We start from the raw sequence: 72,089 nt of genomic DNA, 5'->3' as shown, positions 1-72,089 counted from the left end.
GGTCAGTAAAACTACTAGTATTAGAAATGCTGCTGGCAGCAAACCACGTGCAACTGTGACTGCAAATCACGCGCTACTGTGGCTGGGAATCTTCTACCATGTGGCACATTGATGCCAGCTAGTATCTAATCTTTGAAACACATTCTAAGTGTCCTCAATTGTGTGCCTCATATTAGTGTTGTTACCCTGATCCTTAACTTTTCCATTTTCCTGCTCTTGATTATAGAGTTTTACTTAGAAATGTATAATTGTACTTAAAAACAGGGTCTAGATTTTTATTGATATCACTCTTTATTAAAAATATAATAGATTTTAAAATGTTTTTCGTACAAAATTGTGGGTCGTTGGTAAGAGAAGCTTTTCCTTTTAAACAGCTGACATTTCACTACAAAAGAATAAACGTATGAACAAAAGGCCACACTTAAAGGCTATGTCACTGTTAACACACTAGTGGTAATCACTAAGTCTAGAAATGCACTGTCATTATGACTTGAGCAGCCATTTTTTAACCTTTGAAAATGTAGGCGATGCCAAACATGTCTATATGATTCTCACTATATTTAAAAAAAATCTTATACTTAAACGTCATTAAGTTAATATGTATACAGATACTGATGTTTATAGACCAGAGGCTGATTTATGGGTGGGAGATAGGGTTACTTCCGTCAAAATTCAAGATGGCTCTCATCCGCCATCACTTCCTTTTTCGTGCCCTATTTTGAGACCAATAGAAAGTGGATATACAGATGCTGGAAACTCCACGTGCTCCACTATCAGTAACATTTCACTGGCAATGTTGGCGCCACTGAAATGATTGCAAACAAAACAGGTGATGGACCGAATGTGGATCAATGTCACACATTCACCCCAGTCCAAAGATCTGGGCCCAAATCCATCGTTTTTTTGCACTCCACACCACCCTGGGTTAGACAATGGCGATATGCAAATCAGCTCTGACCCTGTGCCCCATGGGAACAGTCCAGTCCGAACTACAAAAGCCATGTCCTTCCCAGAACGGAATCAAGCATCCGAGGACCGGACCGGTTTCGAGGTAACACCTCTCATCAGCCCGGCTAGCTTGACTCCAGTGGTGTGGAGTGCCTGGGACCCTCGTCTGGGCATCCCCAGCGCACTTAGGGCAGCAATTGCAAACAAAACAGGTGATGGACCGAATGTGGATCAATGTCACACATTCACCCCAGTCCAAAGATCTGGGCCCAAATCCATCGTTTTTTTGCACTCCACACCACCCTGGGTTAGACAATGGCGATATGCAAATCAGCTCTGACCCTGTGCCCCATGGGAACAGTCCAGTCCGAACTACAAAAGCCATGTCCTTCCCAGAACGGAATCAAGCATCCGAGGACCGGACCGGTTTCGAGGTACCACCTCTCATCAGCCCGGCTAGCTTGACTCCAGTGGTGTGGAGTGCCTGGGACCCACGTCTGGGCATCCCCAGCGCACTTAGGGCGGCAATTGCAAACAAAACAGGTGATGGACCGAATGTGGATCAATGTCACACATTCACCCCAGTCCAAAGATCTGGGCCCAAATCCATCGTTTTTTTGCACTCCACACCACCCTGGGTTAGACAATGGCGATATGCAAATCAGCTCTGACCCTGTGCCCCATGGGAACAGTCCAGTCTGAACTACAAAAGCCATGTCCTTCCCAGAACGGAATCAAGCATCCGAGGACCGGACCGGTTTCGAGGTAACACCTCTCATCAGCCCGGCTAGCTTGACTCCAGTGGTGTGGAGTGCCTGGGACCCACGTCTGGGCATCCTCAGCGCACTTAGGGCGGCATTTGCAAACAAAACAGGTGATGGACCGAATGTGGATCAATGTCACACATTCACCCCAGTCCAAAGATCTGGGCCCAAATCCATCGTTTTTTTGCACTCCACACCACCCTGGGTTAGACAATGGCGATATGCAAATCAGCTCTGACCCTGTGCCCCATGGGAACAGTCCAGTCCGAACTACAAAAGCCATGTCCTTCCCAGCACGGAATCAAGCATCCGAGGACCGGACCGGTTTCGAGGTAACACCTCTCATCAGCCCGGCTAGCTTGACTCCAGTGGTGTGGAGTGCCTGGGACCCACGTCTGGGCATCCCCTGCGCACTTAGGGCGGCAATTGCAAACAAAACAGGTGATGGACCGAATGTGGATCAATGTCACACATTCACCCCAGTCCAAAGATCTGGGCCCAAATCCATCGTTTTTTTGCACTGCACACCACCCTTGGGTTAGACAATGGCGATATGCAAATCAGCTCTGACCCTGTGCCCCATGGGAACAGTCCAGTCCGAACTACAAAAGCCATGTCCTTCCCAGAACGGAATCAAGCATCCGAGGACCGGACCGGTTTCGAGGTAACACCTCTCATCAGCCCGGCTAGCTTGACTCCAGTGGTGTGGAGTGCCTGGGACCCACGTCTGGGCATCCCGAGCGCACTTAGGGCGGCAATTGCAAACAAAACAGGTGATGGACCGAATGTGGATCAATGTCACACATTCACCCCAGTCCAAAGATCTGGGCCCAAATCCATCGTTTTTTTGCACTCCACACCACCCTGGGTTAGACAATGGCGATATGCAAATCAGCTCTGACCCTGTGCCCCATGGGAACAGTCCAGTCCGAACTACAAAAGCCATGTCCTTCCCAGAACAGAATCAAGCATCCAAGGACCGGACCGGTTTCGAGGTAACACCTCTCATCAGCCCGGCTAGCTTGACTCCAGTGGTGTGGAGTGCCTGGGACCCACGTCTGGGCATCCCCAGCGCACTTAGGGCGGCAATTGCAAACAAGACAGGTGATGGACCGAATGTGGATCAATGTCACACATTCACCCCAGTCCAAAGATCTGGGCCCAAATCCATCGTTTTTTTGCACTCCACACCACCCTGGGTTAGACAATGACGATATGCAAATCAGCTCTGACCCTGTTGCCCATGGGAACAGTCCAGTCCGAACTACAAAAGCCATGTACTTCCCAGAACGGAATCAAGCATCCGAGGACCGGACCGGTTTCGAGGTAACACCTCTCATCAGCCCGGCTAGCTTGACTCCAGTGGTGTGGAGTGCCTGGGACCCACGTCTGGGCATCCCCAGCGCACTTAGGGCGGCAATTGCAAACAAAACAGGTGATGGACCGAATGTGGATCAATGTCACGTATTCACCCCAGTCCAAAGATCTGGGCCCAAATCCATCGTTTTTAGGCACTCCACACCACCCTGGGTTAGACAATGGCGATATGCAAATCAGCTCTGACCCTGTGCCCCATGGGAACAGTCCAGTCCGAACTACAAAAGCCATGTCCTTCCCAGACCTCGGATGCTTGATTCCGGTCTGGGAAAGATATGGCTGTTGTAGTTCGGACTGGACTGTTCCCATGGGGCACAGGGTCAGAGCTGATTTGCATAAAGCCATTATCTGACCCAGGGTGGTGTGGAGTGCAAAAAACGATGGATTTAGGCCCAGATCCTTGTACTGGGGTTAATGCAAGACATTGATCTACATTCTGTCCATCAAATTGTTTTTTGTAATTTTCTCCCTGAGTGTACTGGGGTAGCTCAGACGTGGGTCCCAGAGCTTCCACACCACTGGAGTCAAGCTAGCCGGGCTGATGAGAGGTGTTACCTCGAAACCGGTCCGGTCCTCGGATGCTTGATTCCGGTCTGGGAAAGATATGGCTGTTGTAGTTCGGACTGGACTGTTCTTATGGGGCACAGGGTCAGAGCTGATTTGCATAAAGCCATTATCTGACCCAGGGTGGTGTGGAGTGCAGAAAACGATGGATTTAGGCCCAGATCCTTGTACTGGGGTGAATGTAAGACATTGATCTACATTCTGTCCATCAAATTGTTTTTTGTTTTTTTGCCACTAAAATGATGTCACGACGCCCATCCAGTTTAGGCTAGTGGGTCGACGGCATTTTTTGTAATCATGGCGGTCTCGAATGGAATGTGGATTCAAGCGCTGCTGACACGTATGGAGCCTGGAGCGCTTATTTTGTGGATACTGGCCAACTAACCCTGCCAGCACCCGGATGTAGTTATAGAAGGGCATGGTGGGATTTGCACCACGAAAGTTTCAGATGTCATCTCATTGCATCCATGTTGCATTAGGGCTGAACGTCTTCTAGCACTGGGTGGGCAAAGGACCTCAGACACTCTGGCAGTTGGGACGTCAATCAATAAATGTTGAAATCAGGACCTTCATGACTGCATTTTGCGAATAATTAATAATAGTTTGTTTTAATGACCAACCATATAAACATTTAACAAATAAACTACAGCTATTTAAAAAGTATTCTGCAATAATGACTGTTACCAAATAACACCGGAGTACAAGCAAAGTGTGGTCTAATAGGAACATATATAATCAGCATAAATAATATAGACATTTAATGGAAACTACTTTTCAGTGGAAAGAGCTGACACATGAAAATCTAAGTTTACGTCACAGATGAGATACAGCACACAGCCTTGCCTCACACTACTGTGAGAATGATTTTCTTCTTATGTTTTTGATCATGGTGCTTGATCCATGAATGCACAGGGTAATGGCGTCACCACAGACAGTCAGTGCCATTGAACTCTGCACCACAGACATAGCCTCCTGCAATACAGTTTGATGCAAGAGCTACAAATCCATATCATACACCCAGTGATTCAGCTTTCCTACCAGTAACTTTGTGACACCCTTTGCAGGTAGGTTTAATGTGGACAGTGTCCTGTCATTTTGTGGAAAGGACTTGTTGCTCTTCTTACAAATATAAATAAGGGGCGCTCCATGCCGTGAGCTATTTGCCCACATGTCTAGATGAACAGCATTCAATATCTTTCTGTTCTCAACACTTCTTATCATTTCAACAGAATAAAAATGAAGACAAATTCTAACAGCCTTGGATTAGGAGACATTTGATTCAGAGCTACCTGTAGTATGTTTGTATGTGTGATGGTGATATACATGACGCATCTAGAGCTAGTGTTATATGGTATCGTGTTCTATAGAATGTTTATAACTGTATTTTAGAGATGAGCCAGGGCAGAGAAGTTATTTGATGGTTGAAGTTGTAATGGTCATGTCCTGTTGTAGTTGACTTAATCAAATACGTCTTTACCGATGTTATCAGTGTGGTTTGACAATGAGCAGCAGCAACTTCAAAGTCTACTACAGGAGCTTGGAGGTTCTGTCCTGAGGGATTGAGACTGTGGAAGCTAATGAAAAGAAACCCACATCTCTGGTCTCACCCAGTGCAGCACTATTTGGTTACTTAGCCCATTAAACAAGAACTCAGAGTTACTGGTACACTGTGTAAAAAGTAGTACCGCCTTTTGGGCAGCTAAATTCAGAACTGACACTGTTGTTTTGCTGTATGAACTGAGGTGGTGTGGAGTGCAAACAAACCATGGATTTAGGCCCAGATCTCTGTACTGGGGTGAATGTATGACATTGTTCTGCATTCTGTCCATCAACTGTTGTTTTTGCATTTGTCACCCTGAACGGGATGGGTGTGCTCAGACGTGAGTCCCAGGCTCTCCACATCACTGGAGTCAAGCTATCCAGGCTGATGAAGGCTGATAGCCAGAAACCGGTCCTAGGATGCTTGATTCCGGTCCAGAAAAGACATGGCTTGGCTGTTTGGGCTGGACTGTTCCCATAAGGCACAGGGTCAAGGCTGATTTGCATACGGCCATGTCTGAACTGGGGTGGTGTGGAGTGCAAAAAAACAATGGATTTAGGCCCAGATCTCGGTACTGGGGTGAATGTATGACATTGTTCTGCATTCTGTCCACCAACTGTTGTTTTTGCATTTGTCACCCCGAGTGTGATGTGTATGCTCAGACGTGAGTCCCATGCTCTCCACACTACTGGAGTGAAGCTATCCTGGCTGAAGACGACTGATAGCCAGAAACCGGTCCTAGGATGCTTGATTCCGGTCCAGGAAAGACATGGCTTGGCAGTTCGGGGTGGACTGTTCCCATGAGACACAGGTTCAAGGCTAATTTGAGTTTGGCCATGTCTGAACTGGGGTGGTGTGGTGTGCAAAAAAACAATGGATTTAGGCCCAGATCGCTGTACTTGGGTGAATGTATGACATTGTTCTGCATTCTGTCCATCAACTGTTGTTTTTGCATTTGTCACCCCAAGTGGGATGGGTATGCTCAGACGTGAGTCCCATGCTCTCCACAACACTGGAGTCAAGCTATCCTGGCTGAAGACGGCTGATAGCCAGAAACCGGTCCTAGGATGCTTGATTCCGGTACAGGAAAGACATGGCTTGGCAGTTCGGCCTGGACTGTTCCCATGAGGCCCAGGGTCAAGTCTGATTTGCATACGACCATGTCTGAACTGGGGTGGTGTGGAGTGCAAAAAAACTATGGATTTAGGCCCATATCTCTCTACTGGGGTGAATGTTTGACATTGTTCTGCATTCTGTCCACCAACTGTTGTTTTTGCGTATGTTTTGTGTTGGCACAAAATATTTCTGTTGTGTTATGATGCGGGGTGATTGTAATGTATATGTATGATATGCTCATATTTTTCTATTGTGTGTGACAATTTCTATTTAAAAAAGTATTATGAATAAATGGTGATCAGATCACTGCTATTAATACAGTGGTCACAAAGGAAACCAAGGGTGTGCAGAAGCAGAGTCATTACTGGCATCTGTGTGGTGTGGGCCTTTTAGAAATTTGACATTTTCCTACTTTAGCCATTTAGAGCCTTCTGCTGGTCTCTGAATGCATGTCTTGGGTGGGTGAAAGCTGGGCTTTGTGTATTTCCTACAGGATGTCACACAAAAGGGCACTTAGGTGTGACTGATGGGCCATCCACATCCTGATGGGCTATCCTGGGCAGGATGGGAAGAAGGAGCGGACACTTACACCTGAATAGTCTGTGTCCTGTCCCCACACAAAGGGCTGCATATCCTCCTGTAGTGAGTCTAGATCCAAGGCAGGAAGAGCAGGCACTCTGTGCACTTAAAAGGCCCTTCTTTGAAGTCTCCCCCACTTCAAAGGCACACCTGTGAATAAGTGCTGGATCCCTGAAACCACCAACTCAGTATACTTCTAGACCTGTGGATACTCTGCAAAGATGAAGGACTGCCATGATGCTACAAGGACAGCCACACTGATGAACTCTTACCTTGCAGGACTCCTACTCTGCTGTGCGGACCTGCTACCCCATTGTATGGTAGTGAGAAGGACTAGACCTGCATCTCTCCAAACCAGAACCAGAGTGGCTCAATGGACTTGTCTGCTTGCCTCCTGTTCTGAAGTCTCAGGGAAATCAAAGAAATCAAAGATCTCCAACGCACCTACCTACAGCATCTGGGCTCTACCACCTGAGACTCTTGACCTGCAATGGTGCCAGACCAGTCCTGAGCCATTGGAAGTGGGTAGAAAGTGCTGCAGCTACCGAAACCCATGTATCACTGTCGTTGCACAGCTTGGAACCAGAGCATCTCCCTAGATGCCAACTCTTAGCCACTGCTGAAAGGACCGAAGACATCACATTGCCGACTGTGTGGCACATTACGTCCAGTTCCTGATGCATCTCCTATGTGCTCGGCTCAACAATGATGCAAGCCTACATCTTGCTCAGCTCCTAACCAACGTATCTCCTTTATGAATGATGCGACTTATGAAGCGCACAAATGTCCAGAGGCGTCTTGGTGCAGTGTGGACTAGAGTAGAGCTGACAATAACTTAAAGCGTATTAGAGGAGATTGCTGATTAAAAAGCTAGGTGCCTCATTTATGAGTAATGACGCATCGCTGCGTGAAAGCAGTGATGCGTCACTTCTCAGTGCGCACTCCTTGTGACATTCCTGATGCGTCATATTTAATGTATGACGCATCATGTCGCAAGGAGTTACAGATACGTCAGTATTTCTGACGTATCTGTAAGCGCAAAAGTGACGCATTGCTGGAGTGTGTCACAAAAGTGACGCAACTCCAGCAATGCGTCCTTTCACATGGGTCAAGCCCCATGTGAAAGGGCCTGCGTCAGTCTTACGCCTGCTGTGAGGCAGGCGCAAGATTTTGATGCAATGGCGTCCTAAAAGTGACGCAGTGAAATCTCATAGATTTCACTGCGTAACTTCTAGGACCCTTCCTTGCGTCAATACGCCCCCCTTGCATACATTATACCTGGCGCAGGTATAATGTGGCGCAGGGGTTTACAAAGTGACGCATCTACCTAGATGCGTCACTTTGTATATATGGCACAACAAGGCGCATGTTTTACGCCACTGGTGCGTCACAAAAAGTGACGCACCGACGGCGTAAAAGTGACGCACGGCCTCATAAATGAGGCCCTGGGGCCTCATTTATGAAAAGTGACGCATCGCTGCGTGAAAACAGCGATGGGTCACTTTTCACTGCGCACTCCTTGCGACACTAATGATGCGTCATATTTAATGTATGACGCATCATGTCGCAAGGACTTACAGATACGTCAGTTTTTCTGACGCATCTGTAAGCGCAAAAGTGACGCATTGCTGGAGTGTGTCACAAAAGTGGCGCAACTACAGCAATGCGTCCTTTCACATGGGGAAAGCCCCATGTGATAGGGCTTGCGTCAGTCTTACGCCTGCTGTGAGGCAGGCGCAAGATTTTGACCCAACAGCATCCTAAAAGTGACGCAGTGAAATCTCATAGATTTCACTGCGTCACTATTACGAGGCTTTTTGCGGGGGAACGCCCCCTCTGCATACATTATACCTGACGCAGGTATAATGTGGCGCAGGGGTTTAAAAAGTGACGCATCTACCTAGATGCGTCACTTTGTAAATATGGCGCAACAAGGCGCATTTTGTACGCCGCTAGTGCGTCACAAAAAGTGACGCACCGGCGGCGCAAAACTGACGCAAGGCCTCATAAATAAGGGCCCTAGGTTTTGAGATTCCTCCTAAAAGCAAAGAGAGAGGATGCTGTTTGCAGCTCAAGTGGGAGATGATTCCAATGAGGGGTAGTGGTTCTAAAGAAACTCCTTCCCCTAAGAATGGCGAGTTTGATGGTGGCAACCTTTTAAAAGTCTAGCTGAGCAAGAACATAGTGTTCTGCCTGGTGTGTACTGCACAAAAGCTTTCATAAAGTAGGCTTGGGCTTTCCCGTAGAGTGATTTACAGGCTAAGCAAAGAGCCTTTTAAGGTAATATGATGTTTAAGCAGAAGCCAATGCTGTTGTCTGATGGTTGACCTAACTGAGTGAGATTTAGGAATTTTTAGAAGAAAGTGTGCAGCCACATTGTGAATGGTCTGCAACTTTTAAAGTGGACCGTTCGGAATGCCAACATGAAAACTATTACAATAATCCAGTCAAGATAGGACCAAGGCAATCACCACTGCCTTCAGCAGATGAAACGGAATACATTTTGTTTTTACAGTTCTGAGCCAGTAAAAGGAGGATGAAGTAACCATGATGACTTGATCTTTATATTTTAACTCCCAGCAGGACCCCAAGGTTTTTACTTTGGACGTTGGCGTTGGTGCTGTGGCCAAATCCAGTGGCAACCAACTAGATGACCAGATGGAGGGATTATTGCTGAATTGGATGACCTCTGTTTTTGTGGAGTTAAGCTTCAGGCAATTGGTATCCATCCATCTGCTCACGGCACTCATGCAATTGTTGACCGTGCTCCCGGAATACATTTTACTTTTCACCAGTGAGACTATTATTTGTGTGTCATCAGCATATGATGCCAAAGACAAACCATAGGATTTGATCAAAGATGCAAGCTGTGTAACATAAAGATTAAACAAGGTTGGAGACAGGGAGGAACCTCGCAAGGCAAGGAGTATGGATCTGAATTAAATAAACGAAGAGATACCAAATGTCTGCGCCAGAGGGAGCAGACTTTAGTAAAGCGAAAGCTGAGTCTCCAATACCCACGTCCAGCAGGCGGTCAACCAGTATCCCGTTGTTGACCGTATCGAAAGCTGCTGAAAGGTCCATCAGGATGGGAATTGCATTTCCCCTTCCATAAAGGATTTCTTCCGTGGCTGTGACCAAGGCAGGTCTGGTACTATGGTTTTCTCTAAAACTGAACTGCTTATCATCTACACGTTGATCAGCCTCAATAAAAAATGAAAGTTGGAGATTCATAATTTGTTCTACTAACTTTGCCGGGTAGGGGAGTTGAGCTATGGGTTGACAACTGTTACGATTTAGAATGTTAAGATTAGGTTTCCTTAAGAGCAGAAACACTGAGGCTGCTTTCCAGGAGGTAGGAAAAATCTCCATGTTGAACATGGTGGAGAAGATAGCAGATAGATGACATGCTACGACTTCTGGAACAATCTTAGGAGGACATGGGTCATGGGAGTTCCTGCTTTGATCTTTCGGATCAGTTCCACAATCTGTGCCACTGAGGGAGTCATAACATTTCCAAACTAACTGACTTGAAGCTTGATTAAAGATGCATTTGTGGAGCAATTGCTGATGACGTTTTTAGAAATATTCAAAACTTTTTCCTGAAACGAACAAACTAGGAAATCACTGAATTCTTGATTACTGATTGCCAAATCAGAACCCATTGGGGTAATCAATTTTCTTATAGTTTGGAAAATTGTTTTAGAAATATTGGAAACTGTTTTTATTTGTAATGTATAATATTTAGATTTGGCAGCCAAAATGAGTTTCTTATAGTTACCTAGACAGGATTTATACTCATCCCTCTCCTCCCCCTTATAATCTGAGCGCCATTTGCGCTCTTGTCTTTAACATTCTTGTTTGATGGTTTTAAGAGAGTCATCAAACCAGGGTTGATAAGTCTTTGTATTTTTTATTTTTGAGTCCCTGAAAGGAGCAAACTCATTTTTGAGTTCCTGAAAGAAGCAGATACAGTTTTGGTAACCCTCTACCACCTGATCAGGATTGGTCTCATTAATAACAAGTGTTTGTAATAACCGCTTGTCCAAGTCTGAGGTCCTAATTTTGTGCCATGCACGGTTTGCCTGGTGTAGTTTATAAACCCTGGAAAGAGAACTACTTTGTGACTCTAAAGTCCACATTATTGTATAATGATCTGTCCAAATTAAAAGCAGAGCATGGATGAAGTTGATGGTGAGGTTATTGGTGAAAATCCCATCTAGCAGGTGACCCTCAAAATGAGTGGGTCCCACCACAATCTAGGATAGACCAAGACCTGGCAGTGTGTCTAAAAGGTGTTCTGTTTATAAATCTGAGCGAATTTCCACATGGAAATTAAAATCCCCATAGACCGTAAAGTTTGTTTTTAAACAAATGGCTTCCAGTAAATGGCTGATTTTTCCTACCAATGTTGCTCTTGGCCCAGGAGGGCGATAGCCTAGCAGGCCATTAGGTGATTGGGTCTTTGTAATTTCAATATTAAAAATTACTTCCTCCATACCTTCAACAGAGACAAGGTTAAAAGCAGCCTGCAAGTGTTTTAAAAAAAAATGCCAGCACCCTACCCCTGTCAAGACGAAACACCATATATCTGGCAGGTGTCACCACTGTAATCTCCAGGCCTGAAGAATTATCTGCCCACGTTTCAGTCACAAATACCGAACCTAGATGCGGGTTGAGGATGAAGTCAAAGACCTCCATATGGTGTTTTACCAGCAATCTAGAATTGATAAGGGCAAAAAGGATGTATGGAAGATTCGCTGGAGGTTCCAGGCTATTATCAAGGGTTTTACAGATATCAATCCACAGATGGGTGCAACTTTAAGGTGCTTCTGTTGCAAGTAGAGTAGGTATTAAACAGGAATCCTGTCACATCTGTTAGACTCAATGGAGGACAAGGAACTGACTTACTTGTGGTATTTAAGGTGATGAAGGCTTATGGGGTATAATTGAGCCGTTGATCAGAGACTAAAAGTGGACAGCCGGGGGACCAGCACTGGACGCTGTCCAAATGCAGACAGGCTAGCCTTTGGTGTGCCTGCAGCGCGCCCGCTGCACGTCAGTGCCATCTTTCAATTTGATCCTGGAGGAAGGGGGATGGGTGAGCAGCTAGAACACCACCGACCCAAAAAGTAATCTATGGGCAGGAGGGTGGAAAAAAGCAAATCTACAGCTCCTCCCTCCACTCAAACAGCAAAAACATGCTATGGAGGACTGGAGAGGAACAAAGAAAGACTAAATTTCTTAACACCTTGACCGCAGTGCGAATTCCGCCAATGTGCTTGTGATTTATTGAGTGGGTGGGGTTCGGATGGCCCCCGGCCGTCCTCCCCACATGCCCACTGTGACATCGAATGGCCGGGGGCCGTCCGATGCATGGAAGAAGTTAAACAGCCGGAAAAACCAACAAACAGCCGGTAAGGGAAAATTACCCTAAAGAAGTCACTCAGCATTTAAGGATAAAATAAAGTAGTGATTAAAAGCACATCAATAGGTAAAAATAAATAGATAAAAAGGTCACCTCATCAGGATTCTAGCCGAAATGATCTTTGATGAGGCATCATCTTCTCTGCTCCTCATATCAGGTCTTCATCGATGACTCAACAACGTACTTTGCAGGTGGACAATGTTAGTCCAGTATCTAACCTGAGCTCCATCATGGTCCGCCTGGACTTTTGGATTTGGCCCGGCCTAGCGTGACCGGATAGGCCTGTTTAGCGATTTATGCTTTTAAGCATTATATTTCAGTTTATGCTTTAAAAAATCATAAGTCTGGTTCTACGTATTGGATTTTTAAAATTTTGATCTCGTTTTGTTCATTCAATTACCCTCTATTTTTTTTAATGTGGTGTTTCACTGTTTTGCTGTTTGAAGTGTGCACAAATACTTTACGCATTGCCTCTTATGTTAAGCCTGCCAGCTCTGGGCCAAGTTACCAAAGGGTGTGCACAGGTTAAATAAGGGTGTGAATCTGACCCGCCCTGGCTAGGACTGTGGTTCCTGCTTGGACAGGGTGCATACCTCTGCCAACCAGAAACCTAATTTTTAACACCATTGCATTTGCATCTAGTTCTCTTACACTGGCAGAATCTAAATATTCCACCACTTAAAGGGAAGCATTGGCATGTTTGTGGAGTGATGAACATTTTGAGCATATATTTGGGGCAACCCTTTTGCTATTAGGACTGACACATCTTTGTTTATGGAAAAGCATCTTCACCTTTAATAAGTATTGTAGCAAGGTTGTATGAATACATTTTCTCAGTATCTTACCTGACTGGCAGTGAAAATGTCACTGCTGATTGTTTATCTGGACTGTCTAAATAGAATGAGGAAGTTCTGTCGATTGGATTGTGCGGGTTGAAGAATGTGTTGTAGTTTCTGTTAGTGATGCCATTGTTGGTTTTGGAAGGTATTTCAGAAGAGTTATGGCAACAGGCTATGGATCAAGATCAACGTTTGTCTCAATTTTATCATACATTACTGACTACTTGGTTTGCCTTGAGAGAAAATACTTTTGCCAAAATTTCGATCTTATTGGAAGGTCAGAGAATATTTATCTGCATATTGTAAATTGATTGTAAAAGCAGGGTTTTTTTCTTCCTTTGTTGAATGTGAAGAGAACTATTATTTCTTTAGCCCTTGAAGGGCATATTGATCAGACAGGTATATAGAGGAAGATTAAAGATAATCTTTAGTGGCCAAGCATTGATAGTCATGTTAAGACGTTTGTAGACAATTGCTACATTTGCGCCATTGCTGATAAGACATTTAAAACAGTTCAAGTTGGTAATTAGTCACACAAGTTTCTGGATCAACCTTGGTCGGAGCTGGCTATAGGTTTTCTGAGTCTATATAAACATATTGGTTCAGAAAAAGTGTATATATTAGTTGTCGTAGACAATTTTTCTAAATAAGCAGAAATAGATTGGTGCAAGAACCCTACTACCGACACTGCAATAGTTTCTTGAGTAAATGTTTTTGCTGAGAGGGATTACCCACCACTATCCTAGGTGATAATGGTAAACAGTATATATCTCAGAAGTTCACAGAATTTTGGTAAAAATGTGGTGTACAACACTTTTGTAGTGCTCTTTCTTCACCTAACATGTATGGTTTGGTTGAAAGATTTAACAGAGTCATTGTGGAAAGTATCCAGTTAGCCATCAAAGCAGATACTAAGGCGGAGAATCATGTGACCAAATTAATATGGTTTATCATTGCACTCCTCACAGTTTCACAGGCTTTGCACTGTTTAAACTTCTTAAAGGGAGGTATCCAAGGACATGGTTGACTCCTTGTTGGCTTTCAAAAGAATTGCATTGTGTGCAACTTGAGAAGATGTATTAAACTGCCAAAACTAATGTTGAAAACAATCATATAAAGTTAAAGTGCCGCATAAATCAACGTCAAATTAATTTGAGAAATGGTGACGTTGTATAAGTCAGGAAACCTATTCTAGTGAAGAAAGGGGAATCTACATTTTTTAAAAGTTTTAAACGTGTTTTTATTGGTAAAAGATCTGCAGGTTTGAATAATGGGTCATGGTGGGGATTGTCAAGATTGCCAAATGTAAGAGGTTAACTCATGGTTTATGATTTTGATTCATTAATGGAACCAGATTTTGGAAGCATTGCTGCCGTAACGTCACACTAAGGTGTCATGTGTCTGATGGATTTGGAGAAGGGAGTGCTGAAGAGTCTTAAGTTTTCTTCAGATAAAAGAAGCATTGGTGAATTTGACAATGATATAAAAGGAAGTAATATTTCATCCAATGTACAAAATAAAAGTGTTAGACCAATGAAAAATCCAAGTTGCGGTAGGAAATTCAATGGTTTCATTGAGTATTTTTAACCACATAAAGCGATTGATTGATTGATAGGCTTTATTTCGATATAAAAATATCATAAAAGCATGTACAATAAATATAAGACACAGTATTTAAAACAATCAATTTACAGATATACAAAGGGAAAAAACAGGAGGTAAAAGTGTTAAAAACTGTTAAAACAAGATTAGATTGATAATGAAAGCCTTCTTGCACGAATCAACCAACACCACTTTAAATTTTTTGACACAGTACAGACAATCAGGGTTGATGTGTCAGACATTAAAATACGTAGCACCACTTTATGTGCACAGGTGCCTAAAAGTCTGCATAAGGGTTTGAGCCATCGCCTCCTAGGCGCACAATAATCCGGACATTCGAAAAGAATGTGGGCTATCAACTCCACACGAGTGGGACAGCAAGCACAAAAGGGAGATATCTGGTTAGGGGATTTCCAACAGACAACTAATTCACCTACTGGTAATGTTCCCACTCTGAACTTAAAGTACAGGGTACGATCAAAAGGGATGGAAATCATGTCTAGGTAGTGTTCATAGGCCACCACGTCTTTAACCCACAAAAAGGCTACAGTGGAATTGCAATGACTTGGATCTGAGAGTAGTTTGGAAGAGACCCAATCCCAATACAATTTCTTGATCATAGCTTTAGGAGGGGCAGATCTCGATGCCCAAGCCTCGCCTAGCCCTATCTCCACTAGCAGCCGTTTTACGTCCCTCAACCATTTAATCGTAGACCAGCCTACCATTGGCATTAACTCTGATAGCGCTTGGGGGGCGTGGCTTGGACGCCGATCGGGATGGCGGCGTGAGCTCGCAGCTCCGCGCGGAATCCCGCTAATTCTCCTGTTTTCGGTACCCTGGGCGACCCGGAGACGACGCTCCTGCTCTCTGAAGTGCAAGGGGACAGCCGGGCGCGATCGGAGAGTTGTTGGGGGACTGCTGGCCCCGAGGAGACCGGGTCGAGGAGACGACAGAGGTGTTGCCGAGAGTGCGAAGAAAATGGCGGCGAGGAGGTCGGGCGGCCCCGAACTTCAGCTTTGAGCCGAGTTGTCGCCGACTGGCAGGAGATCCTGCAATCGGATGTTCGAGGCACTAGGATCGGCGGTGCTGTGACCAGAGACCAGGGGACGCTGACTTGCCTCGCCAGGTCCTTGGGGACCCTCGCTGGCCGCCGTCCCGAGACCCATCCTTCCCCCCTCGGGCTCCCGAGGGGGTCAGCTGAACGGAGTTCGTCAAGCTGGTCATTGCTCCCGAGGGCATCGGTGGCGATATTGAACACTGCCCGGTGCCAGGGGGCTGGCATCGAACCACGAGCGCAGACGTCAAACGGGCTCCTGGGCCTGTGACGCAGCACCCTGACATGGCGGCGACCGGAGGGCCGATGGCCGAGGAGCGTGCTGAGGGGGCCCCGGCGACATCAACTCGGCTGGGCGAGATTCCCTCCCCGGAGCTGGACCAGGAACAGCGGCTGAACCGGCGCTTGGATGCCATACTCGATGCGATCCCCTCGACCAAGGAGGCGCTGCACCAAGACATCGCCCAAGTGGCCACGGGCCTGGGGCTGCTACGAGCGGACTACGCGAAGCTGGCGGACAGGGTCAAGGACCATGACCAACTGTTGCTGGACCTGAAGCTATCGGTGGTGACCGCGGAACACAGGATCACGGATATATTGGCCCAGCTGGACTCGCTGGAGCGACGGGCGGAGGATGCAGAAGGCCGCAATAGACGAAACAACGTGCGGGTCGTAGGCCTGCCGGAAAGGATTGAGGGGGAGGATGCGGTGGCCTATATGGAGAACTGGTTCCGCACTGTGGTGGCGCCGGAGGGGCTTACTCCTTTTTTCACTTTGGAGCGAGCCCACCGGGTACCTGCTCGTCCGCCGGGGCTTGGCCGCCCCCCCCGACCGATGGTGGTGCGGCTCCTCCACTATAAGGACCGGGATCTCCTCATCCAGCGGGCCAGGATGTCGGGCCCATATGAGGTGGAGAACAGTAAGGTCACAATATTCCCGGACTACAAGCGGTCCAGAAGAACAGGGCATCGTTCCTAGCGGTGAAGAAGGAGCTCAGGGAGGAAGGCATCCAGTACTCCTTGCTCTACCCGGCCAAGCTGCGGATCATAATGGATGGCACTACGCACTTTTTTCAGACTCCGGATGAAGTTTGGCAATGGCTGGAGTCGTATAGAGCGGGGACGGACAGGTCGCACAAAAGTAGGCGAGACCAGCCTAAGCCGCCCCGGGTGAGGCAATCACAGCGCATCAGGTCCCGCAACAGGCGCCAGCGGGAGAAACGGGAGGCTCAAATGGTGGCGGAGAAGAGGGACGCACTTGCAGCGACGGCGGCCATTACGGGGTCGCAACAGACTAGTGAACTGGCAGAATCGGACTCAGGCGGGGAAGGCGGCAGGACGGGAGAAGAACTCTCAGAGGCGGAAAGCTCGAAGGGGCCGATAGTGACCCCACAGACATCGGATGGCATATTTTGCGGCTGAGACTGTTTTGAGACTTGATCGAGACTTCATGGTAGGGTGGTATCCTGTTGGTGGAGGGCGGGTTGTCGGGTGGTGGGGCTGAGTGCTTAGTAGGGGATGAAGGCGCGGGGCGTGGGCTCCGCTAGCTGGGGTCGGCGGTGACTCACCCCCCTTGGGCCCTTAAGGCCGACTGTGGTGGAGACCACAGGGTAAGAGTGTGAGGAGTTGGTTCAAGGTTTGGATGGCGGCTGACATTGGGTTCATGTGCTCTGTCCTGGGGAGTGGGGTTTGGGGAGTTTTTTTGTTCTGGGTATGTTCGGGGGGGGGCAACTGCATTGGGGGGGGCTGTGAACCTTCGTTATTTGAATCGGACTGTTCGAAGTTGGAATGGGGACATTACCTAACTTGAAATGCCTGACGTGGAATGTCCGGGGGCTGCGAACTATGGTGAAACGTCACAAAGTCCATGCATTCCTAGTGCGTAGGGGGGTTCAGATCGCTATGCTACAGGAGACTCATCTCACCAAAAAAGAGTGCGCTGCTTTGCAGAAAAGATGGCGGGCCAGGTGTTTGGCACCACTTACTCAGCGTATGCCAGGGGGGTGCTGATCTGGGTGAGGGCGGGGATACCCTTTCAAGTGCTGAATCAAGTGGTAGATCCAGATGGCCGGTTTGTGGCGGTGGAGGGGAGGTTATATGGAAGGGATGTGGTTTTCTGCTGTGTGTATGCGCCGAACACTGATCAAGCTCGATACTTTGATGGCCTCTCGGGGTCCTTGGCCTCTTTCCTGGCGGGCCCGATAGTGTTAGGGGGGGACTTCAATTCGATCACGGATGTGGCTCTGGATAGGTCCCATCCCCCCCTGGTTGACTCCCCGGTGCGCAGGTTGGCCGCGCACAGGAAGGACTGGCAGGATAGATGGGGGTTGCTGGATGTCTGGCGGGAGCGGCACAGGGAAGCCAGGGATTATTCCTTTTACTCTGCTCTCCATGATTTGCATGTCAGGATTGATTCGGTGCTCTGTGGTGGGTCCCTAGCCCCACTGATTTCTCATACGGAGTACCTGGCTAGGACCATCTCAGATCATAACCCCCTATTGGTACACATTCAGTGGCAGCGGGAGCGCTCAGTGATAACAACATGGCGGCTTCGGCCGGAGACGCTTGAGGATTCTGTGTTCAGCGACGCGGTCCAGCAAGGCATTGATAGCTATTTCGGAGTGAATGAGGGCACGGCCACGAGTAGGTCCACTGAATGGGATGCAATGAAAGTGGTGGTGAGAGGGGTGTGCATGGGTAGGTTTTCGAATGCTTTCGAATTACTACAGGCAGTATATCATCAGAGCACATGCAGAAAGGGACAAGGTGGGCACCCTCTTGGCCAGACTAGCTAACCCGGAACTTAGGGGCTGCCCGGTCCTTAGCATTAGTAATGCGCGGGGGGAGATGGTGTACTCCCAGGCAGCGGTATTGGAATGTTTTAGGGGGTTCTATGAGGAATTGTACCAGAGCCAGCTGGGAGTGGGGGTTCAGGACATTGCGGAATACCTGGGGGAGAGGCAGCTTCCGGTCCTGGACGAGGAGGATGCGAAGGAGCTGGGTGGCCCGATCACACTCACAGAAATACGGGTGGCCATCAAACATATGGCCCGAAATAAAACGCCCGGGGTGGACGGACTGCCGATTGAATTTTACCAACGGTATGTGGACATCTTGGCTCCCAGGCTTCTGGTGGTGTATACGGAAGCTTTTGAGGCTGGGGAATTGCCTGGGTCCATGCGAGAGGCCTTGATTGTACCGCTCCTAAAGCCTGGCCGGGACGCAACGGATGTAAGGTCCTACCGCCCGCTATCCATGTTGACGGTGGATTACAAGATTCTGAGCCGAATCCTAGCCACCAGGCTGGCCCCACACATGACGGGCTTGGTACACAGGGACCTGGACGGGGAGGGAGCTCCGGCGGTCCTGTCCGTGGACATCGAGAAGGCCTTTGATAGTTTAGAGTGGTCTTTCCTGGATGGAGTGTTAGAGAGGTTTGGTATGGGTGAGGGGTTCCGCAGGTGGACGAGGGTCTTATATACCTCGGCGACGGCGAGGGTGCGTTTGGGCGGTCTGGTGTCTGCGGCGTACCCGGTGCGCAGGGGCACGCGACAGGGGTGCTCCCTATCCCCCCTGTTGTTTGCTCTGGCGATGGAACCTTTGGCGGTCCATGCGAGGTCGGGTGACAGGTACGCGGGGATAGCCAGCGGCGGGCAGTGGCATTATATATCGCTATATGCGGATGACCTGCTCCTGTACCTCGCTGACTCGGCGCGGGCATTGGAAGGAGCGATGGAACTGTTGTCGGAGTTTGGCCGGCTATCGGGCCTTAAGGTCAATTGGGCGAAGACTTGTGTGTTTCCGCTGAGAGCGGGATCGCCCGACCCCGGCGGCGATTTGGGCGTGGTCTGGGAGCCATCTTGTTTCACCTATCTGGGAGTCCGCATCTACCACGCGACTGCGGACCTATTGGAGGGCAACATTGGTCGATGTGTCCGGGCACTGAGGGGCAGCTTGTCCTTTTGGTCGACCCTCCCGCTGACGGTTCTGGGTAGGATCGCACTTTTAAAAATGGTGGCGCTCCCCCGCTTCCTTTACTATTTCCGGACGCTGCCTGTCTGGATTCCTCAGGGGGTCTTTAGAGACCTGAGGTCAATGATTATCGGCTTCCTATGGGGGCATGGCCGCCGTAGAGTGGCCCTGAGCACGCTACTTCGCCCCAAGATCGAAGGGGGCATGGCTGTGCCCGATTTCGAGCTGTATTATCTGGCGGCGCAGTTGCAGGTCCTTACGCAGAACGTGGCTAGGGTGTTTCGGGGTCCAGAGGAGGACCGGGATCGGGGGATACAACGCCACGTACTGTCCTATATTATCATGCAACAGAGGCTCGAGTTGCGGGGCCTCACTATGGAGGAACGGACACTCCGGCTGTGCTGGCAGAGGAGCCTTCGGAGAGCGAAGGCGTCGCGGCCTTATGCACCGGAGATCCCGATCGGCATGCTGACGGCTTTGCCGCACGGGGGAGATTGGTCCCCATTGCTGGATTGGGAAGAGGCGGGACTACAGGTAGTAGGCGACCTATACATAGACGGGGCTTTGGCACCGTTCGAAGCGCTCCGGGACCAGTTTGGGCTGCCCGACGGGGGGTTCCTCCTGCACGCGGCGGTAGTGGCTGCCATACAGAAGCACTGGAAAGGGGGGCTCATGGAACCGACAACGACTATGGCCAGTATGTGGTGATGGCGGCAGGTACGTTCAAAGCTGTGACGTGCCTCCATAATAGGATGCTGAATGAGGGACTGGAACCGCTCCAGGGGCTCAAGGCTAAATGGGAGGAGAGTGTGGGCCGGCCCATACCGGACACTGCATGGGGCCACATCCTGCGGCGCACGTGGAATGGCACGAGAAATGCGCGCTTTCAGCAAGTACATTTCTATGTGCTCCATAGGGCCTACTTAACCCCTGAGAAATTACAGCGGTACTTTCAGGTACCGGATGCCCGATGCCCACGGTGTTCATCTCTGGGAGCGGACATGGACCATTTGTTTTGGGGGTGCTCGCACTTGGAGGCCTACTGGCCGGAGGTAGGGGACCTCCTGAACGAAGTGACTGACAGGGAGGTGGAATTCGATATGGCGGCATGCCTGCTGCTCTGGATCCCGCACACCAAACATACCAAGGTGACGAGCTAATTCATTGATCTGGGCCTGATATTGGCGCAAAGGGAAATATCGTGGCATTGGAAGTCCAGGGGGGGACCCTCACTGCGTAGATGGAAGAATGAATTGCTGCGGTGGTCCGACTGCGAGAGTGTGCTCCGGATGAAGCAGGCTGTTAAGATTGGGAATGAGAGGGCTTTGGATGCGGCGCGTGCATGGGAGTTAGTGGTGCAGGCCTTGCGTGATTCTTTGGTGGAGGATGAGGACGGTGAGAATTAGGCCAGTGGACACCGCGGGGCGAACACAAAAATATCATAACACGCACTGTAGTGGCTCCATCCATCTCGACGGGACGAGGCATACACCTTAGCAGTTGCCAAGGGGGGGGGGGCTTTGGAGGGGTTGGTTAATGGGAGTTTGGGGTGGGTCGGAAGCCAATAGATGGTGGCCCGCCAGGGCACCTTGGAACCTAATAGGAAGGTGGGGTACTGTGTGGAGTGAGGAATGGCTGGGGGGGGGGCGACCAGGCATGATAGACTTACAGCACCTGGGGCAGGTCCCGACATGGGCGGTACCACTGATTACCACTAGAATGGCTGACGGGAGCGATGTTGAGGGTGGGGGGGTAAAAGCAGATACGTAAAACGACATATCAACCATGGTCCCTATGGGACGTGCACCGTGATGTTTTCCTATCGAGTGGAATATTATGCCGCCCGGCCTCCGGGATGCGGGCTGAATGGCTGTGTACGATTTGTGTTTTATTATTGAACGAGGGGATGTCACGAGTGAACTGGCTGACTAATTGTATCCTGTGGTTTATAACTCTGCAATAAAAATATATTTAAAAAAACAAAACTCTGATAGCGCTTCTGCATAGGAGGCTAATTCCGGCACCCGCCACAACCGAGCCCAGAGAAGCAAGGGGCGAAGTTGCGCATGATCCTTGATTGATTTACAGCCTAAGTCAAGAGACACTGGGACGGTTGGAGTACTCGACGGGAGAGCCATCAGATCTTCCAAAAATTTGCTCACCGATTTTACTAGTACATCCAAATTACAAGTACCCTACAACTCGGCCCCATAAAGGGCAGCGCTAACCCCTCTAGCTTTGTAAATCTCCACCACTGGGGCTATAGGTTTACTTGTGGAGGAGCGTTGTTCCTTGAGTAATGTTCTGCCCACTCTTTTGTGAGCAAGGAGCATTTTATTAATATGTGGATTCCAACTTAGAGAATCATTAAGGGGGATACCCAGGTAATCAAACTCGGATACCCTCTCCAATGAAGCAGAATTTAAAGTTGGCGGGCGCCCCAGGTTTTTGGGGGGATTCATAATCAAATACTTGGTTTTGTCAGTGTTGATTACCAACCCCCTCAGTGAACAAAAATCCTGGAAGTTATTCAGGAGGCTCTGAAGACCCATGGGGGACTTTGAAATAAGAAGAGTGTCATCTGCAAAAAGCAGTATAGGAATCCTTTTACCCGCCAGGGAAGGAGCATCGGAGGGGTGTCTTAACAAATACTTAACCGCTCCATTCACATAGAGAGAGAACAGAGTGGGAGCTAGCACACATCCCTGGCGGACACCCCTTCCTACAGAAATCCTGTCGGTTTTTTCACCGTTCTTGCCCCATTGCACCTGTGCAAAATTACCATTGTGTAGTCTCACAAGGAGGGATAGAATATACGAAGGGAGCCCCAGTTCTGATAAGACCTTCCACAACTCCTCTCTAGGTACCAGGTCAAAGGCAGTCTTAAGGTCTATAAAGGCCAAATATACAATGCCTTTGCCCAGCACCATCACCTTCCAATACAAGAGAGCCAGTCTAAAGGCTTGTTCAATAGTCCCGGTTCCAGAACGAAAACCGGCTTGGAGGTCCGACAGAATATTGTTGTCGTCCACCCACTAGAGAACCCTCTCAAAATCACCTTCCCTGCCACTTTTTGGGAGGAATCGCTAAGACTTATTGGCCTATAATTAGCTAGGTTGTCCCAAAACCCCTTTTTGAACATAGAGAACATAGAGAACATTATAGTTAAAGAGACTAAGGCAGTCATATTGACTGATCACTCATTGATTAGGTTTACTCTCTCCACACATGAGAAATCAGCAAGAACCACCAAACGCATGCACGCTTCACATAGAGCATGGAAATTGGTATCTCCTGACTCATTTCACCACTACTTTTCCCCTAATAATCTAGCAAGTCTGGAGAAAAAAATCCCCCTCCTGAGGGGCACTGCTCCGACACTGCTCCTGGAAACAGAAATTACCAAAACACTAGACCAAATTGCACCGAAAACCAAATCAAAACCAAAGAAAACAGTATCCAAAAAATGGTACACGGTAGAACTTAAGACACTGAAAAAAAGAGTCTAAAATATTGGCACACAAGTGGCGGATGTCCAGATTAGACTTGGACAAATCAGCGTACAAAACACAACACAAGGGCTACAAAAACAGAATAAAGAAGACAAAAAAGGCATATTTTACACAACGGATTAATGAGAATACAGAGTCAGCAAAAGAACTCTATAAAATAGTACGCAAACTTTGCAAACCAACCTGCATGTCCCAAACCCTGCCACCCTCAGTAGATAATTGTGAAAAAATGTGTAGTTTCTTTGCAGATAAAATAGATATGATCTATTCATCATTTAAAAATATCCCCCCAGAAAATCCCATTGATTGGGACAATACTAACCCTCACGCAGACAGCCCTGCGCATTTCGACAGCTTCACCCCTCTTACAGAAAACAAAATTGCCATTGCAATGAGGGGAGTCAGATCTGGATCCCTTCTCGACCCATGTCCGCACTTTATTTTCTCACAACTCACGCCTATTCTGTGCCCTTACATTACACAGCTACTTAACCAATCTCTGGAGACAGCGACCTTTCCAGAGGTATGGTAACAAGCTTTAGTAACTCCATTACTTAAGAAGATAGGTTCCGATGTTAACAATCCAGCTAACTATAGGCTAATCTCGCAACTTCCCTACCTCTCCAAGGTCCTGGAGAAACTTGTCAATAGACAGCTAGTCAACCATCTAGAATCAAACGAGTTGCTGGATCCCACTCAAACAGGATTCAGGGCCACCAACAGCACAGAGGCAACCCTCCTGGCTGTACTAGACAATGTAAGATTACTGTTGGATCCGGGTAAGGCGGTAGCCCTAATCCTATTAGACCTGTCGGCAGCGTTCAACACAGTCTCCACCACCTTCTACTGGAAATACTACATGAAAAAGGGATACATGCTAAAGCCCTGAAATGGTTGAGCTCCTTTTTATGTAACAGAACTCAAACTGTACAGCTGGAGACCTTTTCATCCACCCCAAAAAATCTTAAGTGTGGATTTCCGCAGGGAGCGTCCCTAAGCCCCATGCTTTTTAACACCTATGTCTCATCCTTGGCAAAGATTGGCACGAAATGGGGCTTTGGAATGCGTTCCTATGCGGACAATACCCAACTGACAGTAGCCATTGGAAACCAGCATGATGACACCAGAACCAAACTCAATAATTGTCTTACTGAGATTTCAAATTCGATGTCAGAGCATTGCCTTAAGCTCAATGCAGAGAAATCAGAAATCTTGCTTCTCGGTTGAGCCAATCACATTTGCGATTCCACCTGGTGGCCCCACTCGTTGGGCATGGTGCCAGCACCAAAACAGTGCGTCAAAAACCTGGGCATCACCAGTGACAGCACCCTGTCATTGAAAGACCACGTGCGAACCCTGTGTGGTAAAAGTTTCACCACTTTGAAGCTCCTAAAAAGGTTATTCCCATGGATCCCTCTGGACAGCAGGAGAACCATCACACAGGCTCTACTGGTCAGCAGGTTGGATTAGGGAAATGCACTTTATGTCGGCATGCCAGACTATCTGTTTAAATGCTTGCAGTAATTACAGAACGCAGCAGCTAGACTGGTGTGCAAAGAGAATAGATACAGTTCAGCAACAAAATGCTTAAAAAAGCTCCATTGGCTGCCCATGCGCCAAAGAGAATGTTTTAAACTTCTAGGACACGCCCCTTCGGGCACTCCACGGGCTCCAAGCTCACGCCGCCATTCCCTTCGGTGCCCAAGCAACGCCCCTCATCTGGCTTTAATGCTTATAAAATTAAGTACCCTCCTAATCTAACAAAAAATGCATCCCAGAGCTTAAAACTCTGACTCCTCAAATCTCAATCAGAAACTCTCCTTTCTGACCCCAACTTCTGCCCAAGAAAAGGAGCTATATCAATTGATCTCATCTTCTACATGAAAAGAAGAGGACAAGGAAGGGAAGCCCTATACTCATTGTTTTTGATCACTACATCCAGGAAAACTCCTTATGCTTTAAGACTCTCTGTGGCCCCCTCATCTGTTTGCAGAGAATAAACAACCATCTCCTCATCCAGTCTTCAGACCATAACCTAGAATTATTTGCCGCAGCCTTAGGTGTGTTTGTTTGCCTGCTGAGTAAAGCACTTATCCTGCCTTTGGGAAAAGATTGTGGACTATGGTGGAACTTGCCTGCATTCACGGAGGGGACCAGGAGCCAGCGCGAGTGAGACACGCATAGAAATATCATCAATTTTGTTAAGTGTACAATGCCTCTGACACCATGGATCTCACAAATTATTTTATGTCAAAGTCCTATTTATTGACAATGAACGCTCAGGTATTTTTAGCACATTATTTTACGAAAAATTCAAAGGGGTACACATTGGGTGTGAACAACTCATTTGTGGTTATCTCCTTATCTCATGAAGCACATTCGACATATATTTACAACAAATAACTTGCTGACTTCTAAATGAATCAACGTGAGAAAAATAAACAATACACAGTGATGAAATTAATAAATTCATATATTAACAATACACAGTGATAACATAAATGAGTTCATATATCAACATAATCTTTTTGAAATTGATATATCAGGGTCCTACTTGGAATCTAAGAAAGATTAAATTGGTATCCCAGGGGTGTGTTATCAGTTTATCCCTCAAAGGAATAATTAATTGTCCTGTATCTAGCCAGGGAAAGTCATTTGTTTCACGAAGGATTTAATGCCTTATTGTGAGATGCGTCTCTCACTGTATGTCCTGATTATTTAACTGGATCATAGGGCATGCATTTCTCCTGGCTCTGGAGTTGAGCCTACGCGTTTCGACCTTTGTAAAAATCTTGACAGGATGGGTTGTTTAAACTGGTCTTCATCAGGGCTCGCGGTAGGTGCTGTGGGACATCATGTTACACCTACGGGAAGGTTGTAAGGAGCATGTTTTAGTGATAGGATATAAGTTATAGGACCAAGAGCAGTGCTTTTTTTGATGTTTTCAAGTGCTGGTTAGTACATATAAAGATCACGTACCCAAATATAGTAGAGGCGATTCTGCATGTCGTGTTTACATGTGATTCGCGGGAGGCGATGTGGTAATGGATCCCACGGTGGCGTGGTGAAGCTGTGCGCCCGCAGTCTGGTGGTACTGCGGAAAAAGCAGGGAAATGGATTCAAAACTCAAGGTTTGTCAAAGGCGTCCTTTGGGCATCTCTCTTTCTCAGCGTCTCCTTACGAAAGCGTGTCGCTTCTCTCCCGGCTTTCGCTGTAATGGGTTTGCACAGCGCGCGGCCGGCATGAAGTCTTTCAGAAGCGAAAACTATCATGTACCTAGATACTGTCAATCATGGACTAAACGAATTAGCGGAAATTTCCAGTTTCACGTGTTAAACTTAACACAAAATCCAGCACAATAATCTCAGCTTTAATTGATGTCTACCGAAAAAAGCGTCCCGATCCCATAGCAACGAGATCACATGCCCATGACGCGAAGACATCGACCAATCAGGAGCGCCGAGGCACCCCAGCCGGTGAACTCGCCAATGACAGCACCGCTTTCATTCACAACCCGGGTGAAAGACTTCATGCCGGCCGCGCGCTGTGCAAACCCATTACAGCGAAAGCCGGGAGAGAAGCGACACGCTTTCGTAAGGAGACGCTGAGAATGAAATGCACCCTCGTCCCTTCACCCCGCGGAGAGACTGTTCCACGATGATGACGCCGTGCCGTACCTAAGGAAGAGGAAAAGCGACTACCGATCATACAGATCACCCCCAGGTACGCGATGCCCATGGCGGGCCACAGACTCACTAGGGGCCCCATGACAACCACATTAAATAACAGAGTGTATCCGCCCCACGCCGTTTTAAGACACAAGAAACAGGCACTTCCGACCATTCCCATGAAGCATGCAATAGGCTCCGAATTGTAAAAAGAGAGATGCCCAAAGGACGCCTTTGACAAACCTTGAGTTTTGAATCCATTTCCCTGCTTTTTCCGCAGTACCACCAGACTGCGGGCGCACAGCTTCACCACGCCACCGTGGGATCCATTACCACATCGCCTCCCGCGAATCACATGTAAACACGACATGCAGAATCGCCTCTACTATATTTGGGTACGTGATCTTTATATGTACTAACCAGCACTTGAAAACATCAAAAAAAGCACTGCTCTTGGTCCTATAACTTATATCCTACCACTAAAACATGCTCCTTACAACCTTCCCGTAGGTGTAACATGATGTCCCACAGCACCTACCGCGAGCCCTGATGAAGACCTGTTTAAACAACCCATCCTGTCAAGATTTTTACAAAGGTCGAAACGCGTAGGCTCAACTCCAGAGCCAGTAGAAATGCATGCCCTATGATCCAGTTAAATAATCAGGACATACAGTGAGAGACGCATCTCACAATAAGGCATTAAATCCTTCGTGAAACAAATGACTTTCCCTGGCTAGATACAGGACAATTAATTATTCCTTTGAGGGATAAACTGATAACACACCCCTGGGATACCAATTTAATCTTTCTTAGATTCCAAGTAGGACCCTGATATATCAATTTCAAAAAGATTATGTTGATATATGAACTCATTTATGTTATCACTGTGTATTGTTGATATATGAATTTATTAATTTCATCACTGTGTATTGTTTATTTTTCTCACGTTGATTCATTTAGAAGTCAGCAAGTTATTTGTTGTAAATATATGTCGAACGTGCTTCATGAGATAAGGAGATAACCACAAATGAGTTGTTCACACCCAATGTGTACCCCTTTGAATTTTTCGTAAAATAATGTGCTAAAAATACCTGAGCGTTCATTGTCAATAAATAGGACTTTGACATAAAATAATTTGTGAGATCCATGGTGTCAGAGGCATTGTACACTTAACAATATTTACCTTGATTCCAGCCTCTGATTACCTAAACAGAATCAATCCCCTGTGATTTTTGCTAGAAATATCATCAAGACTCCATCTCCCAGGAGTCACTCCGAGGCCCACACCTGCAGCGGGGCTTGAGAGCCGCCCACTGCTGATGCCTGAAAACACCTCTCCGCACCCGCTTCGCGGGTGCTGCAGCATTAGGTGTGTTTGTTTGCCTGCTGAGTAAAGCACTTATCCTGCCTTTGGGAAAAGATTGTGGACTGTGGTGGAACTTGCCTGCATTCACGGAGGGTACCGGGAGCCAGCGCGAGTGAGACGCGCATAGAAATATCATCAGGACTCCATCTCCCAGGGGTCACTCCGAGGTCCACAAATGCAGCGGGGCTTGAGCGCCGCCCACTGCTGAAGCCTGAAAACACCTCGCCGCACCCGCTTCGCGGGTGCAGCAGCGTTAGGTGTGTTTGTTTGCCTGCTGAGTAAAGTCAGTTGGGTAGGAAATAGGACTAAGGACACGTTGTGTGATTGCATCTTGGTCAATTTCAGGGTTGTTAGGGTAGCAAGGTTTATCTGTAACCAACAACGTAGCCAAGGTAGCATAGGAAACAGCACTCATGATCTTACCTATTTCCATCCTCACCCAGCAATTCCACAGAATGCTAGTTACCATACCTGAGGGGGGAGGGATCGAGGGTCTTACCCCATGATCTTCACTCACTTAGGTCTTACATCCCATTCAGAGGCCTTGGACCTAACAGGCCGGGTGGGGTTGTTGACTTGGCGTGCTTCCTGACACCACGGAAGCGCCAGGAGGCGCCTAAAAGCAGCGCTCTGCTCGGCGGAGCGCGGGGACACTTACACTTACAGTTTTGGTGGAGGGGGGAGGCGAGGAGGCCCCCACTGCAGCCGCCACCGCCAGGAGTCAACTTGTGCTGCCCACAGCGCCGCCACCCCGGGACTACATCTCCCGGCAGCCTTAGCGGCGGTGCTGCTTCCTGACACCACGGAAGCGCCAGGAGGCGCCTAAAAGCAGCGCTCTGCTCGGCGGAGCGCAGGGACATTTACACTTACAGTTTTGGTGGAGGGGAGAGGCGAGGAGGCCCCCACTGCAGCCGCCACCGCCAGGAGTCAACTTGTGCTGCCCACAGCGCCGCCACCCCGGGACTACATCTCCCGGCAGCCTTAGCGGCGGCGCTGCTTCCTGACACCACAGAAGCGCCAGGAGGCGCCTAAAAGCTGCGCTCTGCTACGCTCCGCGGGACGCGAGCGGGACGCCGGGCAAAGGGCGGGCCCTCTGTGGCCCTCAGAGGACCTGAGGAGGATGGGACGGGCCACCCCATTTGGCTCTATCGAAGGAGGAGGTACACAGACGTTTTACCTTCTTATCATTTCCGCTTTGTACTGCCTATTGTCGCTTTTGGAGTTGTGCTTTCCAATAATCATGTCCATCTGGGAGGAGCTGAATGCCCTGTGTGGCACAAAGTATGTCCCGGACGTATCTACCCCCCCCTATAGTGGGTAGAGACGCTGTCCAAATAAACTGCACTCCGCAGGATGTACCTTTATCCCCCAATAAAACCCTTTCTCAAGTCAACATACTGTCCCGGGGTTCAACCAGTAAAAGTAACCATGATGAGGAAAAAGATAATATCAATGAGAATCTATCCAATGCTGATCAAATGTGCTGTAGCCCCTCATTATCCCCCTCCAACCCAACTTCATTAACGCCGGATAAGGCTGGGATTAGAATACATGACTCTGTATCGCCCCTCCAATTGACCTTACTGGCGCAAATCGAGCGATTGTTAAATTCTGCAATATCACCTCTGGTCACAAAAATCAACGATCTGGGGGACAGGTTGACCAGTATTGTAAAAGATCTATCCACTAACTGAAAATACTGCTATACCCATTTGCCCTACTCCCTTTACCAACTATGAAAAGTCTAAGTCCACTGCACGCAGGAAAGTTCAAAGTCTTGAATCCCCTCTTACCACACCCATTCCAAGTGGCCGCAACGTTACTTCTAATCCAGCACATGTCCCTCACAGAGCTCCTAGGATCGTTTGAGAAAGAAGGCATCGAATAAATCTACCCCCTGAAGCCGCCCCATATGTGACCAGGACCTGCTGAACAAAGCCATCTTTTGGCTTAAAAACAACAGACCTTTACCACCAGCTCTAGATGGTGGAATCCTGAGCGTCAGGAGGGTGGGGTGGCTAGGTATGTTGCCCAAAGACATTCCGGGGGACTTGATATTAATTAAATTCAAGAACAGGAATATTGTCCCCTACCTACGATCTTCCCAGCCCAAAGAAGGAGATGGCCCCATCTGTATTTGGGACTTGTATGACTTTTATCCTGGCCCCGATACAATCCGTTACCAAGACAAATGTCACTGAATTATAATACTTGGTGAAAGGGGATTCCGTGTACCTTGTGTTATTACTTTGATTAGTTGATTCGTCAAATTGATTTTAGTTTGTTTTAAATAGCCGGTTTTCTTTTTACCTTGTAATGAATTGTTGAGTTATCTATGCATGTATGTATTTCTTCTTGTTGCTTTTATGGTTTTAAACTTAAAAACCGAATAAAGCTTATTTTGATTTGATTTGATTTGACTTTGCGTTTACACCCCTGACGAGAGGGTACCTGTTGTAGCCGGCACGTCTGGGTGCTGTAAGGTGTTTGAGCATGGTGCACTACATGGGCCTCTTTATCCCTCCGAGTTCCCTCTCTCACCTTTCTTAAGCCCCATGAACAAGCTTGCGCTTGTTTGTTCCCAACCTGAGAGTAATTGTAGGCTGGTTGTGTCTGAGGGTACTCCACTCAAGTCCCGACCCGGGCCTAGTATGTCCACAACGCAGTATCCAGTAGAGCAAGCTATAGCAAACAGTGACGTAAGGACTGTTAGCTGGAACTTAGCGGGTATTTCCAGAAAATTAGATCTCCCAGACTGGAACATCTTTATTGAATCTTTTGGGATATGTATCTTCCAAGAGAACTGGTGTTTGGAGCCTTGTCATAAGGTTGGATATACCACGTATTTTGTTCCTGCAATCTCCCCTCCTACTGGGACAGGTCGCCCCTCAAGAGGCCTCCTTATCTGGGTCCCTGGGCTGCCTTATTAGGCGCAGAGAAATTAACTCTCCCGACTTATTAAGATTATCAGTTAGGGGGCCCCAGAGAGGGCGTACTTTGGAGATATTCAACATTTATGCCAGGGGCACCAAAGGTGGCTTACCATCCCCAACCATAACTGGGCTTGAAGACGAACTTAGCCATTGTAGTACTGACAGGTATGTAATGGGTGCCAGGGATCTAAATTGCACCTTCGAGCCCCTTGCCGCAGATGACATCTTGGGTATCTCAGATGAGGACGCTAGGAGGGGTATTCCATCTTTATCAATTTTGCCCATAAAGAGGTGGTCCCAACGGGCCATCCAGCTTAACAGCCTATCTCTGGAATATGGTCTAATATCAGAACCTTTTGGAGCACACACGTTCAACAGGGTAGACCATACATCGAGGATAGATTACATCCTACTCGATTTCAAGCTCTGGGGCCTTATGCGCGATATGGAAGTTCTGTCCACTACGGACAGTGACCATAATCCATTATCTTTGATCTTGCACCCCATGTGGTCGCCGTCAAATGGACTGCAGGAACCCTCTGTGCTGCGGACAACTGGAGAAGTTTGTCCCTCAAATTGTGGGAGGTACCTCAAATGGTGTAAGGTTGCCCTGGATGAGGGGAAGGTTCATGATATAGGGGCACTTTTGGGAAAGGCCTTGTCCAGCCTGGACTCCACCCCCTTGGATCCCCCCGAGGTATTGTTGCTCTTTTGTGATACCATCAATGCCCTGGGAAAGCTATTTTTAACAGACAGTCGGGGACCCCCCGGAAGGGAGTGTCGGAGACCCAAGGGTAATCCGGGGTGGTATTCAAAAATATTTCGGCAGACGAAAAGAGCACTATTGAAAGCCGTTAAACTTAGGGGACCTGAGTTGATTCGTGTGGCTAGGAAGGAGTATAAGCACTCTATCAGTGAAGCGAAGAAAGAGTGTGAGGACCTGTTGTGGCGTGACTTGAAGGAAGCTAGTGCGGGGAGGGACTCCAGGGGCTTCTGGGACCTAGTAAGGGCTAGGATAGGCCTGCTGATACCCTCATAACATGCAACATCTCTGAGGAGGCATGGTTTAATCACTTCTCTCTCCTCTACACTACCAATTTGGTTGTAAGGCAGGGGACGATCAACTTACCACCATTGGGCCCCTCCGGGATGAGTGAAGATCTTTCCTTTACAGCTAAGGAAGTGGAGAATGTGATAAAATCCCTAGTCCCAAATAAAGCAGCAGGCCCAGATGGGCTACCGGGGGATTTGCTTCGCCTCAATCTGAAAGAATGGGGGAGGCTCATTTCATCTTTGCTTAATGCTACTTTCCACGGTGCGGCAATCCCAGACTCCTGGAGGGGAGCTGAGGTCGTCCCGATCTTCAAAAAGTGGGGTCGGGAAGACCCAGCTAACTATCGTCCTATAAGTCTAATCGGCTCAACCCAGAAGGTTGCAGGAAAGGTGATTCTTGGGAGAGTGTTCCAGTGGGCAGATGACAATAAAATCCTCTCTGACATCCAAGCAGGCTTCAGGTCAGGTACCGGGTCCATTGAGCAGTCATTTAGATTGCTGCTCTTATACTGGAAGGTGGTCGTACTAGGCAAAGGCAGTCTTTATCTCGCTTTTATTGACCTAAAGACTGCCTTTGACCTGGTGCCCCGGGATCGCCTGTGGGAGGTACTGTCTGACTTGGGGATGCCCACTTATATATTGTCTTTACTGGTGAAGCTCCACACATGAAACGTCACGCAGGTCAGGTGGGGTAAGCAGGGTCAGAAGACTGCCAGAATCCCAGGGAATAGGGGCATCCATCAGGGATGTGTTCTTGCCCCCAACTCAGTTCTCATTGTATGTGAACGGAATGGTGGAGCACCACTTGAAAAATCCATCTGACGCACCATCCCTGGCGGGCAAGAGAATTCCAACTCTCCTATTCGCTGACAATACCCTCCTGATCTCTAAATCCCCTGTGGGTTTACAGAGCCTCCTGGACAGTTTTGAATCTTTCTGCACAAGTAGGGGGCTTAAAATTAAAACATAAAAGACAAAATATTTGGTACTCAATCCCCCCAAAAAGCTTGGACGGCCCCCTGTTCTAAACCAGGTACCTCTGGAAAGGGTTAAGTAATTTGATTATTTAGGTATCCGTCTAACCGACACTATGCGGTGGAACTCCCATCTCCAGAAGATGTTGCTAAGCCACAAAAGGGTTGTGGGGGCTCTCCTGAAAGAACAGCGGTTGTCCTCTTTTAAACCCATTGCACCTGTGTTAGACATATATAAGGCGAGAGGTGTTAGTGCAGCACTCTATGGGGCAGAGCTCTGGGGATCCTATAATACTGATCAGCTATCTTGTTCCGAGAATAAATTCTTGAAGGACCTGATGGCTCTCCCACAAAGTACCCCGACGCTACCCCTACTACTTGATATGGGATGCCGTTCAATTAAAGACCGGGCAAAGCTGCGTCCTTTACTACTCTGGGCCCGATTGTGGAGGTTCACGAACTCGCCAGTTATGCGGAAGGTCTGTTGGAAGTATTATCATTGCCTGGTTGGTCCAAAATTAGATGGCTCGGGGACGGTAAATCCCTGCTTGGGGAGCTGGGGCTCGGGGAAGCTTGGCTTACTAGATCTGCCCCCCCCTAAAGCTGTCCTTTAGAATATCTATTGGAACTGGGTATCGGAAAAGAGTAGCATTGACCCGAAACAATGCAGAGCAACCAGTGAGTTCATCAGGATCAAGGACATGGCACTCCGTGAACCCTACCTTGATATAATTTTAAAATCTATAGATAGGGCTTTGTATTTTAAGTTTAGAGTAGGTATGCTCCCAGTGGGTGAATTGACTGCCCTCTGGAAAATCCCGACCCAAACCTCACCTTTTTGTTTATTTTGTGTGTCTAGGGTCGATTCTGTTGCCCACTTCCTATTTGAATGCCCCACTTATAAATCCCCGAGATCGAGGTGGCTAAAACCATTGTGCAGAGAGTTGGGCACCAGACACCACATAGTCGCTCTGCGAATCTTGACGTCCGACAACCGGCCCTTGTTCATGTGTGGTATGTCAACATTTTTAAGTTGGGCTTGGTCGATCAGATCGGAAAGGCTTAATGAAATTGTTTAGTTATGGTCATTGTAATTAGACCTTCTTAAGTAATTTATTGATGTCATTTGTATTCTTTTATCTAATCTTGTGGATGCATTTTATATGTTTTGATTTTTAACTTGTGCTATGTAACGCTTTTAAAGATATGTTTTATCGAAATAAAGCCTATTGACTGACTGACTGACTGACTTAATATTCTCTATCATCAAAAAATCTGTTACTAGTACTGAATCTGCCCCCTTCCAAGGCCATCCTCGTTCTTCATGCTATCGACAGGATCCCCAACTAGTATCCTCACATATTCTCACCATATCAAACCTACCATCCCTTTCCCTCCCTTGCTCCTCTGTGATTAACATTCACAAAACTAAGTATTCACCACAACCTGGCAGGTCCAATCCCCGCTCCATCAGCTTCCAAACCAGACTGCATTCAAACCACACCTGTGGAGCAGCTATCAAATAGCTACAGAGTTACGGAAGTTACACCTTCACCCGGAATATAACCCTGACCCTCCCCAGGGCTCATTCAACAACACTCCTGAAGTCTGAACTCCCAAACTAAACTTGTAACATGACCCATATGACCCGAGCGTCCCCACTCAGCCAGTGCTTGAGCTCTTCACAGCCTCCCCTCAAGCTTAATACCATCTCTAATCCGACTTCCCCTCAGTTTGTTCTTCCAGGCCAGCAGTATTCCACCACCACAGTCTTCAACACCCCCTTGCCATACTTTGGTAATAGACAATCTGGGTAAAATCCAAACAATTCCTGCAGAACCACACAGAGAACCTAGACTCAACTCCACAAAAGTAAATAAGTACAACCTTAAGTGAGTTAACTTCACCCAGACTACTCCATCTGACTCCAAACCCAATCTGCAATACATGCTATTCAATTGTAGATTGGCAGTAAGACAAGCGACAGACATCACTGACCTCATCCTTGCACTTGAGCTTGACCTCTTAATCCTGACTGAAACTTGGCTAAATGATTCCTCGGCACCTACACTTGACATACTAGTCGTTCCTTGCAACAACATCATTAGAGTGGATAGAACTAGTTGACCCGATGGGGTTATTGCCTGCCTACACCGTAACAACTTTTTTGTGAAACAGTCACAATTCTCTGTTGTATCCTCATGTAAATAGCTATGCATCGATATTACATGTAAAAACAGGCCACTATGCAAACTGCATACAATCTACCACCCACCAGGAGACAACCTTTCTTTCAGTGAACAAATTATGGAAATCATCTCAACTAATCAGGAACAATACTGCACAAGATATTCTTTGGAGATTTCAACGTCTACCGTAATTACCTTAAAGACCCTGCATTTAACAGCCTTAAAATCTTCCTAGCTGACCTCAATCTGATCCAAATCTCTGACTGCCCTACACACACCAAGGGAGTGACCTTAGATCTAATCACTACCAAGGTTAATTCCATTCAACTTGTATCTATCGTGACCACCACCTCATCACCTTCCTCAACACAGAATCTGTAAAAAGAAAGAAATATTAACCTGAATGAACTGACATCTCTCAGTAATAACATCTTGCCTCCTTCTTTGGACATGTCAGATGTCCATGATGTTATTGATCAGTACAACAGTTCCATGATGAACATTCTAGACTCGATTGTGCCCTTACAGCTAAAGGAAAGTCTAGCAAGACTCCAAACCATGGTACAATGGTAGCCTACATGCAGAAAGACATAATCTGAGACTAGATGTACCCTTGTAGAGATCCTCACTGTCCATTGAACACCTCAAGCATTTGAGAGCATAGAGGAACATCTATAACAAACGCATTATAAGTTCAAAAGCGAATTTCTTTAGAAACCAACTAAATCAAGCCAACAACCAACAAAAAGAAATGATTGAACTTGTCAAACTACAATCAATTAGCCAACCCAATCCATCCCCATTTAGGTCTAGTCTGCAGCCAACATGCATTGAATGCGCCTCTTTCTTCCTTGAAAAGATGGAAAAGATTATTAATGAATTGTGGATTACATTGGAGCATCTTCTAGTCACACCACACTTCTGTCTCTCCCTCCCTGGATCGCTGACCACCGCATATTCCCCTGGGCACCCCCCGAAAAACAACGCTTTGTGGAACTTTTTAAAACCTTTGAGAAACCACTGTTCTCAAAATTCTAGCAGCACTGTAACGTTCAAACTACTTCAGTGGTCCTCTATCTTAAAATTTCTTCAGTGAGAACAAATGGTCTATACGTCTACTTTGGACAAAGATAGTAAATGCCTCACTACTTCAAGACAATATTTCTGACTGCCTAAAGTCTGGGCAGATTACCCATTTGGAAAAAACCCACTGCAGATCACAAGGACCTAACCAACTGCCGCCCAATCGCCAACATTCCGACTCTGGCGAATCTCCTCCAAAATGTGTCCACGTTCAACTATGTAACGACATAGAATAATTCAGACTTTTAGACCAAATCCAATCCGGATTCCATCAGGGCCATTGCACAGAATCGACTACGTGGAATCTACCCCCTCCTGGGGTCCATGGAATGGTTGCACCTCCATTGTTGTGCATCCCTCTTTGTTGTTAACTGTCAGCGCTCCGCCACAGGGTGAGAAGCTCCACGGCGCACTTGCCCTCCCCCCTCCTAGACGCTGACTGTCTTCCAGACGTACCTGTTGTTAAAATTGCTTTAATTAAGTTGTTAATCACTCCAATTACACTTATTTATTAACCCCCAAGGTAGAAGATGACTATAGAAGTGAACTGCACATAATAAAATGATATTCGCTGTGCCCAGAGTGCCATCCCTGCCCCACTTTGCAACCACATTTCCCAGTTTACAACAAAAACATCCTTGCCCATTTATAAATGGCCTAAACTGGAGAATATGCGAGAGAACTTCACTTAGTTCATCCACCATCAGTGGAGAACATACCTGTTTACCACTGGCATACACTGGAAAATATGCAGTATAACTTCACCCTATGCCCATACTGGAAAATAAAACAAGAAACAAAAGGGGTTTGGCAAAAGCGCAGCAAGGCCACGCCGTACGTAGTATAAACAATGCAAGATGCCAGTGCCGCTTCAAACTTTAACACATTCCAGTGCACAATGACTTGAAACAATTGTAGCACAACAAGAACAAATTTTGACTGAATCAATCTTTTTTATTTTGATTGCATATTAGAAAACAGTTTTAGGAAAAAAAATGTTTTAATTTAGTCTATGAAGCAATGGAAAAACGGGGGGGAAAATATGCAGCATAACTTCACCATATGCCCATAGCGTCTACCATCAGTGGATAACGTACTTTTAAGATGTTCGAAGCACATGGCGCTATGGGTGCTGCATACCGCTTTGGTACACCGGGCAGCTGTTAATTGGCGCTAAGGAAAGCCTATAGTGTGCACTGAGTTACTACATGGAAGGGCACTTATGTTTGAATTGTGGGCATCGGAGCAGAAAAAAGTTTGAGAACTTGGCCACGCAGTAGTACAACTTGGCCGTACCTTGAGCTTTATCCTTTAATTTGAAAGTAGGCCGAACACCAGAACTTGGCCGTATATCTGAACTTTGCCGCAACGCCCAGTAACGCCCCACTCTGCTGTTAACTGGGCCGTACACTCGAACAACTTGGCTGAACAGATGACCTTGTACACGTTAACTTTTTACATCTGCAGCACACTAGAATGCGCATGTCCTCCCTGTTTACAAGGAAAGCACCACAGCAGCATCCCTGATCACAGGAGACTCCTTCAAATAAATAGGAGGGGCCCCCTCTCCAACCTGTTATTGTTTATTACTTTATAAAGAGTGCTATCTCGCCACAAAACTGTTTTTCATGCCTAACCATAAGGTCGGCCCCCTCTCTTGGGCACCCGGAGAACACTAAGCTTAATTGCGCCTAATTGACGCTTGGTGGGAGCCACACCAGGTGTTCCATCTACTGGGAGACATTGTGCACGCTTAGCTAGCTTGTGTTCTGCATAAGGTGAAGAAATGTCCTTTGATAGCCCACTCCCACTACTGCGGCCTGATGACTAGCCAGATTATGTACTACCCTTAAGAAGTAGTTGCTGGTGCAGCCAAGCCATCAAATACCCTGATGTTTTTTAACGTCCTCCGATCAGCATGATAACAACTGCTTGTCTCAACTTTGGTAGGGAGGCGATCCTCTTGAGACAATGGTCTTCTGACGGATCTCGCTTAGGCTGTTATCTATATTAGTAGGACCAGTGCACCCCGTTTTGCTATGACCCCAGCTAGGTGGTTGGCTCAGCTTAGATGTTGATAAGTTCTTCACTTTCCCTGCTGCAGAATAATGCATTTGAGTGGACTAGTGACACTTATTGGGCTGTGATGGTTGTGATACTGTGTTACCGCTGTGGTGCATACCGTCAGCTTGCGGCTATTGTGCTGAGTTTAATGGGCCACACACTAGAACAGGGATCCCCTTGTCCCAATAACCAGTTTTCAACTCATCATAGGTAACTGTAATTAAAGCTAGGCCTGAGTTGTATTTGTGTATTTTGACAAATGGATGACAAATGCTACATGGACTACCATCCTGCCTCAGACTGTCACTAATGTGAAGGCAAATGACGTCTGCCCCAACCCATCCATATCTCTGTACTGGGGTGAATGTATGACATTGTTCTGCATTATGTCCATCAACTGTGGTTTTTTGCATTTGTCAACCCGAGTGGGATGGGTATGCTCAAACGTGAGTCCCATGCTCTCCACACCACTGGATTCAAGCAAGCGGGGCTGAAGACGGCTGAAATGCCAGAAACCGGTCCTCGGAAGCTTGTTTCCGGTCCAGGGAAGGCATGGCTTGGCAGTTCAGCCTGGACTGTTCCCATGAGGCACAGGGTCAGACTGATTTGCATATGGCCATGTCTGAACTGGGGTGGTGTGGTGTGCAAAAAAAAAAAAAGATGGATTTGGGCCCAGATCTCTGTTCTGCATTCTGTCCATCAACTGTGGTTTTTTGCATATGTCACCCCGAGTGGGATGGGTATGCTCAGACGTGAGTCCCATGCTCTCCACGCCACTGGATTCAAGCAAGCCGGGCTGAAGACGGCTGAAATGCCAGAAACCGGTCCTCGGAAGCTTGTTTCCGGTCCAGGGAAGGCATGGCTTGGCAGTTCAGCCTGGACTGTTCCCATGAGGCACAGGGTCAGACTGATTTGCATATGGCCATGTCTGAACTGGGGTGGTGTGGAGTGCAAAAAAACGATGGATTTGGGCCCAGATCTCTGTACTGGGGTGAATGTATGACATTGTTCTGCGTTTTGTCCATCAACTGTGGTTTTTTGCATTTGTCACCCGAGTGGGATGGGTATACTCAGACGTGAGTCCCATGCTCTCGAAACCACTGGATTCAAGCAAGCCGGGCTGAAGACGGCTGAAATGCCAGAAACCGGTCCTCTGAAGCTTTTTTCCGGTCCAGGGAAGGCATGGTTTGGCAGTTCGGGCTGGACTGGTACCATGAGGCACAGGCTCAGACTGATTTGCATATGGCCATGTCTGAACTGGGGTGTTGTGGAGTGCAAAAAAACGATGTATTTGGGCCCAGATCTCTGTACTGGGGTGAATGTATGACATTGTTCTGCATTCTTTCCATCAACTGTGGTTTTTTGCATTTGTCACCCTGAGTGGGATGGCTATGCTCAGACGTGAGTCTCATGCTCTCCACACTACTGGATTAAAGCAAGCCGGGCTGAAGACGGCTGAAATGCCAGAAACCGGTCCTCGGTAGCTTGTTTCCCGTCCAGGGAAGGCATGGCTTGGCAGTTCGGGATGGACTGTTCCCATGAGGCACAGGGTCAGACTGATTTGCACATGGCCATGTCTGAACTGGGGTGGTGTGGAGTGTAAGAAAACAATGGATTTGGGCCCAGATCTCTGTACTGGGGTGAATGTATGAATTTGTTGTGCATTCTGTCCATCAACTGTGGTTTTTTGCATTTGTCAACCCGATTGGGATGGGTATACTCAGACGTGAGTCCCATTCTCTCCACACCACTGAATTCAAGCAAGCCGGGCTGAAGATGGCTGAAATGCCAGAAACCGGTCCTCGGAAGCTTTTTTCCGATCCAGGGAAGGCATGGCTTGGCAGTTCGGGCTGGACTGTTCCCATGAGGCACAGGCTCAGACTGATTTGCATATGACCATGTCTGAACTGGGGTGTTGTGGAGTGCAAAAACACGATGGATTTGGGCCCAGATCTCTGTACTGGGGTGAATGTATGACATTGTTCTGCATTCTGTCCATCAACTATGGTTTTTTGCATTTGTCACCAGGAGTGGGATGGGTATGCTCAGACGTGAGTCCCATGCTCTCCACACCACTGGATTAAAGTAAGCCGGGCTGAAGAAGGCTGAAATGCCAGAAACCGGTCCTCGGAAGCTTGTTTCCGGTCCAGGGAAGGCATGGCTTGGCAGTTCGGGCTGGACTGTTCCCATGAGGCACAGGGTCAGACTGATTTGCATATGGCCATGTCTGAACTGGGGTGCTGTGGAGTGCAAAAAAAGATGGATTTGGGCCCAGACCTCTGTACTAGGGTGAATGTATGACATTGTTCTGCATTCTGTCCATCAAATGTCGTTTTTTGCATTTGCACTTGCACTGTGCATTATCTCCCCCAAAAGGGGCATCTAGGTGCTGAATAACAGAAGCTTATTTACCAACTGAATAGTGCTTATTTGCCTACCTGCACCAAGATGAAAGACTAAGTATACTCACCAGTAATTGAACCTACGACCAAGAGGTCATACACAGGGCCCGCTATGGAAGCATTAATCCACTAAGCCCCCCGTCCCGGGGGATGGAAATAGTCATTAATGAACATATGCACAAAAAGGTGCCCACTTTCCATATTATAAAAAATTCCAAAGGCATTAAATTTTAGCCAACAATAACAAAATGTTTGTTGCAAATATGTTTAAGCTATGACAACGTAATCTGAAAATGGTTCCATGTAACAGCACCAAACCCTTTCATTCGGGAAATAGCCTTGAAGCATTCTGATCAAGGGAAGTACAGCATTCAGTGCCTTCCGACTGCTATTTGTCAATGCTATGGCTTTAGTAAAGCATATTTGTATGGCCCGAGGTTTTACCTTTGTTGGCAAGAACTCTAATAGAAAGAACTCTCTCTCATGTCTGGGCCTGCTTTCTCCCTGCCTTAATAAAAGCAGCCATAAATCCAATCCGCCCGGCCTTCCAGCCTTTGAAATAAAGCGGCCCACCAGGAATTGGAAGTAAAGACCAGGCCTGTTTAAAAGACTGTTATCCATGTATCCAGACATGGCCCAATGTATTGATGCAAAAGAAATCATGACAGAATCTTTTCAGCTGTGTTTAATAAACGTCTAAAATATTTTATTGCACACAAGGTATACTAAAAGTGATCCTTTTGACCTGCTTAATGCCTTTTTAGATTCTGAATTCTATCATCCATGGATTACAATGCTGTACTCTCTGCAGCCATGTACAGTGGTAGATAGAGAAGCTTACCCACGGAGCTTTATCTTTCTGTCCTCGTACATTATCCATCCCGCATAGAATCAACACCAGAAAACTGCCACATTTTGACTGCCCCGAATAAACATGTTCAGCAACCTACCTCCTCCATTAGGCCCTGCTCCGTGAAAAAACAAAAGCCTGTAAAGTCTTACGTAGACACCAGGGCGTGAAAATCCTCCTGGGTCATGGACTTCCCGGGAGTTAGGCGTGCACGCTTAGGCGCCATGTAGCAAACCTGTTAGCCAGAAACAAAAAAAAACATGTTAAACATCCAATCTCACCATACTGCGCTAACTACGCCTCCCAGACCACCTGCCCACAGGATGGGTATCACCACAGGCGTCCACTCTTTCCCAATTTGAAATGGACCTATGCCTAAGGTGTTTTGCCAGAGTACTAAGTGCATTAAACATGTTGTATCCAAGCACAGGGACATTAAGTGATGTGCCCAAGATCACAGGATACTAGCATAACCCAGCATTGGGCCCTTTATTGCAGAAAAATTGCTTCATAACACAGCATAGGCCCTCACTGCAGAAACATTGCTTCATAACACAGCATAGGCCCTCACTGCAGAAACATTGCTTCATAACACAGCATAGGCCCTCACTGCAGAAACATTGCTTCATAACATAGCATTGGCCCTCACTGCAGAAGAAATTTGCTTCATAACACCGCATTGGCCCTCACTGCAGAAAAAATTTGCTTCATAATATTAGACCACAAGAGCCCCCCAGACATGTGTAATTGTAAAGTGCACGTTCACCCGGAGGCATCTTAGCGCTGAATACCAGATATTTATTGTTACCCAACTCAATGGTACTTATTTTTATTGACCTCAATGGTACTGATTTTTATTGACCTCCGATGGATGAAGGGCTGGGAGAACCTGCCAGGATACGAACCTGTGACCAGGAGGTCGAACACAGGGAAACGCATTAGTCTTTTACGCCATCAAGCCCGGATAACCATGAAAACCCTTTATATCATGAGTCCTTTTAATATGCGGAGTTCCTTATTATTGCGAATTAAACAAGCTTTAAAAGATTAGGTAGAGCTCCTTATTATTACAAAATAAGCAAGATTTAGAACATTAGGTGAAAGCACTTGTGCCCTCCTTAGCTGCCGCGCACAAGCGACATGATTCGAACTCTAAATACCGTTTACAATTCTCAAAAAGAAAGGCAATGAAACCACTCGCACCCTGAATACATGACCTGTAAAGTAATTAGTTCCCCCCCTGAAACCAGTACATCTCTTACTTCAGTTCTTCCACAAGGCATTGAAAATTATGAACGTCACTGTTGAAAACATGACTTGAATGTGCCACATTTTGAAGTATACCGGTGAGCTGATTTATTCCGTGCACTTCGGAGAAAGCGAGATTCCCACAATCAACAAAATACTCAAGGTGCACTGCGCTATATTTACATAAAGAATTAGCGGGCCTCTTTTCAACTATCTGTTTCGCTGCATGAATCAAGACCAAGGCTATGTGTGGTGTCCTCCGTTCTTATCTGGAACTCGGAACACTCGGAGTGAAGAGTGTTCCTGTGGTTCCAGATGTATCGGTTGGCCCGGGCTTGTTGGATGTAATCTTTTCTCCTCTGAATAAATCCCTTCAAATCTTCTACCTCGTTTCCTGATTCATCTGTTGTGAGAACACTTCACTGGCGTCGATCGGGTTGACGGACCGACAAAGTTTTCATGCCCGGAGCACTGCTAATTGCAGACCACGATTTCCGTTACACTCTCCAAGTGTTTATTTTGACTGCAGCTACTGTCGCATGTAAGCGTAGCCAAAGCGATCTTCTGTCGTGAAATTCCCGTTCTTTAATTGTCAGCGGTGAGACTTTAATTTATTTTTGACTGTTTTCAAAAGTTTCATTTGTTTCCTTGGCCCGCATCGTCACAACAGTCTCGCGCACTTGACATCCCCGCACGCACCCTAGCGCATGAACAGAGGACATCGCGCTGATGTGCTGAAGATTCTAATCTCTGTAGAGTGTTATCTGTAGCTAAGCAACACAGCCTTTATGACGTATTTTGCTCACAGACTCTACATTTCTCCACGATGACAGAACAATGCCTCTGACTCATAATTGGGTTTTCTTACATCAATTTTTCAAGACTATGATCTCACAATAGCTCATCAAATCTACTAAATAAAAGCCCTGCATTATTTTATTCTCGACCTTTTCTGCATTATATAGTGTGTTTTATACTGGTTTTTGACCACTATATTTAACATGGATAGTTTCAATGCTCCACCTCCATTCTTACCTACTCCTGGTGAACCACCTTTAGAATGGAAGCAATGGAGAGAAGGTTACGAAGCATATCTGGAAGCAATTGGTGGTGATAATTTCACTGATAAACGTAAACTAGCAATTTTAAAACACTCTCTGGGTGCAGAAGGGAGACAAGTCCTTAGTCATCTACCACCTCTTGCAAGGACAATTCTAGGGATGACGGTGATGTTTATGAAAACGCCATTATGCAACTCGACAAGCAATACATCAAAAAAGTGAATTAAGTAGTTGCGCGCCACAAATTTTTAAGCAGATCCCAGTTGGCTAATGAATCAATTAATTCTTTTGTTAAGGATCTAAGGATTTTGGCTGCCAAGTGCAATTATCTTGAATTTCATGATCAAATGGTAAGAGACCAAATGGTACATAATGTTGCTGACATAAAATTACAAGAGAAATTGCTGGATGCAAAAGACCTATCTCTTACCAAAGCTCTTGACATAGCTCATCGCTTTGAAGACATGAAATTGGGTATGAAAGAGTTATCTGAAAAAAAATCAAATGAGTATTCTGAAAAGAAAGATTTGACTTCTGAAGTTCAAGCGGTTAGAAAGAAATTTACTGAAAACAACTACAACACATTTTTTTCTTCAGTAAATCACAATCTCAAAAAAGATGTAACTTGTTTCAAATGTGGTTTTCCTGGTCATGTTGCAACTGATAAAAGATGTCCAGCCGTAGGTCAAGTTTGCAATTACTGCAAATCCAAAGGACATTTCGCCAGAATGTGTAAGAGTAGGAATAAATTCAGATATGATACTTTAGATATAAGAAATTCCCGACGTGACAATGTTCATGAGGTTGTTACTGATACTGATGATTATGATGACTTATTAACTGTGTATGAAATTGATGAAGAAAAGAAAGATGCGCCATTCTGTATGTTACAAGTTGGTTCTAAAGTTATAAGAGTTATGGCTGACTCAGGTGCTAAACACACGTTAATTGGAGATGAATGGCTTAAAGAATTTCCTAATGCATCTTTATTTCCTTCTGACATTAGATTAGTCGGATTTGCAAAGAAACCTATAGAAGTTCTAGTTATTTTATTACAGACATTGCCTTCAAAGGCAAACTAATAAGTCAAGAGTTTATGTTGCTAAAGAAGGTTTATGTTTATTGGGATGGCCACAGCAATGAGATTTAATGATTAAATTAGATCCTAATCATCCTCAACAGGTTTTGGGTTACTCTGATATGATCAGTCATATTTCTTCATGCACTGATAATAATTGGGAAACTTTATTTCCCAGTGTTTTCTCACCTAAACTAGGATTATTGAAGAAATTTGTTCACAAAATAATTTTGAAACACGATGCAATTCCTAGAGTCCATAAAGTTAGGAACATTCCTTTATCTTTAAGGGAGTCTGTCAAGAAAGAATTAGAACGTCTTTGTGAACTTGATGTCATAGAAGAGATTGAATCTTCTGAATGGCTTTCGCCTGTTGTCGTCGCACACAAGCCTAACGGCAAGATAAGATTGTGTGTTGACATGAGAGACCTGAATTCCAAGGTGTGGTTTGACAGACATCCCCTTCGCAACATTTGTGAGATGTTTTCTGAACTTAAAAATGCTTCTGTGTTTACAACGTTAGATCTATCTAATGCATATCATCAGATAGCTCTCCATGAAGAGAGCAAACACTTAACATCTTTCATTACTACAGAAGGAGCTTATATATACAAAAGAATGCCCTTCGGGCTAGTGTCAGCTTCATCAGTCTTCTAACGTGTCATGCACAAATTGTTTAAAAATGTAGCTAACGTGCTTTACTTTCAAGATGACATATTGCTCTTCGGAAAAGATGAAAAAGAACATTCAGAGGTCTTATACCAAGTCTTATCTATTTTGCAAAATAGTGGGTTAACATTAACTAGAGAAAAATGCAAATTTAACGTGGAATCAGTTGATTACTTAGGCCATTCCATTAGTAAGTAAGTATCACCTAAGCAAAGCTTAGTAAAAGCTATTGAAAATGCCCCGGAACCCACTAATAAAGATCAATTCAGATCTTTTTTAGGGCTAGCTGAGTACTATGCCAAATGCAGTCCAACTTTTGCCGACAAAACAAAGTATTTAAGAAATTTGATGAGAAATCAACAATTATTTATTTGGGATTCTAATTGTAAGGAACAATTTTCTTATCTTAAGAAATGTATTGCTTCTGCTCCTTCCCTAGCTCCATTTGATACATCTTGTCAATCTTTTATTGTTTCTGATGCTAGCAACGTTGACATTGGTGCAGTACTTATGCAAAAGCAAAAAGAAGGTCTTGTTACTATAGCTTTTGCGTCGAGGCCATTGCGTGGTGCAGAAGACAAATATAAAAAGAAGCCCTTGCTTGTTGGTGCGGTATTGAGTATTTTCGCAAATATGTTTATGGGTCTAGATTTGTTGTGAGGACAGATCATCGTCCACTCGTTGATCTCTTCACAACTAAGGGTTGTAACAAAGCTACTGCCAGAATTGCCAGATGGCAATATAAATTACAAGAATTTCATTTTCATGTGGAATATATTCCAGGAGCGAAAAATGTTTTAGCTGACTGTCTTTCGAGACTGCCCATTGTTGATGATGATATGGTTGCTTGTGATGAAGATCCTGATAGAGTTGTTTCTATCTGTGGAGTCTCTAATGGTTGCATAAAAGAAGAAGATTGGAGGGTTGCAGGCAGTAACGACGAGGAATACACATGTGTCATGTCTTTTGTGAAGAATGGTTGGCCTAACAAATCTAGTTTGTCTGAAGATGTTTTACCATACTTTCAGATTGCTCAAGATCTGTCTGTGCTAAATGACATTTTACTAAGAGGGTTACAATTAGTAGTTCCTCGTGATTTTAGAGATGTTGTGCTTGAGATGGCTCACGAGGGACATCCTGGTATGACTGGAATGAAAAGAAGAATCAGATGTGAGTTTTGGTGGCCCAGTATTGATAGATCTGTTGAGAGAAAGGTTAGGTCATGTTTGGAGTGCACAAACAGTGACAAGTCTCAAAAGGTTGTGAAGTATCATCATGATTTTGTTTCTAGGCCCACAAGACCCTGGGAATGTGTTTCCATTGACATTGCTGGGCCTATGAGTTTGGGTCACAGTCCTGTTTATGCCATAGTTTTAATCGATCAGTTTTCTCAATGGCCACAAGTGAAGTTTGTTCCTCAGGTAACATCAAAAGTTGTTATTGATTTTCTCAACTTTATCTTTGAAAAGGAAGGTTTTTCTGTTTCAATATTATCTGACAATGGTGTACAGTTTACATCGAATGAAATGAAATAATTCTGTAATAATCACAGGATAATTCATAAACGTTTCTCTGTCTATTATCCTCAGGGGAATGGTATTGTAGAAAGGTGGATTAGAGTGTTAAAAGAAGGATTGCAACTCGCTTTGTGTAATGGTTATGATGCTGTGATAAAACCTTTGTGGAATTACAGAAACACTCCCAGAAGTGATGGAGATTTATCCCCTTTTGAAAAAATGCGGGGTAGAAAGAGTCTGTGTAATATGAGTCAACAGTGGATGAGGGATCTGGTTAGTGGAAAATCCAAAGGGACTGTATCTGGTATAGTTCGTCCCTCTGTCAATATTCCATGTGGTGTTGGTGATTGGGTGCGGGTGAGAAAATCTGGTTTCATCAGATCTGGGGAATCTCGCTTTTCGGAACCCATGCAAGTTGTTAGGGTTGGCAAACAGGTTGTGGAATTGTCAGATGGTAATGTTTGGAGTCTGTCTAATGTGGTGAAGGTCTCCAGATTTCACGATTCAGTAAGTTCATGTCACGAGGTGTGTGATGGTGGGTCATCTCATGGAAAAGTGTTTCAATGTGCTTTCTCTCCTCGTGTGGACACGAGTAGGTTGAGGTATCAACGGAGTCTGACCTCAAGTCAACCAAGGGGGCAACAGGGTCAGAGCTGATTTGCATATCGCCATTGTCTAACCCAGGGTGGTGTGGAGTGCAAAAAAACGATGGATTTGGGCCCAGATCTTTGGACTGGGGTGAATGTGTGACATTGATCCACATTCTGTCCATCACTTGTTTTGCTTGCAATTGCCGCCATAAGTGCGCTGGGGATGCTCAGACGTGGGTCCCAGGCACTCCACACCACTGGAGTCAAGCTAGCCGGGCTGATGAGAGGTGTTACCTCGAAACCGGTCCGGTCCTCGGGTGCTTGATTCCGTTCTGGGAAGGACATGGCTTTTGTAGTTCGGACTGGACTGTTCCCATGGGGCAACAGGGTCAGAGCTGATTTGCATATCGCCATTGTCTAACCCAGGGTGGTGTGGAGTGCAGAAAAACGATGGATTTGGGCCCAGATCTTTGGACTGGGGTGAATGTGTGACATTGATCCACATTCTGTCCATCACTTGTTTTGTTTGCTCAAGTCAACCAAGAGCAAGTTTTAGGTCAAGGCAATCTCCTGTTCTGTGTAAAGACTATGTAATGGACAAATAATTTATTTTGAATATGTTTTGTAACTGTTTTTCTTTTTAGGTGTGATATTTATGTTTTGATTGTTCACTTTTATTTCTTTGTTAAAATATGTTTTTTTTTTCTTTTTATTATTTCTTTAAAGGAGGGAGATGTGTGGTGTCCTCTGTTCTTATCTGGAACTCGGAACACTCGGAGTGAAGAGTGTTCCTGTGGTTCCAGATGTATCGGTTGGCCCGGGCTTGTTGGATGTAATCTTTTCACCTCTGAATAAATCCCTTCAAATCTTCTACCTCGTTTCCTGATTCATCTGTTGTGAGAACACTTCACTATTTTCCGAGGGAAAGTCAGACCGTAACCATCCAACTTTATTACCATAAACCTGGCATACCGCAGGCTATGGCTCTAATAAAATACATCTGCAAGAAACATACATATTGCATGAAGTAGGGGTGATCTGTTTCCTTTTGTGAGCAAGAACTCATAGGCACCCCTCATAACCTGAGGCTTGGGCATTAATGAGGAAAGCTGCAATTGGGAGAGCTCTGCTTACACTTCGTTACTTGGGCAGGCTTTTTGTCTGCCGCATTTCAATAAACACTGCGGGGTGCAGAGAAAGAGATTGCTGCGCGACCACTGAAACGCACACCCTGGCCCCAGTCGGCCCACACACACACCACCAAAGCGCCATGCTGCAAACCGTAATTAAGACTGTTTGCATCAAACAGCACATCTTTATTTCTGCGCGATTTCGTGCCGAAGTTGAAATTCAGACCAAGAAGCCACGCCCCCTACATACGGGAGACACACAGTACTCCTAAATATGAATCTGTGACAAAATATCGACTACAAAAATATCTACCTACCAAAATATCGCAACAAAAATATCGATTAGATTAATATCGACATCCTATCTCTAATAAGGTAAGTACAAAAATATCGAAAAAAAATAATATTGATGTAAAAATGATCGTTTTTTTAAATATCGTTTTTTTAAATTAAAAAACATGTAATATTAACAAAATAATACTTATAAATGTAATAAACATAGTTAAATATATATTATAATATTTAAAATTAATAAATAATGTAATAAAAACTAATAATAATAAATATATAATACATAGTATATACTTCAATAATAATACCTCTAATACATTATTTTAATAACTTATAAATAAATGAAAATATAATAAATTACAAATAACAATTAATAAAGATGTAAAACAAATAAAAAAAGTTAAATACATTTTGGATAGCGTAGGGGTAACAATTACTATTCCCACTCCAGAGAGTGCAACAGTAGGGAAAGTGTTGGATAGCGTAGGGGTAACAATTACTATTCCAACTCCAGAGAGTGCAACAGTAGGGAAAGTGTTGGATAGCGTAGGTGTAACAATTACCATTCCAACTCCAGAGAGTGCAACAGTAGAGAAAGTGTTGGATAACTTAACTATTAAAAAAATATAAACCATTACAAATACCAATACATAATTATTAAAAACATGATTAGAAAAATATATTTAAATAAAAACATTATTAAAAATACCATTTAATAATATTTAATTACAAATTAATAATTAATTAACAATTATATAATTAACAGAAAAATTAATTAAAAAACATGTTTCCTTAGTTACATTTAAATTACTTCCCACCCTATTCCCCTATAAATCCACAACCCGCTACAGAACATAATGATCAATTAATCAATTAATTAAAATAAATTGCCAATTAATTAAAAATAATTATCAATTGATTAAAATTAATTTAGAATTCCTACTAATTAATAATTAATTGAACATAATTAAATTACTTCCCACCCTATTCCCCTATAAACCCACAACCCGCTACAGTACTAAAATACAAAATTACATACAAATAAATTAAAAGCATTATAAATACAAAATAATATACACAAAAATAATATAAAAATCGATATTAGTAACATCAAAATTATTAACATCGATATTACTAACATCGATATTTAACACTTCGATATTACTAATATCGATATTAAATCTATCGATATTACTTACCTATATTATGTCCCTTCGATATTTAAACTTCGATATTATTGTATATCGATATTTAAATATCGATATTTTGTCTGCATACCCCTAAATATAACTTCTTAAACACTGCCACATTTAGTAAAGCTATTCGCCTATCGCCAAAGAAGTCACAGTCTGTGCCCATAAATAATAATAATTGCATTTGGAAAGGTGATAATTAAATATTATCGGAACGACTAATTAGCACCCCAAGCAAAATTCCATACACCTTTTGCTACCAGACACTATGCCGGCCACCCCTAAAACCACCACGCTGCCCTCCGCGAGCCTCGACCAGATGGGAGGTCGGGTGACCGAGGGAGAGCCGTGCGTGAGCCGGTCTCTCCCTGGGTAGGTTCGCGCGAGCGGCTGGCCACAGGGACAGGTGGCAAACAGGCAGGCATTAGAGAGGAGCGGAGGGCATAAATAGGAGCGGCAACGGTGGGAAGGGAGCGGCGACAGCAGGAGGCGGGTTAGAGGAGTTTGTCTTGCAGTCGGGCTTGCTGCTGCGTCACTCACTGGGTTTGACTTTATAATGGAGGCGTCGGCGGAAGTCCAGAGGGCCATTCAGGTCCTGTGTGCGGCAGGTCGGGAGGACCTTTTACTCCCTGGAGTTCCCGGTGTGGCGTGGGTGGGGCTGTCACACCCTGCCAGGAGAGCAGCTGGAGGTGTGGTGAGAGCAGTGTCTGCCTGCTAGTCACCGCAGGCGGACCAGGAGGACGGTGCGGCCGCCATGCCGCTGGCAATGCAGGATGATGGGTCGCAGAGTGCTCCGTCGGACGCTGACCCCCCCACGACGTTGGGCGCTCCGGACATGGTATGTCTTGCTCCTTTGGGAGCTGAGGGCACGAAGGGAGCGTCTGGTGGGAAGCGGGGTGGTCTGGTGGGCGGGCCCCCGGCGGAGGGGCAGAGCTTTCAGCAGTCTTCTCTCCCGGTCTGTTTCTGGTTCAAGGGGAAGGCGGGGAAGAACTTTGGATGTGGTGAGCCGCCCCCGTTTTTCTGCTGTGATTCCTGCTGGCACCCCTGACCCCCTGTTGCTCTTTGTTAGCCACACATGTGCACAGTCCATTCAACTTAATGGACAAAATGATGTCTTGGCCCCTTCCTCCTTCCTGATTGTGGTTGTTGCGCAGGCTGGTTCCGGTGAGGGTGTTGGGGATGCCTGTGGGTGGCCCTTTACCCAGGGGTGCTACGCTTCATTCATTAGGGAAGGCAGAAGGGCAATTTCCGGTGCCCCCCGCTGTGCCTTTGCATGCTGGTGCTGTGGCCCGAAGGCTCCCACGCAGGTGCTCCCTTTGCTGCTCCCTTGTCCCCTACCTGGTCCTGCGAGCGTGGTCGTTGGAGGGGCAGGTTTTGGGTCCCGGTTGCTTGCCCTACAGGTTCGGTTGCGGGGTCTTCCCGAGGAGGGTAGGGAGGGTGCTGAGACTCAGGCGGCCCCTGCGTTGGGGACTGGTCCATGGCTTTGGCTGGGCTCGGGTGCGGCTCCGGCGGTTGTTTCCAGTAGCCCATCAGAGGATTTTTGGTTCCATTGTTTCGGCGCAGTCTGGCATGTGCGGCCCCAGGGGCAAGGATGCACCTACGGCGAGCTGGTCCTCAGTAGGCAAGACAAAGTTGCGGGCTGACCCTAAGGAGGTTCGGCTTGGGGGGGTGCATGGGAAAGGGATCTGAAGCGGATTTCTTTCCTGCAACGCAAGGCGGAATGCGCAGTGATGATATTCAATGGCAATTTTATGATGGTGGTGTTGGAGATTGCGAAATGCCTGGTGGCAGTGGGGAATATATTGGAAATGATGATGCATTAATTCTGGATTGATGATGATGACCTGGAGGAGGGTGAATTGCGTGATGGGGAAGTTGGAAATGTCACAGTGCAACAGCAGAAAGGGGGTTAGGGGTAACCCAGTTCTCTTAGTATTTTGCAGGTGTCTGGTGCGAACCACGCAAAAGTAAGGGCCCCCTTGGCCGTCATGTCTCATCAGGAGGACACTGTGATGTTTCAACAACGAAGGTCACAGTTGCCAAGAGGTAAGACGGGTTGGTGGTCTGTTTGGCAACAAAGGGAGGGTATTGCGCCTAAGCGGACCAGATCTATTGGAATTGGTAATGAGATTATTGGGGAGCAAGTTGCTGACAAGAGGCTGCCGGTGCGGCAGGCTAATATGATGGGAGAGTTTGGAGATGGCGAGATGCCTGGTGGCAGTGGGGAATATATTGGAAATGAAGATGCCTTACTTTTGGATATTGATGATGATGACCTGGAGGGTGAATTACGTGATGGGGTGGAAATGTTACAGTGCAACATCAGAAGGGGGGTTTGGAGCAACCCAGTTCACTTAGTATTTTGCAGGTGTCTGGTGTGGACCACGCAAAAGTAAGAGTCCCCTCGGCCGTCAAGTCACAGCAGGGGGACCCTGTGGTGGTTTTAACAACAAAGGTCACAATTGCCAAGAGGTAAGACACGTTGGTGGACTGTTTGGCAACAGGGGAGTGAATTACGTCTAAGCGGACCAGGTCCATTGGAATTGGTGATGAGATGATTGGGGAGCAAGATGCTGACAAGACGCTGCCGGTGCGGCAGGCTAATGAGAAGGGGACAGCTAGTGGGGATGTTGTTGCTGCCAGCCCTGGTCCTACGGGGGGATTCTGCAGCCACGGCAACGGTGGATGAAGGTAAGAACGTACATAAGAAATTGCCGTATGTAGGATTTGGCATGCCATTAGGTTCCCGTTTGTCCGAAAAGACTAAGTCTCGGATTTGGCGCCATGATTTTGTGGATGTTTTTTCCAATTACTTCATCGTGATATTCCGGCCAAGGAGGCATGAGGTGTTTCGGTGTCCTGTTCTCTGTTTGAAGCCTTTAGCACCCCTTTTACAGTGGCACTTTACTTTTCAGTGGGCATGGGCTGGTTTGTCACTATTTGGGTAATTTTTATTCATTGGCGTGCACAATACTAGGCAGTGTCATTTGGCTTTGCAGACGTTTGGGGTTATGACTCAAGCTCTTGGTGTGCCTTTGGGCTCCTGACAAAACGGAGGGTCTTTGCACCACTCTGACTTTTTGGGGATAGCAATTGACACCATGGCAATGATGGCACAATTGCCGGCTGACAAGGTGCGGGAAATTTCGGACCCTCTTTTTGTCATCAATTGTGGAGGAGCGTAAGTTGGAGCTCAGAAAAGTGCAGAAATTATTGGGCTACCTGAATTTTGCATGATGGGTGGTTCTGGCTGGCTGGACATTTTGTAGGAGGCTGGGTATGTCTTTGTCTGGGGCCTATCTCCCACATCATCGGGTGCGCTTTTCTGCAGCGGTCAGGGAGGATCTATCCATAGGGTTAATTTTTCTACAGGATTTCCATGGAATGTCTTTGTTTTTGCGAATGAAGACACGATTTGGCAGGTATAAATCTACACAGATGCTTTTGATGCCAAAGGTTTTGGCATATTCTAGGAGGGGCGATGGTGTGTTGCAAGTTGGCCGGTGTACTGGTGGAGTCAGGGCCGCAGTATTGTTCTTTTGGAGTTGTTCCCCCTGCTGGTGGCTCTGTATGTCTGGGGTGAGGATTTTCGTAAGAGGTCTGTTATTCCTTGTGGATAACTTGGCGGTGGTTGACTTGCTCAACAGGCAGAAAGCAAAGGATTTGTCTGCGCTGAAGTTGCTGCGTGCTTTCATGTTGAGGTGTTTACAGCTGAATATTGTTTTCAAAGCCAGACATATCCCAGGAGTTAATAATTGTATAGCGGTCGCCTTGTCTCGTTTTTTCAGTGGACGGAGTTCCGCAGCCTGGCTCATGGGGCAGAGTGGTAATGTGTTTCCTTTTCATGGGGGTTGTCTGGGGAGCAGTTTTTGTTGAGTTTTTGTTTTGCACCTTCTTGCTAAGGGTTGTTCGCATACCACGATCTCTGGTAAGCTGGCTGGTGTTTTGTTTTATGGGCAGCTAAGGTGGGGGAGGGATCTTGAGGGGGGGGTTGGTAAAAAAAGAAAAAAGGTTTTGAAAGGTTTGGGTGGGCAACGGGCTGGTTCTAAGCGGTTGCGGCAGCCAGTGTTGTTTGCTTTGCTTCAGAAGATGTTGCTTAAGTTGCCCTCTTGTTGTTTTGAGTGTGCCTAACTTTGGTTTGTGTTTTCTATGGTTATTTTTGGGGCATTCCGGGTTTCTGAGCTCTTGGGTTTGAGAACCAGGGTTGGCATGACTATTAATGAGTTCTTTGTGGAGGGTGATCGGTTGAGACTTTGGCTGAGGGCTTCTAAGACTGATCAGTTGGGCAGAGGCATATGGATTTTCATGGGGAGGAGTGGTTTGGACTTCTGTTGCCGGTTCGGTAGTGGGAGGTTTTTTAGTTTCTTCTTGTTCTTGCCTGGTGTTGTTTTTCTGTCACGATTGACAGGAGTCCTATTTCTATCGCCCAGTTGTTGGCTGTTTTAAGGACGGTTGTTGGCTTTGGGGGAGGATCCTTTGGTTTTGGGATGCATTCCTTTCGCATTGGGCCGGCGACTGAGGCTGCCCGTTTGGGGTGGGATTGGTCGCAGATCCGCAGAATTGGGAGGTGGGGGTCGAAATGCTGCAAAGAGTATGTTAGAAAATAGTTCAATTTTCTTCTTTTCTTGTTAATACATGTTTTTCTGCCTAGGTTCTTTGCACAGGATTATCCAAACGGACGACTTGGTTTGTGGGACACTCCTTCATTAAATGGGCCGTGGTTTATGCTGAGCGGAAGATTTGCGGGAGAGCGCTTGGACTCAACAGTGTTACATATGAGGTTTGGCATGGTAAAGGGGGAATGTGTTGGGGGGGATTGTTTCCTTTGTTGTCTGCACTATGCGTGGGGGGCCTCCAGATCTACTGGTACTTCACCTGGGTGGAACGATCTGGTGGCTCTATCTGGCCTGACTTTAATACCAATGATGACGTTGGATCTGGCGGTCATCACGGACACCGGGTTGAGCACCATGGTGATTTGGATGGAGTTTGTACCACGTTTGCACTGGAGCGGAGCACGTGATCAAGCAGCCATGGAAAGAGCACGGAGGAAACTGAATAAAGCTATGAGACTTTTTTGTGCAGGAATTGGTGTTCATATTTTGGCTCACACGCATTTACAGTTTGATGAACGACACATTTTCGGGAAGATGGGGTCCACCTTTCACTGATGGGTCAGTCTTTCTATTTGCTGGAATTGCATGATTTGATTGCTAAACTTTTGGAGGCGCACCTGTGGTGTTCTAAAGAACAGGTTTGAATTTTCTGGGTGGGGCAGGAAAACTCTACTCGGTTTTCCTGGTTGGCGGGTTTTTATGGGGGGTGGGCAGCCTGGAGCGGGTTGGTCCATCCTCAAAGGGCAGTTAAAGGAAAGGAGGTGGTATCAACAAGAGACAGTTACTTCTGGGTTTGTTGGGGTTAGCTTGGTGGGGGGGTTTCCTCTTTAGTAAGAATGGTAAGATAAGCTGAGGGAAGTTATGGTTTATTAAATAATGAATTGAAGATGTTTGATCAGAATGTTATTTACACCAGTCTTAATAAAGTGGCCTTTCTTGCTAACTAAGAAGTTGTGGACAGTGAGTTCTTGCGCGACTCCTTTTCAGATGCTCCAGCAGCTATCTCGGGGTCCAGGGGCAGGCCCATAAATGTTTAAAAAGACTTGAAAGGCATCACTCGAATTACGCTAAGGTAATTGCAAAGCGTCCACCGTGAGGCACGAACCCGGAATCCCCGGTGTAAAAGTCAAGCGGCCTACCCACCGAGCCACGCTCCCTCAACACTTTGGCACAGCGCTTTCTCCCAAGGAATCAACCTCTATTTTCCTAAACCCAGAGTACAACTCCGCAATTTAACACAGAAAGGTCATTAATAAAAAGTCAGCAGGAATTGCAAACCATTTGTAGCACTTCCCTGGTGACTGCTTCAACCTCACTTTAAATGAGAGGATTTCAGATGGTTTTAACCTCTGAAATTACATACTCACATCACATCCATAGGTTACAATGAATAATGCTACGCCAGGCACCCTCAGACTCCACCCGACAGGAATATCACTCGACATCTACGACGCTCTCGAACGACGCTCCTGAAGCTCAGGCTGCAGCCTAAGGGGAAAAAGAGAATGAAACGCCCCAGGGCACAGCCTTAAATACTGGCTAAGTTTTGTTTCTCAGATGTTTCGTTTTTTACGATACCTCACGTCACGAAAGACACCACCACCACCCTCTTCTTTTTGTACTGGGGTCCGGAGGAGAAGGCTCAGCCCCGTGGCGCAACTAAGGGCGCCTCTCCCCTAGGCTTGGGGGGCGCCTGTTCAATACAGTGCTCAAATGCACCAGGTGGTCTTGGTTCTAGTGTTCACGACTCAATGCAAAGGCAGTTATTTTTAATTGAAGGCTTTAGTAAAGATCCAAGGAGCAGATTTAAAATCCTCTTGCGCCACTTTTACGTCATTTTTCCCTTGTTAAAAATGAAGCAAAAGTGGCACAAGGGGCTTGTAAAGCTGCCCCCAACTTTTAAGCCCTTTCCTAAAGAGAAGTAGATTAGATTGAAATTTCAACATCTAGGGCGGCAAACTCCAAAGTTTAGAGGCACAGAGAGAAAAGCTCATGCTGCCCCTTCTCTCCTAATGTATTCTGGGAATGACTACTAGTTTAGCGGAGCTTCATCTGAGTGTGCGTATCATATGCCTGGTAAAACATATTTTGAAAATACTTTGGACCTGTCCGATGGAGGGCTTTATGCACCACACAAAGCGCTTTTAAATGATCCTTTCCCGGTCTGGGAGCGAATGAAGGCTTCAGTGGGATTGAGAAACCGATGTAAATGTCACAATTTTCATAAGCAGCCTGGTGCATGCATTTTGAAGATACTGAAGTTTTTTAAAATGGCAGTAGTTTATATTTTGTTGCCTAAACAAATGTCTAACTTGTCATTGCTGAGAACTGTAGGACAGTGGGTTTCTGTTGCAGTAACACCCCTCCCTTTGCCAGATTTCTTACGCACTTTGACTTGATGTGTCCTGGGTCCCAGCCAAACAGGTTCCCAGGGCCTGTGTTATTTCCCAAAACTGTACATTTGTACCCACAATTAGCACTTCCGCTCTTTTTCAGTGCCCTCTTTTCACTTTTTTTCTCTCTTTCTCTCTCTTCGCTCTCTTTGCCCTATTTTCTCTTTTTCACCCCCTCTATCTCTCTCTTTGCCCTCTTTTCTCTTTTGTGCTGTCTCTTTTCTCTTTTTGCTCTCCTTTTTTTACAGCTCTCTCTCTTTTGTTCCTGCTTTCACGTTTCTGTTCTCTCTCTTTCCAACACTTCGCTCTGCTGCTGCCCCTTCGGCCCCTCCCCCCTCCAGCGGGTCTTTTCTCCCGCTCACGCCTCCAAGGTGACCGCCCCGACCCCTACTTAATGGCACCTGCTGCGCAGCAAGAAGAGCAAGAGCACTGGCCTGGTCAGTGTGACTGCTATCCCCCGCGCAGCTCCACTGTTAAAGTACTGCCCTCGGAGCCTTTGTGCCAGGTAGGTGTGTGAGGAGCAAAAAAGCAAAAAGAGGGCAAAGAGAAGAAAGATATAGAAAGAGAGAGCAGAAAAGCAAAAAGCAAAAAGCAAAAAGAGGGCAAAGAAAAAGAGCGGAACAGTAGAAGAGCAGTGTGCTCTCCCACTGGAGCACCAGGGATAAGGCGCAGGCAGGTGCCTGAGAGTGGAAGAGAGCCTCGGACACCTATCTGGCATGGAGACTCTGGGCTCCTAGGGCAATATGGTCTAAGGGCTGAAGCACATATTGTGCCACCCTTAGAGATCCTGTACCTTAACACACGCACACTGCCATTGCAGGCTGCGTGTTGTGGTACAGAGAAAAGTGAAGTGTGGACATAGCACACATACCTGTATGCCATGCCTGCAACCCACTAGGTAAGTCACCCGTCTAGCTGGGTACACTATTGCACTGGTGAGGGTATAGTTGCATGAGCACTGCACCCCACAGCCTCTAAGCCCATTCTGATACATTGTAAGTGCAGTAAAGCCATAAACAATATTTAGTCCGGGAATTTGTCAATACTAACTCCAAGGCACCAGAATAGCTTTACTGAATTCTGGGAAGTTTGATAGCAAACTACTCAGCATTATACACCTACACTGATGCCAGTGTGGTATTTATTATACAATGCACTCAGAGGGCATCTTAGAGAAGCCCCCTGAAAAACAACCAGCCTCTGATGGGTTCCCTGCCTGGTAAACACCAGCCTACCACCACAAGACAGGTTTCTGGACCCTGGGTGAGCCATCACTTCCCGGGACCAGAAACAAAGCCTTTCCTGGGCAGAGATGTTCACACCTCCCCAGGTCAGGAAGAACCTTCTGTGGCAGGGGAGCTTCAAAGGCCTCGCTGCCTTTGCAACACGACCCCCCACCCTCTCCTGCTATCAGGAGCAGGTCCCCTTCCTTTCTCACCCCCTTGGCGGTGGGAAGACAGGCAGGAAAAATTAGAACAGCTTGATGGTGTGCCCACCTTTACCTACCAAGCCCGTCTGCAATTCCCAGATATCTTGCACCAAACATTGACCTGTCCTGCAGTCAGAGACCTCCAAAACTCTTGGGAGAACTTACTGCCTTCAACAGAGACCGTATCTCCTGCAAACAGCAGCTCTTTTCAACACACACTACAAAGACAGACTCTGAGCCTTCTAAAGAGCGAAGAAACTCAACGCCTGGAACCACTATTGCACCCAACGCCTACGGCCTGAGTCCAAGTGGCACACTGATCCCAGCAAGTTCCCCAGCACTCCAGAGTCTGGATCCACCATGGGTTTACCACTCCAGAACTCCCTGATGTCGCCTGCAGCCTCTGTACGGAGATCTCCTGCCAACCACGGGTAGCCCCGTAAAGGGGACATCTGACCTTAAAAGGCACCCCTGAATCCAGCCGCCCTGCGCCCTGAAGAGGATCTGAGGTACACCTACTTCCGAAGTCCTTAAACTAACCTACCCTTCTGTTGGGTCTTCCCGGAAGACTTCCCGGGCAGTGCCTACAGCCAAAATCCAAAACTGGCTACCTCAGTAGGATTGCATTAGGCTCCCAAAGCCTACTAAGCACTCTACACCGGGCCAACCATGCGCTGCTGGTGTTGTGGACTTGGTGCTGTCCTGGAACCCCCTTTGCCCTGATCCTAACCCTAGGAGCTTGTCTCCCGAGATCGAGTGGCCTACCCGTAAGCAGCCCCCAACCGAGGTGCCTCCTAGCCCTATTTACTAACATTGGCATCCTGGACTCTGCATCCGGCCGCCCTACTGCCGCTGGTGGTGCAATTTGAGTGCCTACCTGGATCTTGCATAATCTTGGTCCTAACCCCCAAAACTCTCACTTGTAAGACGGTTACTTACCTGTGAAACTGATAACCATTTTTTTCCCACAGGAACCCATGCTATAGGATTTTGGGCCTAACAAGTTCTAAGTATTGAACTGTTGTTTTGTATGAAGAAAACAGAAACTATAACTCAAGCCAGGAAAAGCCTTACTAACCTTGTATTTAAAATCCATATGTGTGGTATCTAGACATACCACCCCCAGTACTCAAAGTAATCTAAAAGTAGCAGAAATGTAGCAGAAAAGTAATTATTATATAATGCAAACTGCTTTCTGAATCAGTACCAACCTATAACTATTGCAAAATACAATCATAACTGCATTTGATTGTGAAATCCTGCATTTCAAGTATATTTAACTACCTGTACTAAGTCCTGCTTGGTTCTAGAAATAAAATACAAGTATAAAGTTTTTATACTTACTCACTTGGTCTGGATTGAGGCTCTGAGTGTGTGCATCAGTCTTGATTGAAGCACATATAATAAATACTAATCACACTCTCTAGATAAGCCTAACTGCTCGACCACACTACCACAAATAGAGCTGTTAGTACATTACCTATTTTAGACTCTGCTATACCTCTTTTGACTCCCTGGACTTACTTTGGTCTAGTATAAACAGAGCTAACTTCCTACAAGAAAACATTGCGATGACTTTGAAGACTGAACGTAAACGACCACGTGTTCGGTCGGGCTTTTAACTTCATGGATTTTACTTTACTGACCTCTTATCCATCGCTCCCTCCTACTGGAGCCTATTTTACTACAGAGTAAAGTGCCCATTACTCCCCAGCAGCTTCCTCTTCCGTATCCTCCTCTCCCTTTGGGGTTCCTTACATTTGTGGTTTGCTTGTGCTCTGTGCAGACCCTGATGACATGGAATTCCCTGACCCACTTCCCCATGATTGGAACCTTTGGTAGTTCATACAATGCACATACATATGGCCACCGTGGAACTCTGAGCCAGTCTCTCCACTCTTCCATCCATCCTTCTATCCTCTCTATCTCTCCCTCCCTCTCTACCTCCATTTGTCATTCTTTCTCTCTTCATCTGCCTCGCATCTAAATCTCCCTCTAATACGTTCTAGTTTCCATTCCCTTGTTTTCTTTTTTCTCTTCCTTCCGCTCTTTTCATCTTTGTTCTCTCCTTTTCTATTTTCTTCTTGCATGATTGAGAGTTGAATCACATGTTTACTGAAGGCACATAGTCGTGTTTGACAACCCAGGTTTTAATATTAGTGGTTGAACCCTACCATCCCTTGCCAAACTATACATCTGTGAGCCTGTTTGCTTAAAAGGCGGACCCAGGTGCGCTCTGCCTTTAAGGCTGATGGTATCTTCTTTGCTTTGGGGGACAATTTTCAGCGCGGGGGCGATAATCGTATGCCAAGAATGTTTCTGTGTAATGGAAGACACTGGGTAAGGGTGAACAGAACCAGAACATCTTGTTTGGAGATTTACTGCCGCTCCCTCAGCGCAGCAGTGAAATCCCCGCTTCGTTTCATTTAGTGTACTTCCTTATCTTTTCTGCATTGTGCTTCTGTGCCACGCCCCTTTCTGGTCCAGCGCCAAGATGTGACGTTATATGTTTACCCCCTCCCCTCCTGCCCTTCATAGCTCAACTCGATAGATAGTGGTACAAAGTACCGGGCTCTTCGAGGGTGAAAAATAAAACGCAATCCTTCATTGTAAATTGCACATCTCTGTAGGTGTTAGTTTAATAGGTAACACTTTTATCCTGCACTACTGTTTTTTTTATTTAAAACTTTTTTATTAAAATATAAAAGAAAAAAGTAGAATATACATGCGTCATTGTCATTGTAAAGACCTTGCAAACCTCTGTCTTTGTATTTGGTGATTTCCACGATCAGCCAACCAGTAGTAGCCAGAACATTAAAATAAACCACACTGTAATACATTCTTCGAATGCCATTGGGTGAGGGCAAGCAAGTAAGCTTTAGATGAGCTCTCTTCATTTCAACATCCGTCCATCTATCTCACCATCCTTTAAGCCTTTCATGCATCCATCCATCTAACTATCCTTCACCATTCCATCCGTCCTCCCTTTCATCCTTATAGTCTCACTTCCAGTGATTTATACATCTGTTAACGATCCATCCATTCATTCATTCGTTTTCATACATCCAATACTTTGCCTTCCTTTTATCAATTCACCAATCCATCCTTTCACCTTTCTATCCATATATCCATTAATTCATCCATCCATCCAATCATCCAGCCTTTGATCATTCCAGCTGCTTTCTTTGACCCACCAATTGAAATTCGGTTTTACCCTTCCAACCATCAGTCCTTTCATACTTGCAGCCAACCTTTCATCCTTTACCCCTTCAATCTTGTCAAAGTTTCTTCCTGATATCTCCTATCCCCGCTTTAGCTTTTCATTTCTTTACTGTGGTAACTTTGCATCCTCGACTTGTTTTATCGTTTTCCCTTAGAGCTTTTGTCTGAACAGCTGGAGACAGAAAAGGCTTCTAAATAACTGTGTTAACACCACCCCCGCTTATGCTGTGAAAGAGGGGGGGTGGGAGTGTAGTGTAGTAGTCCCACGACCAGTGGCGGCCGGCACTGATCAGGGAAGGTAGGATTGCAGGGTGGGGGGGGGGGGGGTGGACGCAGGGATTAAATAAACAAATTAAAAACATACCTCTGTTGAATGAAGCACCGGAGTCTCGTAGGTGGTTCAATCGTGGGTTTATTGTAGTTTCGTATTTAAATCCGTTACACCCACAACCAGAGCCGTCCAGTCGTGAAGAGGCCAACGTCCAGAATGACGTTCAGGGAATCTTCACGACTGAAGGGCAGCATTCCAGAACACAGTACATAGAACTAGTCTCGTGGTTGCAACCACGAGACTCTTAGCACACAGGAAAGATACAGAAAGGAAATGTAATATTATGAGTATATAACATCTTCCCCTCTTCAAAAGCTAACAAAGAAAACAGACATTTGAGAATGCAAATCTACTCCAAAACATAGTCTCTCAGTCTACAAGACAATTGCTTTAAACGAAAAGCTCTTTTGGTTGCCACTTCAGGAGCCTCCTCCACAACTGTATCTGATGGCAATGACAAATGATCAGAGACAACAAACTGTGAAGCTACAGATGTCCCAGGAATATCTTCCAAAGGTAATGACAAATGGTCAGAGACCACGGGTTGCGAAACCGTGGACGTTTCAGAGACAGGATTAAAAGAAGGAGGTTGCTCGTAAGTTAAATCAAACCAATCACAGTGCTCTGACTCTGAAGTGGCATGCTCTTTGATGACATTGGCCTGAAGAGGAGATATTTTAACAAGAACCCGCTTGTTCCACCATCCCTTGTCCACAAGAAGAGCTGAAGCTTTACTGACTTGTGTAACCAAATTTGGAGAAGAGAATTTAGATTTCCCTTTCAAAACTCTTTTAGGATTTTTAATGAGCACCATATCCCCTTTTTGCAAGGGCTGATCAAAGGAATGTTTGCCTTCGTCAAAACGTAATTTCATAGAATGTTGTTTAGCCTTCACATGTTCTTGAATAGAGTAAGAGCTATTAGACAAATTACAATCCCTATGTAACCAACTAGGATTGAGTAGTGAATGAACTTTCCTTTTCCTAAGTAAAGTAAATGGTGCAACAACAGTCGTAGAGTGTGGAGAGGTATTGTATGCCCACACTTTGTCATGAACAAAAGGCAAAGGATCTAGCCTAGAGGAAATTGCAGTTTGCATGCCCTCCTTGATTATACGATTACACCTCTTAACCAATCCATTCGAAGTGTAGCAGGAATTCTGTTCTCCTACAGAACTGTGCATAGAGACCTGGAACCTCGGTGAATTAGGATGACCCAAAACTCACCTCAGTACCCAAAATCCCCTTACCGAGCTAGCTACAGTGTCACATTGGTCATAACAAACTCCCAATGCTTAGACAGACCAGAACATGAACTTAGATTACCTCAGGTATCGTGGAACACATGAACACTCTTTCGTTATATAATCATTGCAAACCAGAACGTGGAGTAAATGAGGACACGTGCATATTTGAAATATTTATTTACTAGCAGCCCGTCCCGACCTTGTCCGGGAGCATTTAGGCTTCCCCTACCCCCGCCTGCCCCGACATTGCCCAGCAGCCCGTGGTCCCGCCAGCAGCCCGTGCCCCCGCCCGCCCCGTCCCCCTCCTACCCCGATCATTGTTTTAGTAATTTCCCGTCCCCTGCCTGACCCGACACCCGCGGATGTATGCCGCTACATCAGGGTCAGCTACATCACACGCTGTAACATTGCGTCTATTACATCGCTTCCTCCATTACATCGTGACCAATGACATCGCATCCCTTTGCAACGCGATTGCATTGCTTCCCATTGGCCCGAACATCACCCCGCAGTACATTACGTCGCAGGGCAAAACAACGCGGTTTCTTGTGTTTGCCGCATAAACCCACCTCTACCCTGCCCCCCCTCCCGTCCCCCTCGACCCCAAATATTCTACTTTTATTACTTTGTTAGTATGGTATATTATTGATTTGTAAATTGCAAGCAATGTAACCCTATTTTTTTTAAACTCTTATTTTAATTTTAGCCTGTTTCGTGTAAGGAAAGCACATGCAGGTCTGGAGATCAGTCCTCCCTTGCAGGCCCAATCCATGCTTTTCCAGTTAGTCTTAATGGCTCACAAAATACCTCCTGTCTTTACTGATGAAGGAGTTTTTTCACTTCCTGTTAATACACATTTTGCAAAAACTCGGTATTTGTACAGTGCCACCTAATCACCCATGAGGGTCTCTAGACTTCGGGGGCCATGGGGGTGATTACGTGAGCTATTGTCCTGAGTCACATGATGCTGAGCTGATCTGCCCCATTACGAGCAGCACGTTTATTTGCCTTATGTGTGGCAACTCCTCTTCCAGCAAGTATCACAATTATTTGTTTTGTAATAAATATCATCAGCTCCAACGTGTCAATAATTATTGGGGGAAAACGCTCAGTATTTAGTAAGACATGCAAACAATTTTGGTGCGGAAAGCAAAGAAAATGTACATGTTACGCCCCCCCCCCCCCAAAATGAACTGGGTGTTATTTATTGACCTCAATAAATGTTGACTCTGAAGACGTTATAAAGTGTGATAAATGCCATACCATTTACCAGACGTATGTAATGGGGGTATTAGACTTTGCACATTATCTCTCTACATTTGTCAAAGAATCTCTACAATTCTCAGTAAGTGACAATTCAAATTTTTGAGTCCTTGTTAAATTGTTGGGACGATTCGGGTAATCTCTGCATCACATTAGTTTTCAAGTGATAAGGAGTTTACCAATTTTCCTGAAATGTTGGCATTTGTGAGAAAAGCTGTTTAACAGTTGGACCATAAGCTTTGCCAAGCATCACGCATATGGGGTTAGACCATGCAGGGTGAGGGAAAGCGGGAAAAGGAGGTTCACTTGAAAGGGGATCTCTATGGACATTGGGGTTTGGGGCAGTGGGGTTTGAATATATTATGCGGCCGTCCTGCTGTGAAGACAGGACCATCCAATTCTTTCCGACCCTCTTTTTGGTGCAGCGGATGGCAGCAGATAATTCTAAAAACTGGCATGGACATTCAGAGGCCCACTCTAGTTCAAATAACAATAATTGTAATTTTGGGAACATCGCCATAATACTAATTACCTGAGACACCCCACTGGGCCATCCACCCTTCCATCCATTCATCCATCCATTGACCCATCCTTCATCCATCCGCACCCTACCAGCCCCACATTCATCCATCCATACACCCACCCATTCTTCATCCGCCCATCCATCCATCAATTCATCCATCCATGCATCCATCTTGCCTTCCACCTTTAACCCGTCCAGCCACACACCCTTCGTCTGTTCACCCACCCTCTCACCCATCCATCCACCAGCCCATCATCCATACATCATTCATCCATGCAACCATCTTCCATCCACCCTTTCAGCCATCCATTCATCCACCCAGCCTTTCTCCCGTCCATCCAACCAGCCAGCGTTTCACCCGTCCAACCATACACCCTTCATCCATCCATCCATGCATCCATTGATGTACATGATGAAACAGGTTTGAATGTACACATACATGAATAATGATACAGCATACAATATTGACAGTATTAATGCCCTAACATCCTGAACATCGCATTTTATTTTCTTTACATTATTTCTCAAAAATGTTCATGTGGAATTAAATATTTGTAGCAGTTGTTGCAAGTTCGGGATTCGAACTTCCGACATTCCCCTCCATAAACGTTCCGTTAAGCTCATTACGCTATCATACATTTTTAATGGGAAGCTGGTATTTAGAGACCCAACTTGTCTTCTGTGAATGATTATTTGGACAGTCAGCACTGTATTATATTGTTCGGCCAAATATTCATTTTTGTGCATTACAAACGACAGTCACTCACACTCTCACCCATCCATCCACCTATCATTCATCCACCAGCTCATCATCCATACATCATTCATCATGCAACCATATTATATTGTTCGACCAAATATTAATTTTTGTGCATTACAAACGACAGTCACTCACCCTCTCACCCATCCATCCACCCATCATTCATCCACCAGCTCATCATCCATACATCATTCATCATGCAACCATCTTCCATCCACCCTTTTATCCATCTATTTATCCACCCAGCCGTTCACCCGTCCAACCATCCACCCTTTCATCCATCCATTCATCCTCCCAGCCTTTCTCCCGTCCATTCAACCTCCCAGCATTTCACCCGTCCATCCATACACCCTTCGTCCATCCACCGATGTACATGACGAAACAGCTTTTCATCTACACGTAACAGAAAAATTATACAGCATACAACATTATCAAAAATGTACATTTTGCCTAAACTATTTGTAACATTTGTTGCAAGTTGGGGATTTGAACTCACGACCTTCCCCTTCATAAACGTTTCTTTTATCTCTTTACGCTATCATAAATTATTTTTGTATCTTCATGTGCCTTCATGTATTTATCTTCAGGTGCCTCAGCGTGGCATTTGCGGGTATTAGCTCGTAATGTTTATCTTCAGGTGCCTCAGCGTGGTATTTGCCGGTATTTATTTCAACATCGTACTGTTTGGATCAAGTGCCTCATATTTTAACATCTGGGTATTTATAATATTTAGCTTCATCTGTCTCAGCGTGGTATTTGCCTGTATTTATTTCAACAGCACCATCCAAATCAGCCTCCAAACAGCCACCCGATGTAGATGCTATGCAATCGCTAGCGACTTAAAGGTCTATGCGATGTTATAGCATGAGTCGTAATTGCATGCGTTCTGAAGCCTGCCGCAATGTCCTAGTCGCGTTGGATGGAAGCGCGATGCAATACTTTTGTTGCAACGGGTGTTTCCCGACACCCGCCTTCCCCGACACTGTCCCCGGAGCATTACCTGAGCCGCATTTCCTCATTTCAACGCTCCTCGCGCCTCAGCCACCGGTCCTCATTTCTCTGCTCCGCCGCTCTGCTCCTTACCGCCTGTCCGCCGCCGCTCCTCCCCGCACCATGTCCGCTGCTCCTCGGACGCCTCTCCTCCCCGTGCTGACGTGAGCACGCACGTCGTGGCCGGCCCTACTTTGGGGGGGACTACTTTTAAAAAATATATAAATATTGTAAATAACGTTTTATTTTGTCATTTATATAGCCTATAACCATCTACACACCCTGACGATTTCAACGGTGTATTGGGTGTCTAGATTGGCGCTGTGGTTCCTGAGTTTACCCGCCTCAAAGCCTGAAAGTTCTTACTTTATTATAGTAGTATAGACTAATGCAGGGTTCTCAAACGCAGTATCTTGTACAATACTAGCAAACATATTAGAAGCAACAAAGTTATCAGCATAGTTATTAGTCCATAAAAGGCGAATTGTGACAGCATACTAAGATGCTAAAATGAATAGGAAGTAACAACACCTAATTCTCACCCTCCCTATTTAGCATAGTATTTTATATCTATGAAGGTCTCATTTGGGTTTTAGCAGGGCGGGCCCATACCTCAAAATCTCAGTGGCAGAGGATCACATCATCTTCCACCAGCTCTCTGCATGCGAAGCGCCATCAAGTGTGTTACGTGTGTGTTCAGCACAACAATATAAAACCCGCTTAGAGCCAGATTTTGGCAGCAGCATGTGTGTTATGTCTATGGAAGTGCGAAGATCAGACCTCACAACAACATCGTGTTGAGTTATCCTTGGAGCCTTCAGCACTCACTGTGCAGACAGTGTACCAAGCAAAACTGATATCAGAGCAATAACATATTATTTCTCAAGTAATTCACGAAGCTCTTCTGGGTTGAAAGCTAAAACAACAATTGTGTGTTGTGTGCAAAATGAAGCAGAAAGGAAAAATGGCGTTTAAACATTTAATAAGCTCATGCTAACTTAACACAGTATATATAAAATAATTAGCTATATGACAGAAGAGGGTGAATACAATGCAACTCTGTAATGAGAAATATCATGACTTTTAAGATAAGAGCACATTCTTTGGGAAACAAAATGTGTACCATTGTCAGTAACAATGGTTTTGTGAAAATCTTCAACATCAAACACAGATTGTAAAAATTTTACAGCATTTTCAGTTGATGCCGAATTGCAAAAAGAGTAATACAACCATTTGGTATAGTAATCAACTAAAAGAATCATATACTTGTTTTCAATTGGTAAAACCTCATATGGACTGAAAAAATCCAAACCCACTTTGTCCCAAGGACCTACCGGAAGAGGAACAGGACATAAAGGAGTGGAAAGTTTTTTCCAATGTTTGTCAGAGAGTGTACATTGGGTACAATTATCAATCATTCTCCTGATGTGAGAATCCATGGAAGGCCACCAGTAAAATTGTTTGATGCGTTGACAAGTTTTTACGATACCAAGGTGTCCTTGATGAGCAGAACGAATAATATGATCTCGTAAAGACTCAGGTGGAACAAATAAATCATTACGCATAATCATGTAATTAACTAAAGAAAGTTCTTCTGACACATTTGCGAAACCTTTTAAATCAGAAGAAAGGGTTCTGCGCTCAGGCCATTTGTTAACAAAAAATTATTTGACCTTAGAAAGTGTTACATCACTTTTATAGACTGAATTCCATTGAACCTCAGAAATGGGTTGACATTCAGCAATGGCATCAATTGTAGCAACGACACACTCAATGTCATCATCAACAACAGAATTATCATCTAAAGGCATTCTTGAGAGACAATCTGCCCTGAAGTTTTTGCCCCCAGAGATATGCTTAATGACTAAATGAAATTCGTGAAGTTTTGAAAGAAGAGGAACAAGTCTAGCAGAAGCCCTGTTGGAAGTACTGTTGGAAAGCAGGTGCATAAGAGGCTTGTGATCCGTGTAAATCTCAAACTCATGACCCCAAATGTAAGATTTGAATTTTTGTATCACCCAAACACAAGCCAAGGCTTCTCATTCGATTGTACTGTATCTAGTTTCGGCAGAAAGAAGTGTTCTGGATGCAAAGGCAACAGTTTGTTCTTTGCCTTCGGCCCATTGTCCCAAAACGGCACCCAAACCAGTGAGACTGGCATCAACGGTGATAAAACACTTCGAACCATCCGAAAAAGGATGCAAAGCTGGTGAATCCTCAATAATCTTTTTAACTTGCTCAAAAACTTTTTGCAAGTTTTCTGACCTGGAAAACTTCACTTGCGTTCTTAAGAGCGCTCTCAACGGCTGAAGAATCTGTGCATAGCCATGCACGAACCTTGCATAATATTCTGATAAACCCAGAAATGAGCGAAGGGCATCTCTATCTTTGGGAGGTATGGCATCTCTGATTGCTTTTATTAAAGAGAACTTGGGTTTAATGCCATTGGGAGAGAGTGAATGGCCCAAGTAATCCAATTCTTGAACCCAAACGTACATTTATCATGCCTGACAGTCATGCCAGCTTTTTCTAACACCTGTAAAACGGTGTTAAGAGTGTGATTATGTTGAACAATGTAATTTGCATCAATCAAAATATCGTCCTGATACGCTTGCACCCCAGGAATATTTTGCAATAAGTTTCTGAAAAAATGCTGGCTGCCGAAGCCAAACCAAAAGGAAGCCTAAGGTACTAGAAAGCACCAAAGGGCATAATAAAAGTTGTTAATTCTTGAGACTTGAGAGATAAAGGAATTTGGTGATAGGCAGACTTAAAGTCCAGGAGGGAGAAAAATTTAGCCCCGCCCAAATTAGCCAAAAGGTCAGGAATTTTGGGTAGCGGATGGCAATCCACAATGATATTATTATTCAGCAAGCGTAAATCAGCACATAATCTCACCTCCACAGATTGTTTGCGAACTAAAACTATTGGGGAAACCCATTTGGATGAATCACAAGGTGCAATGATTCCTTCATCACGTACATTTTTCAAAACTTTCTTCAGTTCATCTCTTGCACTCAAAGGAAGAGAACAAACCTTGTGAATAACAGGTTGAGCTTTGTGTTTAAGTCGAATTTCATGCTTAAAACCCAGAACTGTACGAACCTTATCCTTAAATGAGTTTGGAAAATAATTGAATAAGTTATCCATTTTAAGATTAGGAAAAGACACATCTGAAACATTAAAGTTCCCAGAATCATGACTAGTGTAGTAATCATGAGGAATATCACCTAAGGCAATGGGTTGATCTGAACCAGGTCTAAGAATCAAATCCATTCTGGCTTGATCGAACAAACCTAAAATATCACTGCCCTTAAGAGCGAGATAAACTTTCGTGAAGGTGTATCTACAAAGACATGCAATGTTTGAATAAAAGAAACCCAGATATCTTTCTCGCCAAAAGCTTTAGGATTGACGTCAGATTTGCAAAGAAAAACTTTTTTACCCCAATTGGCATAAAATGTGAGGTCTGATAAAATGGTGATAGGTGAACCAGAATCAGCTTTGACTTGAATTGGTACTGTACCAACCACTAACTCACACCATGGACCCTTAATGCTAGAAAATTCTACAGAATCACATTCAATAGACAACATGACATCATTAAGTCTGGTTGAGCAAAATTCTAAACTTTCGTTCAATTCAATATTATGGACTCTAGTAAATCTTTTGCGACCCTTGCACACAGATGGAAAATGTCCAATTTTCTTGCATGAAGAATATTTTTTTCCAGATGCAGGACAAGTAGGCGAATTACCAAGATGATTCCTTGAGCCACATCTATAGCAACTGATGGGTTTCTTATTCTGTTGCCTAAAAGAATTGTTAACAAGGTCAATTGAGCCGAAACTTGAAGCTTGATCAACCATATAAATACAAGGTTGAGAAATGCTTTCTTGTAAAAATTTTAGAGGAATTAGTTGCACGTTAAATCCCTTTTGCGATATCTATTGTTTCAGACAAGGAGGGATTTTTACAACTCAACAAACGTTCCTGAATGTTGCATTTATAAATGCTTGGTTGCAATGTAAAAGATCGTGGTAGGCAGTAAAGCGTGCCTATCGCTGAAGAAAAGCTTTGCATTTATAAATCCTTTGCTGCGATGTAAAATAAACGTGGTAGGCAGTGAATCGTGCCTATCGCTGAAGAGAAGCTTTGCTTTTACAAAAGCTTTGCTATGGTAGACGTGGTAGGCAGTAAAGCATGCCTATCGCTGAATGATTGTGGACGAAGGCTTGAAAATGGCAGACCGACGCCGTTGTCAGGGTTACAGTCAAGCGTAACTTTTGACAGGCGGTGGGCTTGAATTATTGTATTGTGACGTAACGCGCGTGATGTAGCGCGAGCCAGAAGCTGTTGGTGAAGAATGCCTTTGTGCGTGTGGGAGAGACAAACCGTCACAACATCCGCTCAGATTGCTGATAATAACTTCACAAAATACGGCCTGATGATGAACTCAAAGGCGGAGAGTTGAACCGAAGGCAGGACAAGTGAGGATGAAAAGCGGCAGTGTCTCGGTGAGTCTGGCCGATTCTCGAAGAGCTTGTCTTTCTGGCGGGGGGGTGGGGGCAGGGAAGTTCCCATCCTCGTCGCCAAGATGTTGAATGAAGCACCGGAGTCTCGTAGGTGTTTCAATCGTGGGTTTATTGTAGTTTCGTATTTAA

The sequence above is a fragment of the Lissotriton vulgaris genome, chromosome 7 (genome assembly GCF_964263255.1).
Source record: "Lissotriton vulgaris chromosome 7, aLisVul1.2, whole genome shotgun sequence".
NCBI classification, from domain to species: domain Eukaryota; kingdom Metazoa; phylum Chordata; class Amphibia; order Caudata; family Salamandridae; genus Lissotriton; species Lissotriton vulgaris.
The sequence above is the reverse complement of the archived record's forward strand: the minus strand, read 5'-3'. Positions refer to the sequence as shown.